This window comes from Dreissena polymorpha, chromosome 1 (assembly GCF_020536995.1).
Source record: "Dreissena polymorpha isolate Duluth1 chromosome 1, UMN_Dpol_1.0, whole genome shotgun sequence".
Taxonomy (NCBI): domain Eukaryota; kingdom Metazoa; phylum Mollusca; class Bivalvia; order Myida; family Dreissenidae; genus Dreissena; species Dreissena polymorpha.
In genome coordinates, this window is record NC_068355.1 from 21,346,370 (window position 1) to 21,418,458 (window position 72,089).

At 35.6% G+C, this 72,089-nt stretch overlaps 2 protein-coding genes and 2 long non-coding RNA genes across 5 annotated transcripts; all 4 read left to right on the forward strand.

Moving 5' to 3' along the window:
• The first annotated feature begins 3,866 nt into the window (after window positions 1–3,866).
• On the forward strand, window positions 3,867–5,165 carry LOC127873910 (streptavidin-V2-like). The gene is made up of 3 exons (XM_052418024.1): window positions 3,867–3,957; window positions 4,225–4,336; window positions 4,678–5,165. Exons 1-3 carry the CDS (start codon window positions 3,937–3,939, stop codon window positions 5,064–5,066), a joined length of 522 nt encoding a protein of 173 aa, XP_052273984.1. The 5' UTR covers window positions 3,867–3,936; the 3' UTR covers window positions 5,067–5,165.
• Window positions 5,166–8,918: 3,753 nt separating this feature from the next.
• Window positions 8,919–10,972, forward strand: LOC127873935 (streptavidin-V2-like). The gene is made up of 3 exons (XM_052418044.1): window positions 8,919–8,953; window positions 9,219–9,328; window positions 10,414–10,972. The coding sequence occupies exons 2-3, from the start codon at window positions 9,244–9,246 to the stop codon at window positions 10,800–10,802; spliced, it is 474 nt and encodes a 157-aa protein (XP_052274004.1). The 5' UTR covers window positions 8,919–8,953; window positions 9,219–9,243; the 3' UTR covers window positions 10,803–10,972.
• Window positions 10,973–15,825: 4,853 nt separating this feature from the next.
• On the forward strand, window positions 15,826–37,820 carry LOC127873980 (uncharacterized). 2 transcript variants are annotated; one of them, XR_008046475.1, is made up of 3 exons: window positions 15,826–15,964; window positions 33,576–33,703; window positions 34,923–37,820. It is a non-coding gene; the product is annotated as an uncharacterized LOC127873980 (long non-coding RNA). The 2 variants fall into 2 exon arrangements; XR_008046471.1 differs by lacking the exon at window positions 15,826–15,964 and adding an exon at window positions 32,622–32,651.
• Window positions 37,821–51,724: 13,904 nt separating this feature from the next.
• On the forward strand, window positions 51,725–52,990 carry LOC127873975 (uncharacterized). The gene is made up of 2 exons (XR_008046466.1): window positions 51,725–51,920; window positions 52,077–52,990. It is a non-coding gene; the product is annotated as an uncharacterized LOC127873975 (long non-coding RNA).
• The last annotated feature ends 19,099 nt before the right edge of the window (window positions 52,991–72,089 follow it).

The following is a 72,089-nucleotide window of genomic DNA, read 5'->3' on the forward strand; positions in this document are numbered from 1 at the left end:
GTACGAACTGGTCCAAAACTATTCTAAACTGTCCGGGACAGTTTAGAAACCGTCCGGGACGGTTTGAAAACTGTCCCGGACAGTTTGCTAAACTGCCCCGGACAGTTTACTAAACTGTCCCGGACAGTTTACAAACTGTCCGGGACGGTTTAGGAATGTTTTGGACCGTTCGTGCGCATAAACCGTCCGGGACGGTTTAAACTGTCCGGGACAGTTTAGTAAACTGTCCGGGACGGTTTAAACTGTCCGATACGGTATTATTTATATCAACCAATCGAACACTCCTTACAATAATGCTTTACTTTAGAAGTCGTAATGTAATATCGTTGTCATCTCGAGCGACGCTATTTTTCTCGGACAAAACATGATTAAAAAAAAATATTCAATCAATCATTGCTGCCAAAAACGCCAGAGTTGAAAATGAATATTTTATGTACTCGAAATAAATGTATTTGCCCACAAAGTATTTCTGACATTGGTAACGAATTTCTTCTTTTACAGTCGCTGCCCTGAAACTGTCGAGTAGGTGTAAACTCGGGATATGATGTGGTCATTCTGTTCACATTTCTAGCCAGAGCATCCAATCTTGTCAGTGAAGAGTTAATCACCTCAAGGGACCAATTTGTCTCTAAAATTCTTGTAATAGAATTAAACACATCCCGACAAGTCTCTAAAAACCGAGCTCTGTCCATATTCGCGTACAAATGATAAATTATCGAACAATCACTCGAGTAAACGTTACTAAAAAGGAAATTCTCACTTTCGAAATGGCACACAAATGCGAAGTGTTACGAGTGTTCTGAACCTATGCCGTACTAAAATTTATGCCTGTAACCCGTCCGGGACAGTTTAGGAAACCGTCCCGGACAGTTTCCCGGAAAAACCGTCCCGGACAGTTTGCTAAACTGTCCCGGACGGTTTGTAATTCACAAAATAAATCGCCCGGTACAGTTTACAGACGCACGAGCGGTTCAAAAGTAAGAAACTGTCCGGGACAGTTAAGTAAACTGTCCGGGACAGTTTACAAACCGTCCCGGACGGTTTATAAACCGTCCCGGACAGTTTAGAATAGTTTTGGACCAGTTCGTACACCATATTCGTACACCATAATTAACGCACGATACGGTCGAATGGGCAAGAGAGTATGCTTAGAGAAAATGCTATCTATGAGCAAGAAATCTCAATTTTAAGTAATTTTACCTATTTTTGCTTCACAAGTAAAATGAACTGAAAATGATTTTCTAATTCTAATTTTGCGTATCTGTCCAAACGTTTTAAATAATTGCCGAAATAAGGAACGAAGTTTGAAATATGGCACAGTATTTAGTCTTTCACATACACTGCACGGCATTCTTGAAAACGCGTTATTGATTATTATTCAGTAAAGTACTTATTTTTTATCCGCCACCAAGACAAAGGGTTATAGAATTTAGTCCGTCCGTCTGTCAGAAACTTGCATGGCTTTATCTCAGAAACTTTTTAAGATATCGACATGAAACTTCATAGGTGCATGTATATATATCAATAAGGAGACGTGCCATGCAACGATTTTTCTTGGTCAGCTTAAATTCACTTCATACTGCGTTCGCCAATCAGAAGCAAATTCAAAACAAGTGTCTGTCCGGTTCAGGTTAAACTAGGGCTTTACGTTGTACTACTGGTCAAAATGCGAACGGCTTTTCTTGCTCGCCTCCATGACCTAGATCCTGAACATGACACAGTTTGACCTAGCCGGGAACCACTTTAAAGGGATCTTTTCACGCTTTGGTAAATTGACAAAATTGAAAAAAGTTGTTTCAGATTCGCAAATTTTCGTTTTAGTTATGATATTTGTGAGGAAACAGTAATACTGAACATTTACCATGGTCTAATATAGCCATTATATGCATCTTTTGACGATTTTAAAACCTAAAAAATTATAAAGCGTTGCAACGCAAAACGACACTCTGGATCAGCAGACGATTTATTTCATATCCGAGATAGCCGATGTATCACGATTGCGCAAAACGATTGAATAATTTGGAGAGTTCTGTTTTTGTCGTTAAATTTTGTGAAACTACAAAGATTGCTTATATAAGGTATAAAATACGTCAAGTATGTGTACTTGGCGGAATAGCTCAGTAGGCTAAAGCGTTTTTACTTCAGGACTCTGGCAGGACTCCAGGGGTCACTGGTTCGAAACCTGGTCCGGGCAATGTTCTTTTCCTTTTTTTAATTTTATTCTTGATTTTTTACTGGAGCTTTTACAATCCAATGTTTACATTTATCGATATAAAGCATTTAATGAATAAGTTAAAAAATGCCAAAATCTGTGAAAAGGCCCCTTTAATTAGTGTAGTTATTGTATTAGCAAGATCTGAAAGAAAGGTCAACAAAATGTGACCGCTAATGTGTCCACTGTGTAACTATTGACTACAAGTAACCACCGCAGACAACAGACCCTCACTGTGCGAGCATTTGATTTTTTTTTAAGTCGTGTCACTCTCTAGAGAATCGGAAAATATCGGGACATGTACTTTGGTGCGCTTCTTAAAAAAATAAGTCTCAAATGACAGCGTTCTTCAACCCTCCATTACATTATGTGAGTTCGAGAGAAATTTGACTGAAAATAAAAATATTGTGTACCTCTTGCATTTTACGAACATGCACAAAAATGAAGAAATTAACTACTGCCAAACGATGTCAAAATCGTTTTTAAACACTTAGACAATATTTTCATTATTCTAGTATGTAGTCCTTGAAACATACCATTTACATTCGCATTGTGTTTGTTCAAACCAGATTAAAGCGCTTTAGGTCTAACATTGGGGCCTAACTAATATTGTAGTTAAACACACTGAAAGCGTAGTAAATGCTTATTATGTTAAAACCAGATTTAAGCGGTTTAGGCCTTACATTGAGGACGAACTAATAATGCAGTTAAAAACACTGAAAGCGCAGTAAATTTATTATCAGCTCGGCTGTTTTCGGAGAAAACCCGAGGTATTGTCATAGCCAGCTCGCCGTCCGCGTCGTGCTAAAACCTTTACATTGGCTCTAAAATCATAGTGCTTCCACCTACAACTTTGAAACTTCATATGTAGCTGCACCATGATGTGTTCTACTCGCCACACCCATTTTTGGGTCACTAGATCAACGGTCAAGGTCACTGTGACCTCTAATATAAAACTTTAACATAAGCTCTTAAAACAAAGTGCTTCCACCTATAACTTTGAAACTTCATATGTAGATGCACCTTGATGAGTTATGTACGCCACACCCATTTCGGGTCACTAGGTCAAAGGTCAATGATACTGTGACCCACTGTAATTCATTTACTTTCATTTATACAAAATTGCACCCACAGCCGAGCATTGGCACCCGCTATGCGGTGCTCTTGTTTTATCCTTTACTTGTAGACCGTCGCAATATTATTCAATATACATCGGAACTTTCTAACAGCAAATATTAAAGAGACAATCATGCCTATATTTAATTACGTAGCAACCGTACTTTTCCAATCTTTTTCATTCCTGTTGTTTTCCGAAGTCTTGTTATTTTCAAGAGTGTTTATAACACAAATCAAATTCCATTTAATACCAAAACGCATGTATTGTCTTTCGATATTTAAACGTTAATGTTATGCCAAAACATGCAACAAAAATTAAACAGTTGCCCATTAACTGTTTAACATGGCAACAATTAAAAAAATGCTTAAATATGTTCATGTCTTCCTTATTGCATTTACTTTCACACATTTTCGGTAAATAACAAGAAGTCATTAATAGAACAAAATGTTTCACAGAAAACACTTATGATGACATGCACATTTAGTGTGCAACTTGTTTGCTTTTTGCTGCAATTCAATCCGCGACATGCGTCTCGGATCACGTGACACAACTGTATATAAGAGGTAACATCCTCAACCTACATTATAACTGCGTTATCAAAAGTTTAATGCTTGATAATTGGTGCAAGGTAATAATTTATAATTTATCGTATTTTGTATTTTGGAAAGGATTAATTTTTCAGTTAAGAAAAATTACGCTGATTGCCGTCTTTTTAAGAAAAATTATTACAGTACCAAATGTAAATGCGTGAGCATTTTAATTAAATGAAATGTCTAACGTGAATTTATTTCGATAGTTATCATTTTCAGAGCATTATAACATTGATAAGTAATGTGCTCTGTTTATAGATTGCTCATTAAGTAACATGTTATGTGTATAAATATTTTTTTTCCAGAAACGCAACATCTCCATAATTGGATTGAGAATGTACCTGGTAGCAATAGTCTGTGGTGTGTTTCCCATAGTGCTAGGGCATGCATTGACTGGTGACGAAGACAACCCTTTTTGTAAGTTGTTTGTGATTTCATAAAGAATCTTATACATTCGGGTAAACATAATCAGTCAGGAAACGATATCTGTGATCAGTAGATATGACGTTTATTTATACAAAAGATTCATCAATAGAAAAGTTGATATTGTTAAAAGACGTAATATTTTTTTTTACAAAATGAACGACCCTTTATGCACAAGTTCAAGCAATCATTTAATTCTTAATTATTGGCAACGTGCAATTGATTTTCGTTTGAAAAAAATTCTAAGATATGCGGATTACTGAAAACTGATATTTTTAAAATAATAATTAATATTATAGTATATAAATTGTTATATTGTATTATTTCCAACCCAGGTCTTTGTGAGATTCCTATACCGAATGATCAAAACGAGTGCGGCATCGCGGGAGTTTGGCGGAACCAGCTCAAGTCCGTCATGAAGTTCACTTGCGTCGGCGGCCACATCGACGGCCAATATTTCACAGCGGTGGGCAAGGCCGACGGATTCTACCAACTTTCCGGCAAATACTTGAAGCCCGACAACGACACGACCCTTCTGAGCTGGATTGTTGCATATCGCAATGAGCTGTACGGAAATTCCAACTCGACGGTGGCTTGGTCCGGGATCCATTACGCTGACGAGGGTACTCTGTACACACACTGGCTGTTGACCCATTTCTATCCACGTCCCCGCCTGTGGAAAACGACGATGATCAACCACGATGACTTTCAGAAGGTCTGCTAAAGATTGAAAACACAAGGACATTTCCAATATTATGTTTATTTTGTGGGCATATCTTCACTATGAATAAACGCATATTTTTAAAATAAAATATAAACTATATTTGTGCTTACATGTTTATCTTATGTTCTTGTCTAGTTATACCATTTCTGATGTTTGACTGTAAATACTTGACGGTGTACTAAACTCGTTCTTTTAACTTAAAACAAAACAAAACAGCCATAAAAACTAAACAATAAGACATAACACAAATCATGATGCGATTATATACAAGAAGCCCAATAATATACCGCGTTTCCATGAAATATTTCCAATCGAATGTATTTCATATTGTCGCACTTTCCTTTCCTCTTTTTAAGAAGTAGGTATCACACAGATATACTACTATAACAAAGACACAAACTATTCTGGTATCCGACCGTACGCATCCAATCAGTGTGCCATTCACATGAGGTAAATGTCGCCGTGAAAACGTCATGAAACGTCATGAGTAAAACACATTTTTAAATATTAATACAATGTTAATGGACAAGACTAAAAGAATATTGTTTACACAAACTACTACGATATACAAATATAAACCTGTTTTTTATCGTTTTAAATTGTAATAATGTAATAAACTCGAGCTCAGTTACTAACTTAAAATTCCACCTGTTAATAATTAAGTATAATATGTATTTATAATAATATTTTATAAATTGGTCACGTTTCGAGCGTCGTTTCATTGCTCCTCCGATTCTAGAAAGATGACTATGAATCAAATTTTCTTAAATGCAAAGATTTCAAAAGTTATGTATTATTTTAAATAGTGATTTCCAAAAGCACTTTTAATAGACATCGTACCATTTCAACAATACAGGAATAAACTACATACACTGCACAAAATATAATAGTAAAATCGCTTCTATTTAATGTAGAACAATACATAGAAGATATGCGCTAACAAATTAGGCATATTTAGTTAATATCGAGCACTCGACGACGATTTAAAGAACAATACTAGCCGGAGAAATTGCTCTTTAACAAACTTAGCTAGCTGTTTTAGTACACACACACACACACACACACACACCCTCACACACACACACACACACACGCACGCACGCACGCGCGCGCGCACACACAGCACACACACACAAACACAGACACAAACATATATATATATAGGTAAACCGATAAATAATTAGGTAAAAAGAATCACGATTGTAACCGTTTTTTAATAATCTTTGCTGGTAGATAAAGATCTAAATACCTATTATGATCATTGGGATGTGCTAACAGAAAACGTGTTTTGCTGAAGTAAATTGTGTATTATTTTGAACCACTGTCCATAGTTCCACTGATTACAACATTATATAAGGATTTCTACAAGTCGTCATTGCGTGAATTAAATTACTTCCTTACAGACGTGTACTAGCATTTATATTACTTAATAGACAATACTAAAGAGGCTCTATCAGTTTTACTGATATCCTTGTTTTGCAAGTCATATAATTGGACCGTGCTCTGTGAAAAAGGGGTTTAATGCAGGCGCCTAAAGTGTCGCTCAGATTAGCCTTTTAGGTCCCCACACGCAAATTAGGGACGACACTTTCCGCTTTTATGATATTTTTCGTTTTAAGAAAGTCTCTTCTCAGCAAAAATCAAGTTTATGCGAAAAGTGTCATCCCTGGTTAGCCTGTGCGGACTGGACATGCTAATCTAGTACGACACTTTACGCACATGCATTAAACCCCTTTATCACAGAGCACGTCCCAGTTGAAAAAATAAAGACTTAGGATTATCGTATAATTTTGAATTGCCAAAAAACGACATAATGTTTTATCAAGGTTAGTGATGTTATTCGATCAATATTAATAAAAACCCGTTTCATTTACTTTTCAATGTCGTTTGGCCTTAATCAATAATAAAATTACATTAAAGCGTATTAATGTTAGGTATACATGTACTATTGAGCAAGATCCTTCACTGCGACGCGTGTGATCAACTAAACAGCAACGCCCAGTACTTTAATTGGGCTGAGGGAGAATTTCGATTGCTTATATTATACCGAACATGTTCGTAGTGCATAAAATTACTTAATTTATGTCAAATTAAAAAGTACTTTTTTTTTTAATTATTTTAACTTATTATGTACGTTAAGTTAGTTGCCAATTATTTTTTTATATAAAATTGAATATAATTCAATAGTAAAGATATTGAAACAGAAGATATGGTTAATAAAAATCCGTAATTTATGAAATTCTTGAAAAAATATTGTAAAATAGGACTGATCGCATTTACAAACCTCCAAGTTTGGCGTCAGTAATCAAATGCTAGTGTACAGAACAGACGAAAGCATTGACGTCACAAGTCCAGAATACAACGATAATTGGTGTCAATAGGCGCATAAAATGAAAAATTTACAATCGAATACTAATGGACGGTGACCCTTAATTGAATCACGTGTGTTTTGGTGTACAGATTGCTATTTAATGTAGAGGAAATTTGGCAATTGTTTAAAACGAAAAGACTTGCACATAAAGAGCATTTCTGTCCTGAAAATGTAATGCAATTCATTGTTCTGATATATATTAACATTCACGGGTTAACGATTGTCCAGACGCTTTTTTAATGCGTGCGTATAATCACGTTTAGCAAAAAAGTGATAACCTACAATATAATATTTACTTAGTGGAATAATACAAGTAAAGTCAAGCATATTGGTTTTAAATCGCAATTATTTTATTTTGCTGCGTATTTATGAAAAACAGAACACGTGTGAACTTCATACGTTCTTTTTCTTAAGGAATCTACAATATTTGTGACACCCAAACGTGCCACGACGTGACGCGAGCTCACTTGGCACTGTACGCTGCGATCGACTTGAAATCCGCGTACGGAGGCTAATGATAGTCGTTATTTAAGTGAAGAAACTCGACTTTCAAATTATATCTAATGGACGTTAATTGAATATGTTTAGTTGCACACTCCATTAAAAATGTTTACCGGTAATCAAAGTGATCTTAAAAAGCGTCCACGAATAAAACGATGTTTTGTACAAAAGTTTAGTTAAGTAAACGTTATATTTTGAACAATGTACACCCAACCAGTTGACCATGAACAAAATGAAACTTCAGCTGCGTGACCAGAACGTTAGATTGCTCTTACTGGAAGCGCGTGGTTTCGCTTAAAAAGTGACCAAAATTGTCAAACTAAGGAACCTACACAAACGTGAAAAAACGTGTAACATCGCAGTGAAGCAGTTTAAAGTAGTTTTTAGGCTTTTGTACATCATACTTGGAAGATTTATCATATATTTAAAACACACTCATTCTCCATACAATTATTTTTAAAGTGTTGTCGTGCAGTTTCATGAATACTCCGCAAAATGTGGTGTTAACAGCCATTTTATACATGACATTATAATAGCGTTCTCTGAAATTAAAATCAACTTGACAGAATTCTGCAGTAAGCATGTATCATTGAAAATACAAGTGAACCAATGAAATAATACGATTAACTGTTCCTCTATGATATCAAATCTTCCTAAATGAAATCAAATCTTCCTGTATGAAATAAAAGCATTATTGTTGGCTTCGCCATGCAAGTGGCCAAATCACATGATTAATGGTAACGATGACATGTCATATAAAACATTTTTTTTGAAAAGCAACAACAGAAAACAAAAGTGTGTAAAAAATATTTTCGGTCGTTCTTTCTTCAAACACTTAGGGTTTGCAGTGAAACACTTAAATACGTTAGATGACATGCACGAAAAGTAATCACATGTTCATTTATTGGACTCATTTTTGCCAAGCAGAAATCACGTGGCGTACGTGTATATAACACAGACATATCTTATCTCGACTCATAATTCCGCGCGCAAATGTTAAATTAATTTGTGCTAGGTAATAAATTCTCTTACATCTTTCCGTCGAGAGGATTAAGTTTTTATTCTGCACCGGTAGATTTTTTGTACACATATATTTTTGTTTACTAAAAACAATATGTATTGCAACGATATGCAAAACGCAAATTTCTATATTAAAAAGTATAATCAATTAAAAAAGCATCTACGCAATGATTAGGATCGAACCGTACTTTAATAGATAACTAATAAGTTGACAAGAAAGTAATGAGTATATTAGAGGATGTTGTTGTGTTTTTTTCCAGAAAATTAACGACAGTTTGGCGTGAAATGATGCATCTTGCTGCAATTGTCTGTGGTTTGTTGCCAATTGTGCTCGGTAGCCAAATGCTAATCGCAGTAGACAATCCATTTGGTAAGTCAATCCATTTGGTAAGTCAATCCATTTGGTAAGTCAATCCATTTGGTAAGTCAATCCATTTGGTAAGTCAATCCATTTGGTAAGTCAATCCATTTGGTAAGTCAATCCATTTGGTAAGTCAATCGGTTATATTATAAACAAATATTTCTTTCTAAATACGTATTTACTATTATGCATGTACTCAACATGCCTTGATAAACTGTTAAACATGACAATTGTTCGCTAGATACAGCGATAGGAACAATGAATATCTGTACATAAAATTTGTTTCATTTAAAAGGAACTTAATTGCTTCTTTTGGTATAGAATTACAAAAAGTTAAATTTGCAGTGAGACAAAACATAAAATGTTATTTTTTCCACGAGCATTGCCACAATAGGTATCAGAAGGTCGGAATAAATTTGTTTTAAATAATTACGTGTAATTTCCCTCTTAAATAAGAATATGCACAAACAAACACAATTTCTTCCATGGCTTTATTCAACCAACCATTTACTAAGTCAATTTAACTAAATTAATATGTAATCTTATGAAATCGATAGAATGCAGCAATCATGCTCGCAAACTTACTGGTTATGTTAGAATGAAACAAAATGATCTAAAACCAAAACCTGAAATACAGGTAGTCAGGTTAGGGAACACACACACTTCTTGTTAAGCTTAAATATAATGCACAAACCTAGTAAACGAGATTGTGTTAGTGTGTGATTTTTATCTGGTAGCGTTCAATTTACTTAAGTGTGGAAACAATACCATATCAAAGGTAAACCATGACATTCAGCAAGTCAGGCTTTGAACACGCTGTGGTTGTGTGTTTCAACAAACCTGACAGACCTCAAATTTTCGAGCCAAACTTTTACTTCCTGTTTGTATTCCACGTTGAATATTCGATAATTTTCTTTACATTCAATCACATTTTCAAAATTGACATAACTTTAACATATAAAGAATGTATGTTACAAATAGAATTGAATATTTCTACCATTCAACATCCTTACTATTTAAAAACTAACGTTTGTTTATGGTACAAAAAATCGTTGCAAATTGTATTCGAAACAGCCATCTTATTTATTGTTCAGGCCTCTGCGACCTTGCTGTACCGGATCATCAAAACGAGTGCGGCATCGCGGGGGTTTGGCGGAACCAGCTTCAGTCCGTAATGAAGTTCACATGCATTGGCGGCCACATCGAAGGAAAATACTTCACGTCGGTCGGCAACGCTGACGGATTTTACACTCTTTCTGGGAAATACTTGAAGCCCGACGACGACACGACAGTCGTTGGCTGGGTTGTTGCCTTTAGCAACGACATGTACGGAAATTCCAACTCCACGACCGCATGGTCCGGGATCCATTACGCTGACGAGAGCACTCTGTACACCCACTGGCTGTTGACCCATTTCTATCCACGTGCCCAGCTGTGGAAGACGACGATGATCAACCACGATGACTTTAAGAAGGTCTGCTAAAAGATTGAAATCATGCGGACATTTCCAAGATTATGTTTCTTCTTTGGTCAAATCTTCCATATGACAAATAACTTTTTTCTGAAACAAATCATTTACTGTTTATGTGTGCTTATTGTTTTTGTATTTGCATGTGCTTTATTCTGGATACATAAACATATTTTCACTTGAAATTACTGGTATTTATTTGATATGACGTCACGTTGGTGTTGTTCTGTCGTATTTGCAGAACTTCCACATAACATTACCACCCATCATAATGTCGACATCCTTATCAATGATTCTCCTAAGTTGCTATACATAACAATGACATGGTTATGATGGCCAATTAAACCATATGCCGGTGACAGACATGTAGACGACTGATTCTACCATAGCAATAATTGTTTTAGGCATCATAAGTTTTAATAAAAGTTGCCCATATTGAGTATCACTATCAACCATTTTGTATAAAAGTGCATACACGATTGCACGAAATATCGCGTCGTTGTGTTGAAGAACAAACACAAATGATAAATCAGTGTGATTATGTTAGACCGAAAAATGGATTGACAGAATAACGTACAGACATAGATCTAGAGACAAACAGAATCTCTACTTTCGTCTCTCTTTTTACCTAAAAGAGAAGTTTTCTTATATTAAGTCATAAAAGCTTAAATACATCTAGATGAAATATTTCAATTGAAAAAAGCGTCCATTTCCTCCATAACCTTACCCAATAAAACAATCGATGCATACAAACTAACATCATCATTGTGGAATTTGCTAATTCATTCGATAAAGTACCCCAACAGCAACTCTTATACTTAAATGCTATGGAATTAATTCAAATGCTCTCTTTTGAATATCTGACTTCTTATCAAGTAAAACCTAAGACTGTTATCCTGGAGGGAACCATGTCAGACAATGAACCTGTAACCTCCAGAGTCCAATAGGGCACTGTATTTTGGCCCGTCTTGTTTTGGTCTACATAAACGACTTTTCAGAATACAATGTATATCAAACATAGCACCATATGAGTCGCGTTCTGACAAAACTGGGCATAATGCATGTGCGTAAAGTGTCGTCCCAGATTAGCCTGTGCAGTCCGCACAGGCTAATCAGGGACGACACTTTCCGCCTAAATTGGATTTTTCTTAAAAGAGACTTCATTTTAACGAAAAATGTCATAAAAGCTGAAAGTGTCGTCCCTGATTAGCCTGTGCGGATTGCGACACTTTACGCACGTACGCACATTATGCCCAATTTTCTCAGAAAACGACTAATATATACAAAATAATAACAACCGACGCCCAGTAGCTCCAGATAGATATTAAAGCTGTGGTCGATCGGAGCAAGATGGGTTAATGAAATTCCACCCTTAAACATGTTACATCCTTATCACTTTCCCCTACGAACTACAAGATCACATTCTTGAAAAAGTAAACTAAACGGTACGCCAAATATCTAGGTCTTACACTCCAACGTAACCTCAAATAGGATAAACATATTAATTATATCACATGTAAAACAAACCAGGCACGAGGATTTCTTCGCCGCAACCTCAAAATTAACTCACAAAGAAGTGAAAGGTCATGCTTGCAAAACAATTTTCAGGCCTAAATTAGAATACTCATCCCCTGTCTGGAACCCACCTACGAAAGCTGAACTTAAAGAGGCCTTTTCGCGTTTTGGTAAATTGACAAAATAAAAATAAATGTTTCAGATTCGCAAATTTTCGTTGTAGGTATGATATTTGTGAGGAAACAGTGATACTGAACATTTACCTTGCTCTAAAATTTCCAATATATGCATCTTTTGACGATTTAAAAGCCTGAAAATTATAAAGCGTTGCAACGCGCTACAATTGAATAATTTGGAAAGTTCTGCTGTTATCGTTATATTTTGTGATACTACGAGGATTGCTTATATAATCTATAAAATACATTACTCATTGTATGAGCACAGATGGCCGAGTGGTCTAAGCAATAGACTCTTACTCTAGGGGTCAGTGGTTCAGGTCCAGTGGATGGTTACTTTTTTCTTCTTTATTTTATTATTGTATGTTTACTTGAGCTTTTTAGATCAAATGTTTACATTTATCAGTATAAAGCATTTAATGACAAACTTCAATACATGCCAAAATCTGTGAAAAAAACAACAACCTTTAATCAACAGGAAAAAGTACAAAGACGTGCAGCCAGATTCTTAACAAACATATATCACAATACAAGCTCAGTAACTAATATGAGAGACAGCCTAAATTGGTCCAAACGTGAAACACGCAGAACAAAAATTTCGTATTATAACGCTGTTTAAAATTATCCACCTTATAGTTGCCATCACAACTACTGATAACCTGTTTCATGTCGACCATCAATCCAGATTTAGCAATACCCATTGCGTTAGACACATACAAACCTCAAAAAACTTTCTCATTCTACACGAGACCTTTTATGCCATTCACTATACCATATACACGTGACAGCCACAGCAGACGTTTTCGAGACCCTTAGCCTTACATCTGTGTTTGACATTGACCACCTTATTCCACTTTTGACAGTAACTATTTAAATAATTTTAAAATTAACACCCAACTAAGTACCTTTGTAGAGTTTTCACCCCTTTACCGATAGGCGCCGGTAAAAATCCTTTTCAGAGGGAGTTTCGTATCAGACAAAGAAGAAGACATAATAACGGTAAACAAATGAGTCGTGTTCTGATAAAACTGGGCATAATGCATGTGCGTAAAGTTTCGTTCCAGATTAGCCTGTGCAGTCCGCACAGGCTAATCAGGGACAACACTTTCCGCCTATACTGGATTTTTTCTAAGAAGAGACTTCATTTAAACGAAAAATGTCAAAAGCGGACAGTGTCGTCCCTGATTAGCCTGTGCGGACTGCACAGGCTAATCTGGGACGACACTTTACGCACATGCATTATGCCCAGTTTTCTCAGAACACGGCTCAAATGTTCCCCATCATGCTAAGTAAAGCCTAAGGGACCGCTATGTATAAGAGCCAGGACGAACTGAGTTTCATTACAATTTTCAAGTATCAACACGGCTAACCAGTGACTTTTTACTTCAGTAAACAGGTTTTCTAGTATAGATAGTGGCTATAAACTGTAGTAAATATACGTTTTAACTGGAATAATTATTGACAAAAATCTCACTTGAAAAACACATACCGATTTCTCACTTCTAAAACTCAAATCTAAAAATGCACTATAAAAACTAATTTGCATGTTTATTTACCTTTAAACACTGACATGACTTTACAATTCTGATATGTTAACATCAGAAAAGAACACATTTAGTTCATGTAAGATATGTGGACTATATTGTGCATAATGGTGTAATGTTAAGTAAACATATTATTGAATTATTGTATTTGTTCGCATTAAATATCAATGTGTTGCTAAAGAGATACCACTTTCGTCACCAATGCTTGTGCAATTCATTAAGACCTAAGAGAAGCGTCATTATTTGTATGAACATTTTGGTTCTATGTTAATAGTATATTGTGCATCATTATTTTAAAGAGTCTCTGTTAGTGTGTTTTTTATGTAAATATATGTTGTGATTGAACACAATATTGCAACTCGTACTCAATAATTTTCATACCAAAATGTTTTAACCCGTTAGAATCAAACTTAACTTTCATAACATTTGGGCAATTATTAACCAATATGTATTATTTAATGATTTCTTTCATCTATGTTTGAGAGGCCGCCCCCCCAAGCGCAGCGATTCACACATTCCATGCTGCTGAGCAAAATTGACTGCATGCTTCTAGAAGTTACCACTGAGCAACGGAGAGATTCTGAAGCTATCAATGGCAATGCTTGCATGGGGAAAAATGCAAGCTATTGTGACCTTTTTTCGACAGCTTTTTGTTGAATTATTATAATTGAAATTGCGTGGACTTAACAAAAGATTTAAGTTTTATGGAGGGTTTACTTTGTGTCCATCTGAGTGCAAAAGCATCGAAGGCATAACAAATATCAGATATAATAACGATGTGACATTTTAGTGAAATGTACTATTTTTGCACAAAGCAAACGTGTTGAATAAATTAATAAATGTTAATACTGATCGTTCTAAGTCATTAACAGATTTTAACACTTTCAGTGCTGGAACCGAATTTTAAAGGCCTTTGCAAACAGTTTGGATCCAGATGAGACGCCACAAAACGTGGCGTCTCATAGGATCCAAACTGTTTGCTATTCTGATAGTATTTTTTTAAACAACGATGAAAATGCTAATTTTAGAAATTTAGCAGACGACATTTTAGCAGACGACAAATTTCCCAGCATGCAAAGGGTTAACTGTATGCCAATCAGTGCATCAAAATAAAAAAATAAATGTACAAGTAGCAAGTGACACATGCAAGAGGGTACAGTCAGTTTTAGGACCATTTTGATGTGTGATGATGCCTTGAAGAAGGACATTGCACTCGTTAACAGTAGCCTTTACCTTGTTTCGTTACTCATTTTTTTATGTATTGAATTCGTTTAATGGTGTTGCATTATGCGATGAGAAATGTGACCAAATTTTCTGTTCTCGTACGATTTTCCGTGGTGCATGCTCGGAATTGTTATGTCTATTCTCATCGTAGCAATTAGGCATCGATGTATATAAGCAAGAGATTTATAACGACCTTAAACCATAATAATAAACAGGGACGTCGCTGTAATAATGTACAGCGCCCTATAATTGTTGGACGCTTTAGAGACAAAAACTCCCTCCTGCTCTTATACCTTTTAAAATCATCAGCCTTCTTGAAAACTTAATGAACGGGGATTGAACCGGGGTCGCCTAGGCGAGAGGCATCGTGTCTTTTTTTTGCGTGAATGTTTGCATGAATTTACTTGTTTTGTTTATTGAAGACCACGTTGAAGATACATTGCAAAGCAAGAAATAAATATATGTACATGTAGATGCCAGACCGTTAGCTTTCGTTGTGGAAAAGGGAGCTAACTCACACTAGTCAGGTATCAAGATGTTCGTGGTAGTCTTTCTTGGCAAATGAATCGTAGCGTAAAAAGCGCCCATGACCCTAGTCTTGTTACTGTGACCTGAATACTTTTCTAGGCGATTATATCCATCTTGGTATTAAGGTTAACCGTTATACCTCAATATGCATGGTGGATGGGGATCATTTCAAGGAGTTTAAATGGACACGGTAAGTTCGTGCTAGAGATAGTTATTTTATTTTTTTACATGATTCGCCCATGAACAAAAATAAAAGCTTCATAGCTTTCGGATCAAAAGCATTATTCGGATAAGTGTTTTTGTGCGATATACATAATCACCGTTTCCGCACTTTATGATCATGTAAAGTGTGGGTGTATAATCAATTCTAATAAACTGTTTTTTAAATAAATAATACATTTTTAAACTATTTGTTGCAAAATTTCATTAAAAATCAATTATTTTATACATAGAACTGATATTATCCTCTGTGTGCCTAATTCCGATCAGGTGCCTCAGTTCGAGCAGTTTTTATGACGTATTTTCGAATACCAGCACTTACATCACGCGCAAGCCTTCCTGAAAAAACTCATAACAGAAGTCGTAATTCCGTCAACCTCTCGTAAAAATGCGGTTTGAACAGGTCTTTATGAATAACAAAGGGATCTTTTCACGCTTTGGTAAATTGACAAAATTGAAAAAAGTTGTTTCAGATTCGCAAATTTTCGTTTTAGTTATGATATTTGTGAGGAAACAGTAATACTGAACATTTACCATGGTCTAATATAGCCATTATATGCATCTTTTGACGATTTTAAAACCTAAAAATTATAAAGCGTTGCAACGCGAAACGATTGAATAATTTGGAGAGTTCTGTTTTTGTCGTTAAATTTTGTGAAACTACGAAGATTGCTTATATAAGGTATAAAATACGTCAAGTATGTGTACTCGGCGGAATAGCTCAGTAGGCTAAAGCGTTTTTACTTCAGGACTCTGGCAGGACTCCAGGGGTCACTGGTTCGAAACCTGCTCCGGGCAATGTTCTTTTCCTTTTTTTAATTTTATTCTTGATTTTTTACTGGAGCTTTTACGATCCAATGTTTACAATTATCAATATAAAGCATTTAATGAATAAGTTAAAAATGCCAAAATCTGTGAAAAGGCCCCTTTAAATTATGTCAATTATCGATTCCTCATTTTTCATGCATTTATCGCTCTTATATTCTTTAAATCACCATTAAATTCATAAAAGAACCATCAAAATACTCTTTTCTTAATTGCCAGGGACGGTGCAGTATTCAGGGTAGGTAAGACAATTCTCCGTAAATAAGCGCTTTGTTTACCTGGGGCTCATAAGGGGACATTCATATACAGTACAGGCAACGTGTACTTTGACAAACGCCACTCGTTGCAGTGTTCATTTTACGGTGTTCGCTTACCAAACGACCCCCGCGTTGGGTGTTCAGATAAAATATTCGCGGGGGCCGTTTTCCATAAGGTGGACACCGCGAATCACCGCGGACCCATAATATCTACCGCAGTGTTCATCGTGTTCGCTAGAAATAAAATAATTGAACATTAACATAGGTCGGTACCAATTTGCAGAAAGAATCTACCGTGCGTTTGAATGTTATAGGTGTCATTTGGTGTCTAAAAAATTAACAACGATTACGAACAATCACAATCGATTACCGCATACATGCAAAAATTCCCGTCTCTGTCAATTACCCGATAATTCTGAGATTTCCGATTTCATGCAAATTCTGATCAATGTTGACGATAAAAGTGTGATAGAAATGCAAACATCACAAACGTTCGCCATATCTCTAAACTATCAAATGAATTTCTGCATATGTTTCTATTTAAAGATTTGATGAAATAAGCGCCCAATCAGAACAGGTGTATTATAACATTCATAAATCACCTGACGCCAAGTGTGCGCGTTCTGTAGAGTTCATGTTCTGTTACAAATTGTAGCCACAAATAAATACATGTATATATGCCCATGATATTTTCATTTTCTTTGTTCTGAACCATAAAAAGCGCGCGAAAATTGGCGTGGGTGTATTTATTTTTGACACAAAATCTTCGTAGCGCAGACAACATTGGGATCTTTTAATTTCAATTTAAAGTTTCGTAGTGAATTTCTTCTCAAGTACCAGGGTAGCTCGCGAATGATTTGGAATTGACATTTCATCTGAATAAAATAAAAATCAAACACGCTGTAACACGCTATATTTAGATTTAATGCAACATGTACAAGTCATTTTCTGGAAATCGGGAAAAATGAAACCCAATTTTGTGAAAACAAAAAGGGCAATTGCATTGATTAATACCATAAAAGTTAATCGTATTGATCATCTCAACACTTAGTTTTAGTTTCCGACTTAACGTACTGCCCGAGTTTAAGTACACATAAAAAATGTGCACATAATATCTACATGTACATGAAGTATATGATTTTATTTTGTACATGTACATTAAAAACGTGTGAATGACCCTCGCAGACAGGTGTTTACGGTGGCTGCGCAGCATCGCGGTGATCACGGGTGTTCCCGTTAACGATAGCGTGCAATCGCCGCAATTTCGGGTGTTCGCCCAACACCGCGGTCAGTAGCGTGTCCGCCCCCCGCGAAATGTCACCCATCGGGAAAATTGAACACCGCGGACACGTGTTTTTGTCAAAGTACACATTGCCTGTACTGTATTAGATCGACTCATTACATATTAAGATAATAGACGTCCAATTAAGACGTTCATTGTTAAATTTAAGCTCTTTACTGCAGCGCAATTGCCACGAAAAACTGGCTTTTAGAAGGGGTGAAACATTCCCATGTCCACATTGTGTTTAGGAAAAATATTTTATTATAATGTAAATATGTTTGGTAATTTTACAAATGTGTGTTTATGAGTGTGTAATGTTCTTTAATCTTTTCTGTTACCTTCTGGTACTAAAATTAATTTTATTACAGTTAAATGTTTTAAATAACATTGTACTGTTTTTTTTTTACATTTGTTAAGGCAAACTTATAATTACCCATGATATATCGTATGTTCATACAGTATTGCATGAGTAAAACATACATTTAAATCCATAGTTAAGTTATGTATGAAACTAAGTATAATACTCTGTATTCAAATAATTTTAAACTGATTTACTGAAGCTCTTCACTTGGAAACAGACAGCAATTGTAATGGAATTTAAATAATAATGATTATGTATATTCTTAAGATGCATATTATATGTAAACACATGTTCAGTGTATAATTATTTACTTGTAGTAAGGAATTAATCACCTGCTTTACAGATTTGGAGATCTTGCCAGCCAGACTACAATGTGGTAGTCTCATGGATGGCTTTTTTATCTGCACAAATAAATGATATATACTTAAGGGTTTAACCAAATCTTTTATGAATATACAAGAAATCTAACAATTTATTATGCCCCCCTTCGAAAAAGAGGGGGTATATTGTTTTGCACATGTAGGTCGGTCTGTCAGTCGGTCCGTCCATCAGATGGTTTCCAGATGATAACTCAAGAACGCTTAGGCCTAGGATCATGAGACTTTATAGGTACATTGATCATGACTGGCAGATGACCCCTACAGATTTTCAGGTCACTAGGTCAAAGGTCAAGGTCACAGTGACTTGAAATAGTAAAATGGTTTCCGGATGATAACTCAAGAATGCTTTGGCCTAGGATCATGAAACTTCATAGGTACATTGATCATGACTGGCAGATGATCCCAATTAATTTTCAGGTCACTAGGTCAAAGGTCAAGATCACAGTTACTTGAAATAGTAAAATGGTTTCCGGATGATAACTCAAGAATGCTTAGGCCTAGGATCATGAAACTTCATAGGTACATTGATCATGACTCGCAAATGCCCCCTATTGATTTTCAGGTCACTAGGTCAAAGGTCAAGGTCACAGTGACTCGAAATAGTAAAACGGTTTCCTGATGATAACTCAAGAATGCTTACGCCTAGGATCATGAAACTTCATAGGTACATTGATCATGACTCGCAAATGCCCCCTATTGATTTTCAGGTCACTAGGTCAAAGGTCAAGGTCACAGTGACTCGAAACAGTAAAATGGTTTCCTGATGATAACTCAAGAATGCTTACGCCTAGGATCATGAAACTTCATAGGAACATTGATAATGACTGGCAGATGACCCCTATTGATTTTCGGGTCACAAGGTCAAAGGTCAAGGTCACAGTGACTCGAAATAGTAAAATGGTGTCCGGATGATAACTCAAGAATGCTTACACCTAGGATCATGAAACTTCATAGGTACATTGATCATGACTGGCAGATGACCCCTATTATTTTTCAGATCACTAGGTCAAAGGTAAAGGTCGCAGTGACTCGAAACAGTAAAATGGTTTCCTGATGATAACTCAATAATAATTAGGCCTAGGATCATGAAACTTCATAGGTACATTAATCATGACTGGCAGATGTCCCCTATTGATTTTCAGGTCACAAGGTCAAAGGTCAATGTCACAGTGACAAAAAAACATATTCACACAATGGCTGCCACTACAACTGACAGCCCATATGGGGGGCATGCATGTTTTACAAACAGCCCTTGTTTGAATTGATTTTCTATCTTTATCATACTAATAATTTCATTTGGGATTTATATTATATAAATATGTTCTGAGACAGCACACAATACAATACAGGGATAATCAAAACAAGTATATTGTTGAGATCCATGACTCGATCATTTAAATAAACACATAATTAGGTTTGGATGCAAGCCAAAGAAAGGAGTTCACAGTACAGATAAGTTGAAATGAACCCAGTTTTTCTTTTATTTGTCAGTTCATTTATTTGCAATCATAATGGGGGAAGATATTGTGAATATATATTTATTTACAATATATGCTGTGCATATAAAGTAAGTTTAATGTTCAAATATAGGCAGTGCACAACAGATCAAATCTGCAAAACTTGCATGAAATATGTACATCCAATTTAATGTTTTTATCATTGTATGGCCCCCGAGTTATGAATCAAGTGAACCGGAAATGGTTTGCAAGTGCCCTTTACATAATTCCATTTTTCTTCTTTAAATGACAGCCAAAAGGCATAATGATGACTGTTTCAAATAAAATGTACAGAATTTCACACAATAACATCAACCTTTTATTATTTTTTGGCACAGAACAACAAAATAAATACCTCAATTAAGACTTAAAAAAAACTTGCTCGAAAGTCTCTAGTTTTGAAGCCTTATGGAACTACAAGCACTTGATAACTTACAGTCAACCAATTTGTGTACACATTCATTTGTCTGACGAAGAAATCATTACTTGACAGTACAGAAAAAATAACGTTTCTGAATACACTCTCTTCGTTCCAGTCTTATAATTTCCAAGTGTGATGGACCTGGTCCTGGTTAGTAATTTACAGGTTCACTTACTGTATTTTCCACTTGAGTAATTAGTAATTTTCATAAAGATTTGACATCATGCATAATTAATAGAAATATGACCATGAATCATTATGAAAATATTTATTATTCTTTGGTCTACCAAATTTAATGCTTTTTCCAGGCTTATGTTTGTTTTGAAGGGCTTGCATTATTCTTACTGTAGATTTTTCACTGGTTCTAATTATGTTGTTGGTCTGTAAAGTTGTCTGGGGGCATGGAGACTGGGGAACAAGAATCAAACAATTTATAGGTGCTCATGAAGCTTCATAGCAGCCATTTGCCTTCAGACTATTTTTACTAATTTTGCCTGGAATAATAGTCCTTTTTAGTTATGAAGGGTTTCCCAGGAAGAATGTCGGTATGCTCCTGTATGCACATTGACATCTTCCATAATAATTAATATTAAGGGTCTTGTAAAAGGCCCCTATGTGAGAGTAAGAACTTGTATTTGTTTTCCTTTGGAATACCAAGTATGTTTTTGGAAGATGATTGACTTGGTAATGTAACTGCTACATGTTGCACTGAAAGCTGTTCACTGGGCATAACAAGAATTAGAAGTCATGACAATATGTCTGCATGTTTACATTACAAAACATGAAATTATGAATGAAAACAATTAATGATGTAAAGATCCACAAACATGCTTCGGCAATGTGTAGTTAACAAACAATAACATGATTAAGTCAACACACACTTCACTAAAAGGAACAATGTTGTTGAAACAAATTTTTTGCCATTATTTTAGTCAAATATACTTAAAGTGTATAATGTATGATCCAGAGATTCATGTGATAAGTGTAATGCAATCCAGCAAAGAATGTTATGTTTGCCTCAAGCATTAAAATCATGTGTTTTCTTAACATGTTTATAAGCCATAGTTGCAGTTAACATTATCATAAAATATTAATTGCTTAAAATAACAATGTATTTCTGCATGCATGGTAAAATTTAACTGCCAGCCAGTCTCCATTAAGTGCATTAGGGTACCGCATTTTAGTATGGTACATAAAAAGCATCTTCTGAGGAGTATGACTTGTTGCCCATTTTAAAGGGGCAAATGAAGGGTATTTTCTTCTTAATATTGACATCATGTAGACACTTTTTAAACAATGGATATTCCCTCTTTTTCAAGCAGATATTTATCTAGTTACAATGTTTTATTTAAGATATTAAATAAAATATATTGCTGAAGTAAGTTTATCAGATCGCGCCTAAAAAGGGACTCACATTAGTCGTACATGTATAATCAATAGTGCGTATAACTGTGCCTCACCATTCACTTAGTTCAAACTTGTTAACTGCTTTTTTTTCAGCGCCCGCCGAACACATTTTTATGGGTGTAAACCTTAATAACATCAATAATCGGAGGAGACACCATTTAAGATTATTTTTTTGGTATACATTTAGATAATCCATAATTTTGAAAATTTAGTATGGTATTTATTTCAGTATGCTTTTTTTTTCACTCAGTAGCTGTCAGTCGTCATGTTAAGACCTTTCTGTTTTTAAAAACGCGCCTGAGTGCCTAGCACTCATTGGGATCAGGCGCTCATTGGGATCAGGCGCTCATTGGGATCAGCCGCTCATTGGGATCTTAAAGCATTCTGTGTTGTCCGTCATCCATTAGTTTGTTTGTGCGTGAGGTGCCTTTGTTAATTTTTCTTCTAAGAACATTTCCTTTATCTGCGATTAATATTCATTCAAATAAGCAGTTTTTTAAGACATATCCGTCCAATATCCTCTTAATTTTTGCTTGCTATTAACTTTTTAATGTTTCTATCTTTGAGATCACAAGAGTGTTGTCTGAGTAATTTTCTTTTTAGCAGCCCTGCATTCATTTGTTGGTGAACTGTTTTTAACTATAGCTATTTGTATATTTTATAATTTATAGTAATATATTACATAAAGTTGATGCCTTTTGCTCACTAAAGAGCTTCAAGTGCTCAAAGTGAGCTACCAGTATGTCCATGCATATGCTGTGTGCTGTCAACTTTAAGCTCATTCTAGAGGCCACATTTTCATCCAATCATGATGAAACTTTTGTCAGAATATTTATCTGGGCAATATCTTTAATGAGCTCAGATCTGTGTCATGTGTAGAAAAACTGGAAAACCAGGTCAAAGCTTAGACAAACCTTGTTACCAGTCTCTAGAAGCTGCATGCACATTTATTAATTGATCATGATGTAACTTGGGCAGAATGTTTGTTATCAATATCTAGAACAAGTGTTATGAGGATCATGTGCTCCCAAAAACTTTGAAGGCCAACAGGTCAAATCTTATAAAAACTGTAGAGGCGGCATTTAAAGCTCAATCTTGATGAAACTTGGGCGGAATGTTTATCTTGACATTTCCTAGGCTTATTTTGAATATGGGTCACATACATCAAAAATTAGTCACCTTTGCAAATAAGCCTTGTAAACACTTGAGGCCACATTTATGGCTCAATCTTGATTAAACTAGTCTTCATCATGTACATTGTGACAATATTTAGGCCGAGTTTAAATGTAGGTCTCAATAAAAAAACTTTGTCACTAGGTCAAATTTAGATAAAGCTTGCAACACCTCAAGAAGCAGTATTTATGTTTCAATATTGATGAAACATCTTTAGAATGTTCATTTTGAATATGTCTATGGTGAGATTAAATTTTGGTCACAGTACATGGGTTCAAAAAGTAGGGTCAACAGGTTGTTTGAAAAACTACTATAGAAAACATTTATTATTACTCAGTTATCATGTCAGTGCGAACCTGGGTCACTTGTATCCAAAAACTAGTTCAGTAGTTTATTACATTTCTAGATGACACAGTTATGACTCTATTTTGATGCATGTTTGATGCACTTCGCTGAGTGTCACTCCACGTGACTTGCATCCCAAAACTACATACAGGTGACCAGTTCATCAAGGAAATTGTAAGAAAAACCTTGTTTACTTTCTACAGGCCAAATAAGAAGACTGTGTTATTTATTTTTGCTTCAACAATTACTCTTGTTCATTAAAGCATAGTAGAATGTTTGTTGCATGATGCTCAAATACATGTATGTGATTTGGTGTTTAAACAATTAAGAACTTACATGAATAGACCTTTTCACAACTTTGTGTGTGGAGATAAGATTTTACTGACGGGTAATCGGTTATCATCAAGTCTTCACAACTACTTAAGGTACTTATTTGCTTTTTTACAACTCAACTATTCACTTAAAGGAACAGTTTTGACATGAAACTTACATTATTATGAATAGTTGATCTAGAAATGGAACCTATATAATTATGACTTGTTGATCCTTATTACTCCTGGTGAGGCCAAAAAAAAGGTCCGTTTGGGGTCTCCATGGAAAAAAAACAACAGGGTCGGTAGGTAGGGATTTTATTTTGTCTTTCAGGTACTAGAATGGAAGGCTACTAAAGCTTATAATAAGAAATACATGTATATATGTTTATATGTGTATATATATATGCTTTGTTTGCTTGATATTACAACTCCTATGAACAAATTTTTTTTCTTTTGTTTTTAATTTTTTTTTTTGCGACCCCATTAAAAAGATAAGGGTAGGCGCCGATTCGGGAGACACGGTTGGGCAACCCGAAACTGACCTTTTTTTTGCCTGAGCTATAGGAAGGTGGATTATAGAGGTTTTGTCAGCAAATTGCTTAAACAATTTTTAAACTGCTGGGGGGGGGGGGGGATTTTCAGGAAACTTTACAGGAATTATGCTTAGATTACCCTCTTTCAGAGTTGTTGGAATCTTTTGGTGGCTGCATATATACATGTCGGTCAACAGAGCTTAAATAGATTATAAAACTAGAAACTTAAAAAATTCTCTTCCCTGAAATTGCATGGCTCAGGGGTTTATTATTTGGTGTTTAACGTTGTCTTTTGGTCCTCTACATAGATTGTTCAAATCATGCCCATGTGGTCAAAGCTTGCCACACCCTAAGGTCACATGATTTATATAGACTTCTATAGTAAATAAGTAATTTTCCAAACAAAAGTTACTACTGTGCCTGCATTTTTATCTCAGGAACATCCTTGTACCTTAATTTTCCAGTTGTTTTCTGTGTTTCCTGGTTTTAAACTGTGGAGTTATAAAGAAACTAAATAATTGGACACATCAACTTTAAAGAAAAAAATCCAACCTATTGCCAACCAGTGATATTTTTACAATTTTTTTCTTCTGAGTTCTGGAACTCGATAACTTGCAAATCTACAAATCCAGGAATTGAAAGAATGAGACCAACTATTAAACAGCGATTTTCCTTGTCCAATTAGGAAAAGTACCCGTACTGGTCCAATTGGGAAAAATTGAGTCGTGACAACCTCAAAATTGGGAAAAATCGAGTCATGAAATCCTTAAATTGGGAAAATCGCGTCGTGAAGTTTGGGTCTTATTGAATACATCATACAGTTCAAACTTTATTGAACATACCCATTAAAATAATCATTTGCAGGCATGCCTTAATGACAATTACTTAAAGTAATAAAGTTGATATAAATAACAAAATATTACATAGAAGACACAAAATCAATTACTAGTTGTTTTAATCTCTTATAAAGCAATGTCTCTCTCTTTCATTTTTTTGAAAATTTCAACAATCTTTGATGTTTGATCATCACTCAGTTGCTGGCATCCCTCTCTGCACAGCATCATTAGAGCTGTCAATGTGTCCTGTGATAGAAGGTTCCGATTGGTCGTGCAAAGATTGTTCATTAGACTGAACAACCTTTCCACAGAGGCAGTGCTGGAGGGCATTTCAAACTACGATAAGGTTTCAAACCGACGTCAAACAGTACGCTGGCTGCCTAACAAAAGAACCGCAAACAGTAACGACTATTGATTGAACGCGCTGAATAATAAAACCCGACATTAATCGAGCGCGTGGTTACACACAACTATACGATTTTTTTGTTTGCTCACCAAAAGTTGGGTTTTGTTACGAAACTTTCGATCGTTTTGAGAAAAAACTTGGAAGCCGATTGTGATTTTTCAGATGCCGATTGGGAATTTGGGAATTTTCGCTCGATTGGGAAAGTACCGTTTACCGGTACTTTATAAAGAAGGAGGAAAATCGCTGAAATTAAACAATATTAATTTTTGAGAAATTTCAATGCTTTTTTTGGACTCACATTATTCAAAACTTTGCATCCCCAGAGGTTATTGTGAGTTCAGGACTATAGCAGGTAAAAAATCACTGGCAAACTGCGGGTCTATATCCCCTGTGCTATAACAAAATCCTTGTAATAAAGGCCTGCATCTTTGCTGCTATTACATGCCAAGCTGTGGCAGTTGAAAGCTGCAGCCTTCTGATGCTGGCAGCCTCAAATGTTTAATTTTGTTCTGTTAGTTACACAATAAAAGAAACATGTTTTCCATAATGTTGTCAGCATTATTGAGATCATATCGAGGGGTGAACGGAAGACTGTTGTAACTCATATTAAATAAAGAAGGAGATACAACAGTTTACCGTTCAGGCCTCGATATGTAAGCATTTAGCTAACTAAATTATAATCAAAATAACTTGCTTCAGTACATTTATTATGTACTTTTGTATTCTGTATTAGTTGCTCTGCTCGTATAGTGCACAAATGTTTGCTTCATGTGTAGCTATTAATAACATTGGTTCACTGCTCAGAATATGTTATTGGAATGGAATGTTGGGTTAGAGAAAAAGTTTCCACATATAAAAAAATGCTTTATGATTTTCTACCAAAATTCACAATATTAGCAACCTCTGCGCTACAAAGTTGTTATTCAGCAATTCAATATTTAAGTCCACGCTTTCCCAGAGGAAGAATGACATGATGTTGTACATGAAGTCTAATTTTGCCATAATTTTCATCTGTACATGAAATACACGAGAAATGTGTCTTTGTTGCTAGAATTTTCTTAATTTTCCGTAAATAATTAAATCTGGAAATGGTTTCGGAGAACATATTTAATCATACGCACTTGAAAATACTTTAATTAAATAATGCATTTTGTAATACAAATGGTCATAACACACTGTGTTCTAAATTAAGGTAAATAGCGTGTTTTGAGATTGCCAAACAAAACTACATGTATGCATACACCTAGGTCTACATAAATGAATGACCTTACAAGTTATATAACGATCCGGAATGAAGTGAACTTGGTAACATTTAAGGAAAGACGCGTTTTTATTATCAGAATTTCACTTTATGCAAACTTTTCTGAAAGGAGGCACATGTAACATTTTAGTTTGAGTTGTTGATTTGTCTTAATTACCAAATATAAACGGTCTCGATGCTCTCAATCGCGTCGCTTGATTTACGCATGTTAATCGGAATTCCCCAATCCAACAATTCAATTTGTATATGCACTTGCGTTAAATGGCGGATGACATTCATCGTAGATATTTTGTCCCTCAAAATGTCTAAATTCGTTTTCGGTCGAGGGGCTTCGCCCCCCTGGCCCCCCTTTAACCAGGGCTTGTCCTGGACCCACAAGAGGGCCTAGGCAGCCACCTTGACCCCCGGCCTAATCGGTTACTATTCGTAAAATAATCCTTTGTTTGCAATCATGATGACAACCCTGCATTCAATTCCATGTTAATATGCACTCAGATTATTTAGATTATATATGGTATATTCTAATGACCATGTATGTGCATTTAAACATTATTAAAACAATTACTAAGTATGCAAATTATGAAATGCATTCCTAAAAACTAATTCTTTGGACAACATTTTTGTAGCATGAAGTAATTTTATCACCTACAGCCAGAATGATGTTACAAGCAGGAGACAGAAAAAAAGCAATGCTAGCTACTGCAATTAAAATGAATTGTTTAAACATCATGTGCTGGTCTAAGCTTAAAAAATATTGATAACTTTAATTTTAATTTGTAAAAGGCACCAACACATCATTTGTTGTAATTATTATTTGTGCAGACACAATTTTGCAAATCAGTATGGAGCAGTATGGGCTTAGGTACGGCAGGAACCGTTACCCGTGACTGCCTGTGTGGATAAGGCTACTATTCCATCTGTCCGTATCCGCATCCGTATCCGCAAAATCATAATACGGACGCTATATTCCACTTATCCCCGCATACGTAGAACGTATCTTTCTTTTTTTGAAAAACTTCTGAACTGAAAACATGTATGCAGTGTGGTCGAAAACTATGGCCACCAGGGGACAAGGCAGTTTCTCATACATTGTGTATATGGCTGTAGTGATGCCTAATGTTAACACTTTAGAAGACATTTTTTTAGTCCAATTATAATCACATTGTGTCTCAATAAAATCCTGGCCTAGTTTGAAACTTGTTCACTGGAGATAAAAACAAGGTCACTAGGTCAAATTAAAGAAAAAGCTTGTTAACATCTAGAAGTCATATTTCAAGTTGAAGTATGTTTGTTCCTTTGTTTCTCAGGTGTCAGTGCCATAGGGACCTCTTGTTATAGTTTTGCATAATGTGGTCATAATTATTAAACACGAAATGCATGTGGCCTGTTAATCTGTTGCTAGAAAATAACAAAATTGTCAAAGTATAGTGCTACGCAACCTATGCTCCTTATCATAATGATGCTTCCTCTTTTGAATATTTAATTAAGCTTTCCAATGACCGGATTATCTGATTGTACAATAGTAAAATGGCGGCCATTTTTGGTCTGATTTGGTAGTTTTATTGACTTGAAATATTTTGTTGTCAATTTTTTAATAAAAAAAAACCAATGTGCACATGGGCAAATTTTGTGTTATACTAAAGTAAAACCTTGGCAACACTCTAGAGGCCACATTTATTGTCCAATCCTAATGAAACTTGGTCGAAAAATATGTCCCAATGATATCTTGGACAAGTTCAAAAATGTTTCTTGTTGGTTGAAAAACATTGCTGCCAGCAGGGGTGGGGGGGGGGCATTATTATTTATATGGTTATAGTAAAAACTTGTTAACACTCTTTAAGTAAAATTTCATGAAAGTTGGTCAGAACATTTGTTTTTAGCTCACCTGAGCACAACGTGCTCATGGTGAGCTTTTGTGATCGCCTTTTGCCCGTCGTCTGTCGTGCGGCGTGCGTTGTGCGACATCAACATTTGACTTGTTAACTCTCTAGAGGCCACATTTATTGTCCAATCTTCATGAAATTTGGTCAGAAGATTGGTTTAAATGATATCTTGGAGGCCGTTTTATCAACAGATCTTAGCGTGATCTTATGTAAGATTCGTAGGATTTTGTCGTACGCTTATCGTAAGTACTGCAAACCGTTTTATCAAAGAAATCGCAGCTAAGATGTCGTAAGATTTGTGGTTAAAGCTACGACTGGGTAAGACCACTCTTAGCGTTGGTGAACCTTCGTAAACATGGCGGCCGCACGCGCTTTAGACGTTGGTCAACCGAGAGAGATGAGAATGTTTCGAGAAAGAAAGGATTTAGCGATCTCCGTGATGGAAAAATATTGATACTATTGGACGTATTTATGTTTGATAACGTTAAATATATTCATTATATCATTCTCTGCATTAAACGTCCAAGGGAAATGAAATTTGTGATGTTTTGATAATTAATTCGTTAAATAGGTAAGTATTTAGTCATCTTTATTCAATTTCTATCAAAACAAATGTTTTATGGTTTCTTTTGAAGTAAAACAGTTCATTTGTCATTAAATATTGAATGTTAACGGGTGAACTAAAATTCGGATATTTCACATGTCGGAGGCTGCTATACAAGTTAGTTGTCGACTCAATATCCTGATATGCCTTTAGCGCATAAAGTTTTGAAGTTTTTTTCTATCTAATGAATAATAAATAATGCATTAATGTCTGCAATATCTGCCCCAACGATTATAATATACAGAAGTGAAACTATAAGTCATAAACTTTGCAATCCCAACATTTAAATATCAATGTTCTGTCAAAATTAGATTTATGAATTGTACAGTAATATATACAGTAGCTGAGCAACATAAATCTCACACTGCACCGTGAGATGCAAGGTAGCAAAGTTATATTCTGATCTAGTTATGCTCTTGCCAAATGTCAATGTGATTTTAATGACCCTGTATCACACTGTACAATGTCACTTGTCAGTCAGAAGTGGCTTAACTAATAGTGTAAAATCATAAAACATTTGAATTTAATAGATCATTCAACAAAGTTAGTGAAACACATTTCACATATTAAAGTATAGTTTATTTGCAGGTTCAACAGTTGCTTCTATACTTGTTGAGAAACTTCCAAAAAGTTTTAATAAATATGGCAAGAATTTTGTAGGTAATTACTACGCTACTAAAGGTGTTGTGCCAAACAGTTTTTCATTTTCCATTGTGTCTGAAAATACAATTTTAAAGCATATACATAAATTAAGTGCTATTAAGGCCTCAGGTTTGGATGGCATTCCTGCTAGATTTGTTAGGGATAGTGCTTCTTTCATATCTTGTCCCCTTGCTCATATTGTTAACTTGTCAATCATACAGGGTTCTGTTCCTGATGACCTCAAGTCAGCGAGAGTTATTCCCCTCTATAAAAAAAGGGTTAAGACTGAGGTTGAAAACTACAGACCGGTTTCGGTCTTAAGTATCATCTCAAAGATCCTTGAAAGAGTAATTTATGACCAAGTTGAAGGTTACTTGAATGACAAAAAAGCTTCTGTATAGCTATCAATCAGGATTTAGGCGTGGCTACTCTACAGACACCTGCCTTACCCATTTATCTGATTATATTCGTTTTAAGATGGATGAAGGTAAGATGGTTGGTATGATATTGTTAGACCTACAAAAGGCCTTGGATACCGTCAATCATAGTATTTTAATCATGAAACTTGAGGCTATTGGTCTCCATAGTAACGCAGTCAGGTGGTTCACCTCCTATCTCTCCGATCGCCATCAGGTTGTTGACGTATGGGGTACTATGTCCTCCGAGGCCTCCATCTCATGTGGTGTTCCTCAGGGCTCCATTTTAGGTCCCCTTTTATTTTTAATTTATGTGAATGCTATGGCCGCTGTGGTAAGAAATAAAATTTTACTTTATGCGGATGATACTTGCATCCTGGTAGCTGGTAAACACATTTCAGAAATTGAATCCATTCTTTCTAGCGATCTCCAACTTATAAGTGAGTGGTTAGTGGACAATAAACTTTCCCTACATCTTGGTAAAACAGAATCAATATTGTTTGGCTCAAAGCCCAAACTAAGGTCAAATCCTCAGTTAAATGTCTCTTGCAATGATGTGTCAATTACTCCATCAAGTTCTGTTAAGTACCTAGGTGCTATATTGGACCAGTTCCTGTCTGGTAAAACCATTGCTAGGTCAATTATTACAAAGGCAAACTCCAGCTTAAAGTTCCTATACAGAAATAGTAAGTTCTTAACATTGCACAACAGAAAACTTCTTGTCATGTCCCTTATTCAGTGCCACTTTGACTATGCCTGCTCTTTTTGGTACCCTGGTCTTATTCAGTCACTTAAAAATAGGCTTCAAACTACACAAAACAAGATGATTAGGTTTGTTCTGAATATGGATAACAGATCACAAGTTGGTCAAGAACAGTTTTCACATTTAGGTTGGCTGCCTGTTTCAAAACTAGTAGAACAGATCATTCTTTGTCATGTACATAAGGTTAAAAATGGCCTTGCACCAGAGTATATGGGTTAGAATTTTAAGCCAGTGTCTGGCGTACATAATCGTTGTACTAGGTCTAATATGGTAGCTCAGCCAGAATCTGATCATTTTGCTGAAAATTTTACATTTGTAGACTCTGCTCGTTTTTCCAAACAAAGAGTAGGAAGTTTTGGTTCTAAAACATTTACATTATAATGGTACCTGTTTATGGAACAATCTTCCTCAAAACATCAGGGATGTAACTAAACCTAACAATTTCAAGGGTGCCATCAAGAAACAGTTTTTAGAGTCTTTGTAGCTTTTTATAGTATAATTTTTAGTATGACTTTTATGTTCTGTTAAAATACTGTGATACATTTTTAAGTCTTATGATCATTAAGATGCAAGGATCTCATAATTATTCTTAAACTTATAGTATGCTACAAAGTGTGTTTATTAATTACATATGCAGTGTGTAACTTTCTTAAGCAACTTCTGTGATAATAATGAACATGTGATTATATTTATTCATTCTTAATCAGTAATATGCTTTATTAAACAGTACATATTTGATACATATACATTATTAAATATCTAATACATGACTGTTTCATGGTTACTGCCACCAATATCAAGGACAACAATGGAAATAAGTGAAAATCATTTTTCTCTTTTTTGTGTTATCCTTGGTATTGTGTGTGCATTCCATGGTTTGTTATGTATATTGCTGTGATAATATATTTTATATTGTCTGCATTATGTAGTAACTATGTAATGTTCATATGTTTACCAAATAAAATCAATCAATAAAATCAATCAATCAAAGATTGTGTCAAAATGGCTTGGGTCAACACACAAGACGCCTCTGTCTTTGTCCGTGGTTTGAAGGTATGACAATAAATAATGTGCTGTTATGGATATACCATTAGAGGGACTATGGCTAGTATTGGCTAGGAAAAAGTGGAATACTACTGTTATGATGATGCAAATATTTTATTTTTTTACATCAATGCATTGCACATTACTAAAATATAATGTGTTTAATGTGCATACATAATTTTACTTTTAATTTCTGTCAACAACATAAAAGATTCCATTATATTTCTGTATGTGTGTACACACTGTATCAACACATAAAATATGCATATCAATGTTAAATTTATAATTTTAATGAAATTAAGATTGCGTTAAGCTTGCGAGCATCCTATAGCTACCTTCATAAACCAGTTAAGGAATTATTGTTCCAACTTAAACTTAGCTTATTAACCAGGTTTTCCGAAGGAAAAAACTGGTTATTACATGTGTAGATTGGCGAATGCGGGCGGGCTGGCGGGCTGGCTGGCGGGCGGGCGGAACAAGCTTGTCCGGGCCATAACTATGTCGTTCATTGTCAGATTTTAAAATCATTTGGCACATTTGTTCACCATCATTGGACGGTGTGTCGCGCGAAATAATTACGTCAATATCTCCAAGGTCAAGGTCACACTTTGAGTTCAAAGGTCAAAAATGGCCATAAATGAGCTTGTCCTGGCCATAACTATGTCATTCATTGTGAGATTTTAAAATCATTTGGCACATTTGTTCACCATCATGGGACGGTGTGTCGCACGAAAGAATCACGTCAATATCTCCAATGTCAAGGTCACCACGACTAAAAATAGATTTAAAAAAAAAAAAAACTTACAAAGGGGGTTAATTTTGTTTGTTCATTTCAAAAGTTCAGTTTGAGTTTTCTCCCTTTATCAGATTTTTTTTCACAATAAAAACCTGGTTTTGTGACAATTTTGTCCCTTGTTATAAATTTGTTATTAGACTTTTCTGGAAGAAAACCACAAGAGACACCTACTGGGGGACTCCGGCTATCAACAATAGGTACAACAATGCCCAGTCAAGTGTATTGTGGTTGAGAGGGCTTTTGGACTGCCAAAGAGTAGATTTAGGTATGTAAACTCACTACATGTATGTTTATTTAGTTCAAAACAGTTAAACACATTCAGTTAACCAACATAAGACACCATTTAATAAGCACAAAAAAAATCTCCCCACAAAATATTGGATAAAAAGTGTGGTGCTGTATGTCTTTAATAATCTTTAGAGCATAATTGTAATCGTCACATCTACATCATAACAATTAAGTAAACGTACACCGTGGGAAGCCTTAAAGCGGGTATAAACGATTTTTTATATGTGTTTAATTGTAATATTTTGATAAAATATGTTACAATAACATAAAATGGGCAATTAAAGCCGAATTTCATAAAATGCAGCAAAGACAAATAAGCGCCCCAAGCCGATTGTGACGTACATATTTTCCTACAATAACCGATGCATTCGATTTTGTATTAGGATCGGAATTAGTGTTTGTGTGTTGTATGAATAGATATCGTTGCGGGAATTCAAATAAACCGTTAAACTAAGTTTAGATTCACATCGTACATGTTAGGTATACATGCTGGGGAATTCGGCTGTACAGCCGTTTTCAATTTCAGAATAAAATATTTGGCTTATTTCTCATTTTTCGACACATGTTCTTCTTAACTTTTATTTTAATTTATATTGAAATATATATATATATAATAATTTTTTACACATTTTATATAAATTCATAAATATTTGACAAAATCATATATACCCGCTTTAAGCATTGCACCTGTTCGTCCTCTGTGTCTGTCTGTTTATCTGTGGATGGATTTTGCATAACAGCAACTGCTGAATGACCTTAATGTGTTAATGAATTGCAGCTGTACACAAATGTGTAATTCAATTTGTCTTGTTATTTGTTTTCAAGTTTTGAGCATATATACACAAGTTGTTTGTACTAAAGAAATTTGTCTTTTAATGACTGATGGACTTGTTTGTGTATCTCAATGTGGCATGGGGGCATCAGTGAAGGAGACACATGTAGTTAAAAAACATTTGATACAGATTTTAAAGTTGCTTTCATATGCATGTGCATGTGTTGATAAAAATGGATGCCGTAGATTATTGCAAATTTTGTTTTATGAATTTATTTCTTTACCCATTTTAGTCTTAAATTTAATTAATATCTGAAGATGTTAATCAATTAAATAAAATGCGTAATAATCATTAGTATTGATAATAAATTGGATATTGTCATTAAATCACTAGTAAATATTGATTGTTATTCTCTATCGACAGGTGTCTACATAAAACTGGCTGTTGTTTATTAATGAGACACGATGAGTGCTGTCAAGCAGTGGCTGCATGAATGTGCCTGCACAACTTATGCATAGATTAGCAGGTGCCACTGCCTAAACAACTTACCGAGGCACAGGAAGTGGAAGATGTTGTGCACAGTTCACAACAAGACCAAAATGCAGCTTTTATGGACAACACATCATTAACTTATTTATGTAGTTGCTGTTTTATGCTCACATGTGCATGAAGTGCTATAGGTGAGTCATTGTGGTTTGTCTATGTTCGGCGACATGTGTTAATATTCAATATTTGACTCTTTGTTGATGAAAGATGGTCATTATGTTTCTGCTAATGATACATAATAACTTAATAAGTTAATGATTTCTTGTCTATGAGCTGCTGCATTTCTGTCAAGTGTGGTCAACATCTTTGTAAAAGTGTGGATATTGACAATTTCTGCCGTTCTTTTGTGGATTTTTTTCATTAAAGACACACTGTTTACAATATTCATTTATGCAATGCGTACGATGATTACATGTTTCCTTTATATTATAACAACGTGAAAATAAATTCTACCCCTTTATTTAATTATCTGTGTAACATAACAATACAGGGTTTTCTCCAACAACTCTACAGCTAGGGAACAATGAAGTGGAACACTATCTGAAAATGAAATACATTTTATGTTAATAAAATTTGTATTTGTTAGACAAGTGATGAAATAAAAGGTTAACATTGTAACATAAAGAGATGTGGTTTCTGTTTGTTCTTTAAAGAGCATGTACTGTGTACAGTACACTCCACGCGTTTTCCCCAAAAAACGCGCTCCCTCCGCGGGTTTTTTCTGCTAGCGAGTGTTCACGCGGCGTTGGAAGAGCGAGGTGAACTCGATAAAACGCTCGGCGTTACGCCGCGTTCGCTAATTCCCGCGGCGTGTATTACTTTAGGCTAGTCGGTAAATGCAGACACCTTCCGTTCTTATCAGTGATCGCCGCGCAACGCCGCGTTAGCAGTGTGCTACTGGGCATGCCAAAAAATAAAAACATTGTTATAATAAATTGTTTAAATACTGTAGTACATGTATAAAAAGATAATTGTATAGAAAATTAATACGTATAAAAATTATGTTTTTTAATTCACAGGTACGTCTACTATATGAATTAGTCTAATATAATACATTTGACAAATTAATATTTAAATCATAACACATACGACACAAGAATAAATGTTCCGTAAAATTTCCAAATGAGAATAATAATTAGTAATCCGAAACACACTACGATTTTTAATTGTTAACACGACGTTTACAAATGCTTCCAATATACAGTCATGTATATTTCCCGACAAAAGCGCGCGAAAATTATGCTGCAATGTACAAGGTCAAGGTACAATGTATACTCCTGCAAAGCGTGCGTGTATTGATTTTTTTGATACAAACTTTGTAGCGCAGAGAACATTGTTGATTTCGGTTAAAAGTTTCTTTGGTATTTATTAACGAAATTATATCGCGAATAAGTTGATATTTCCTCTAAAATAATTTCAAATCGAACACGCCGAATCTTTATCGTTACGGTATTTTAGTAGAGTAATTATTTTAACACTAATTGTACTGTAAACTGATTACAGAAGACATCTGGGCGGAACTGGATTTTAAGTGTTTGACGCTATGAAAACACGCAAAGCTTGTCTACTGACCTATTGTGTAGACTGCTGTATTCGGTGTTTTGACAAAAGGGATTAACATGTGTGAATGTCACTCTGCCGATTTGGTCCATAATTACTGGTAAACATTGTTTAGAATGTCGACGCAACAAGAATACAACTGTGAATATTAAATGCAATTATCAACTCAATAGTTACCACCTTTTAGCAATCAATGGAATAACCTACAAACAAAGAGAAAATCAATGCATTAGCGAGCAGAGAATAGACTTTGTTCCGACAATTAAAACCATTCCTTATGCATTCGTTGAACGTGTTTACTTGAGTAAGTTATGCCTTTAGACAGGAAGCGGCTTTTCTTTGATTACGTCAAACTGTCAATTCACACAGATTTGCGAGATTGTTAGGGTCCTTGGTCATTTGTTTACATGTTCATTATAGAAAATCACCTGCTAACATGAAAACTTTGGATTAAATTATCAAAATAAAACAATGTTGCAAACTGTGTTTATATTAATTGGTAAGTATTAGTTAAAAGACGACGTTTTGTGTGTCGTAAACCAACGAGTTTTCTATCCAACCACAACTACTTCTATAACCACGTCGGGATCGATCTATCTATCGTGTTTTTTTTAATTGTAAATATTATACTACATGTACATGTATGTACTTGTAATAAATGTAATTTTATTTGAAAATCAGGAAGTCAAACAAAATTAAATTGATCGTTATCTCGTAAAACGCGGAGTTTCCCCCGCGTTGCCAACGCCGAGGGCCGCCGCATCGGTTTATCAGTTTTGCCGATCGTTAACCGCCGCGTCCAAAATCATGCAAACGCCGCGTATAGCGGGATTTTCTTAATCTCCCTCCAGGTCGAAACCCGCGGAGTATGGAGGGAAATTGGGGAAAATGCGTGGAGTGTACTGTATACTGCACATCAGACAAGGTTCTGTTGGAACTAATAGTTTCATAAAAAAAATATTAAGAATGAATTGTATCATTAATCTTAAGATGGATTGTTGATTCATTATTACACATTCATGATCTACACTTCATAAGTTAATCATTAATTTTCATTCAACCTACATCTTTTTTTTCTTACTGGCTCAAATGACTGGGCCTCACATGCGCTCTTTTGCGGATTTCCTATAATGATTATAAATGAATGAATATGACTCGTAAAAAAACATAAGTAATCCAATATGTTATTTTAGCTTATGTATACATAATTTATTATGCTCCCCCAAAAAAATTTGGGAAGTGCATATAGTCGCCGCTTTGTCTGTCCGTCCATCCTTACGTCCGTCCGTGTGTCCGTGCGTGTGTCCATCTTTGCACAATTTTTATCCGGGCTATTTCTCAGCAACTAATGACCGGAATTCGATGAAACTTTATGGGAAGCTTCACTACCAAGAGTAGATGTGCATATTATCAGCAGGTTTTGGTCGGATGATTTTTCACAGAGTTATGGCCCTTTAAAATTTTCCATTAACTGTACATATAGTGCAATTCTTGTCCAGGCTATTTCTCAGCAACTAATGACCGGAATTCAATGAAACTTTATGGGAAGCTTCATGACCAAGAGGAGATGTGCATATTATCAGCGGGTTCTGATGATATTTCACAGAGTTATGGCCCTTTGAAATTGTCTATACATTTTTTTATTGCCCCCCCCCCCCAACTACTGTGCCCTGAAAATGTTTCCTTTTATCTGAATATATAGTGCAATATTGTGACAAAAAAACCTTTGGGGAGCATCACCCGTCTGCGACGGTTTCTTGTTTTTAAATAACATGTATTTAATAAATCACCATAATAACTTTATATATGAGTCGCGCTCTGAGAAAATGGGGTTTAATGCATGTGGGTAAAGTGTCGTCTCAGATTGGCCTGTGCAATCTGCACAGGCCAATCAGGGACGACACTTTCCGCTTTTATTATATGTTTCGTTTTAAGAAAGACTTCTTAGCAATAATCCAGTTTAGGCAGAAAGTTGTCCCTGATTAGCCTGTGCGGACTGCACATGCTAATCTGGGATGACACTTTATGCACATGCATTAAACCCCCTTTTCACAGAGCGGGACTCATATGTAAGTAGACGCAATGTTTTTATTTTGGTATATTGCAAAATTACTTGTATCTAACAATAAATATTCATTAATAAATATGGACAAAGCGATCTTTATGAGCTGTCATACATACAAACATATACATTCAATGACAAAGATATTTTGATATTATGCTTTTATTACAATGTGAACTGTATCTGTAACCAAGTAACTTCATAAATAACGATATTTATGTCACATAATTAATTTGTGATTATGATAATGTTGTTAAACCTTATTTATTTTATGTGTTTTGTAACATTGACACAATTAAATGAATAAATGTGCTTACTTTATACTGTGTACTTGATTTATTATCTTACCAACTTTTGTTCAACTGGTGTGATGGATGAGATCTCATTATTCACACATGGTTGTTGTTGTGCGTCTGAAAAGAAAGTACATAGTGTTCAAATTCAAACATTAACAGTTGAACGAAAAAAGTGATGAATGGATACCAAATACCTAAATATAAGAAATAATTATGGTAAGTATATGTCATATGTTAAAAAATATTTACATACATGAACTGGACTGGAATGTGTCAATAGAAAACAGCAAACACACAATACACAACAATGATTATTCCTAATGATTATTCCGTGCAAATTCATTATAAATGTTTTTATGTATAATTCAAAGTACAAAATTAACCTTTTGCTCCCAGTCTAACTTTCATTTTTAAAATCTTACATGTGACTGACATTGTGAATTTTTAGCTCACCTGAGCACAATGTGCTCATGGTGAGCTATTGTGATTGCCTTTTGTCCGTCGTGCGTTGTGCGTTGTGCGTCGCGTCATCAACATTTACCTTGTTAACACTCAAAAGGTCACATTTATTGTCCAATCTAAATGAAACTTGGTTAGAACATGTGTCTCAATAATATCTTGGACGAGTTCGAAAATGGTTCCAATTGGTTGAAAAACATGGCTGCCAGGGGGCTTGGCAGTTTTCCTTAAATGGCTATAGTAAAACCTTGTTAACACTCTAGAAGTCACATTTTTAGTCCAATCTGCATGAAACTTGGTGGGAACATGTGTCCCAATAAAATCTTGGACAAGTTCAAAAATTGTTCTGGTTGGATGAAAAACATGACCACCAGGGGGCGGGGCAGTTTTCCTAATATTGCTATAGTAAAACCTTGTTAACACTCTAGAAGTCACATTAATTGTCGAATCTTCATGAAACTTAGTGAGAACATTTGTAATAATGATATCTTGAACGAGTTCGAAAATGGTTCTGGTTGGTTGAAAAACATAGCTGCCAGGGGGCGGGGCAGTTTCCTAATATGGCTATAGTAAAACCTTGTTAACACTCTAGAAGAGTGGAAGAGTTTGAAAATGGTTCTGGTCTGTTGAAAAACATGGCTGCCAGGGGGCGGGGCAGTTTTCCTTATATGGCTATAGTAAAACCTTGTTAACACTCTAGAAGTCACATTTATGGTCCAATGCTCATGAAACTTGGTCAGAATATTTGTACTAATGATATCTGGGCTGAGTTCAAAAAGGGTTGAGATCCGTTAATTTTTTTTTCACCATTTACAAATCAATAAAAAATGGTAATAAAAAACCATTGAATTTGACAAAAAGATGTTTTACAACCCTTACTTATCAATTATACTTCTCAGGTGAGCGACCAGGGCCACCATGGCCCTCTTGTTTATAATCATTTTGTGGTAAGAGTAAGTTAGTATAAAGTAAGGGTCATGAGATTTCATTAGTTTATATACCTTAACGTCCGTCCATTTTTTGATAACTTTGTCTATCTTGGGGCTACACAATCAAGTGTTGTTCACTCTGAAATTGAGTGATAGTTTTTTAGGTTTGTGTTAACAATTGAAAATTAATTCTAAAGTTATGTACACTGGGTAATAAAGTAAATTATATGCCAAAAATAAATATACAGTAGGCATCCGTATATACTATCGCGGTGGTGTAGTGGATATGGTGTTGCCTAGCGATCGGGAGTTCGTGGGTTCGCTCCCTACTCAAAGAGCATTCTCATTATTTTCTCCATTATATAGACACCAAGTACTGGTTCTACCCAGGAAACGGACTCGACAGTGTCCATATCTGCCTATATTGGCCTTCATGTAATAGTCAGCAATTGACTGTAGGAAGTACTAAGTAGAAGAAGAAGTACGAAGACAAATATATAGCGAAAGAAGCGTAAATGTGTAAGATGAGAATGTTCCTTGAAAAGAGAGATACATTTACTCTAAAAACAAACATAAACAGAAATTGTTTTCTTCAAAGTGGGGCATAGAAATAATTTATGGATTGATACTCCAATACTCTTCTGCCAAAAACATTAGATATAAACACACAATAACGATTTGTCATTTTAAAGGCTGCCAGTTCCAAATGCGGGAAAATATGATTTCGTTATAACAAAACTTACAACTAGAATTTAGAAAATAAATACATAAAATAAATGCATAAAACATTTTGATTGTTTAGTGTAAAATAATGATATGAATTTAATAAAAACTCAGTATCAATTACGAGACAAATTGACAGACATAAACGCTACAATATTTGAAGACATGAGTCATGATATCCCTACATTTAGTACTACTATTAGTGAATCATAACTATCATTAACTACTTGCCTCTGTTTACGTTATGTCGGCCATCTTGCTTATTAGACATAAACGCGGGAAATCGTGTGAGGTTTTTCGACTGGTTCCCGATTTTCCAGATCGTACGCTTAAATAAAATCTTAGCTGCCACTCGATACTTACGACAACGTTCATAAAACGGGTATTAGCGGATCGTAAATGAAATCGTAAGTCAAGGATTTAAGATAAGATGGCTATAGTAAAACCTTGTTAACACTCTAGAGGCCACATTTATTGTCCAATCTTCATGAAATTTGGTAGGAAGATTGGTCTAAATTATATCTTGAATGAGTTCCAAAATGGTTCCGTTTGCTAGAAAAACATGGCTGCCAAGGGGCGGGGCATTTTTCCTTAAATGGCTATATATTAGGGATGGCAACGAATACCGATTTCAGTATTCGAATATTCGGTCACCCTTCCGAACCAATATTCGGATATTCGGTCAACATCTGTTGGAAAAAAGTCAACTTTGTTTACCGTACCATTACTCCATGAATTCTACTTTCGTTTTTACCGGAAGTTCACCGGAAGTGTTTAAATATTGACACAGCGTTGCCATCGTTAATTCGAAGCTGATTTTGTTGATTACTTTTTATTGTTAAAATTGAATGACAAAAACTGTTTTTAAACTATTAATATCGTACATCAACAATAGAACGAGAAACATAATATTACATGACGACAAAATAATTACATGACAAAACAGTTAGATCTACATATAATTTAAGCTGAACTTAAACGAATTACTTAGTATGTACATAGCCACAACACACTTTGAACCTGTTTAACAGACTAAACAGTCAGTCTTTTAAAGTTGCCACGTTTAAAAGACACTTGGATCGGCGACTTCTTATCGGATGATGTCGTGAAATACTTCCAAGCAGCGGAAGGTGTAGGTGGCATTTTGCTTGGACAGATATTTACTTTATGCGTGTAGCAATTATAATATTTTCAATTAAATGAGGGTGAAATACCAAAAACATTTCTTTAAGTAGTATACCTGATTGAATATTGAGTAATTAATTAATGTTTGGACCATACGATACGCAAATACTCGTTAGAGGTTGAGTAAATTATTTTCTAAAAGCTTTTTTGATTGGACAACGTGATTATAACCATTACGATCTTTTTTGTTTTTCACACGAAGTCGGCTCTTTCTTTACTCATTTAATCTTTGATCATTTTAAATGTAATTCGAGTTATTAGATCAATACGGGTCGGTGTTTTAATTGCCATACGGTCTTATTTGTTTTTACACAAAGGTTGCTTTTCCTTTACTCATTTAATCTTTGATAATTTTAAATGTAATTCGAGTCATTGGATCAAGTGCAGGTCGGTGTTTTGATTGCCGACGCGATTTGCACCTATCATAATTTTGACACAAAGTGTCTGGCTTTGTTAGCGGGATTTATGACCGGTATACTGTCATCACCATAGCGACGCATTAACGCGCCTACCAGAATAAACATTATGACACCAGGAACAACTTTTTTGACAATGTTTGAAGCAAATTTTACGAATACAAAGTCTTTGAAATTACTCGATTTTTTATTTTTTCTTCCGAATATTCGATTTGGAAAACAGTCTGGGACCGAATATTCGGATATTCGGATATTCATTGACATCCCTACTATATATGGCTATAATATAATCTTGTTAACACTCTAGAGGCCACATTTATTGTCTGATCTTCATGAAACTTGGTCAGAAGATTCACCCCAATAATATCTTGGACGAGTTCAAAAATGATGCTGGTTGGTTGAAAAACATGGCTGCCAGGGGGCGGGGCATTTTTCCTTATAAAATATGGCTATAGTAAAACCTTGTTAATACTCTCGAGGCCACATTTGTTTTCCGATCTTTATGAAACTTGGTCAGAAGATTTGTCCTAATGATATCTTGGATGAGTTTTGAAAATGGTTTAGGTTGCTTAAAAAACATGGCCACCAGGGGGCGGGGCATTTTTCCTAATATGGCTATATATCATGCTTTAGTAAAACCTTGTTAACACTCTAGAGGCCACATTTATTGTCCGATCATCATGAAACTTGGTCAGATGATTTGTCCCAATGATATCTTGGATGAGTTAAAAAATCATGGTTGGTGAAAAAACATGGCCGCCAAGGGGGCATGGCATTTTTCCTTATATAGCTATAGTTAAACCTTGTTTACACTCTAGAAGCCATATTTATTGTACGATCATCATGAAACTTTGTCAGAAGATTTGTCCCAATTATATTTTGGACAAGTTCAAAAGTGGTTCCAGTTGCTTGGAAAACATGACCACCAGTGGGCGGGGCATTTTTCCTTATATGGACCTATGAATCTCCATGAAACTTTGTCAGTATATTTGTTTGAATGATATCTTGGATGTGTATGAAAATGGTTCTGGTCTGTTGAAAAACGTGGCTGCCAGGGTGTTCACTAGTCATGAGAGTTGGTAAGAACTTATTGTTCTAATGACTTCTTGGGCAGCACAGAACAGGTCAGTTCCTTTGAATCTCAGGTGAGCCACTTTGGGCCTTTCAGGCCCTCTTGTTTTAGGTTATTTTATATTAACGTCTTCATTTCTACACAGATTTACTTCATATTGACACTGAACATTTCTTATGACAATATGGTCAATCTCAAACATGCATGGCCCCATTATCAACCCTGGGGCGCCCCTGGATCAAACATGCAGCGTGGGGATACACGTCAGCCTCTGCTGCACTATTCCTAGTTGTATTTAGAACTGTTAAACATTGTGAACGAACGTTATACAAATGGTATTTTCTATTTTTTGGTTAAAGAAGGAGGTCCGATAAAGTGACTGGCAAAGTCGGGTAAATTTGATAAGTTATTGGAACTCATGGCCAGAAAGATTTTTTAGCGCACCTGATTGCTCAGGTGAGCTGTTGTGACTGGTCTTTGTCCGTCTTCCGTCCGTCCGTCGTCTACATTTGGTTTGTAAACACTCTAGAGGCCACATTTCATGTCCAGGGGTGTCAATTTTCCGGATTATTCTGGAAATCTGGATTTGAGCCGTCCAGGGTTGATTTTGAGGTGAATGTAAATCCGATGAGTTTGTTTAAGGCGGGTGGGGGTAGGGACAAAATTCTTTTAGTGCGGGATCATTTCAGAACGAATATTGTTATAGCATCGTCGGCATTCCGGACATTTGCGCTTGGTACCGATTTTATTTATTGATTTCTGATTGGTAAGCGGCTGGCACTGACATGAGCAGGCACTGGCAAAGTAAAGCACTGCAATATCATATTTTTAAACAATATGTTAATCAAATTATATATTGACTGCGTATCTGCTAGGTTACTGGTTACTGGTTTTCATTTTCTGCAGTCAAACGATATGCATATTTAATTTCATTTGCAAATGATGTATCGCGACATGTTTTCGGACAGTCGTTTTCGGATACGCTGGTTTGTTAATTACATTTCGAAGTTCTTAATATCATTTGTTTAGAATGACAAATACACCTGCGGTTTTACGGATGGTTTGGTTTATAATATTTCACATTGTACTCACCAGAAATTGCACCTAGAAAGACTATAAAAAAAGAACAATAAGCTAGGGCTCGGGGGGTTGGGTCCTCTTTTCCCTTTATCCTACGGCTTAATTTTCCGGATTTCAAATTTGGGCCAATTGACACCCCTGATGTCGGATCTTCATGAAACTTGGTCAGAAGATTTGTCCCAATGATATCTCGATCAAGTTCGAAACTTGGTCATGCTGGGTCAACAACTAGGTCACTAGGTCAAAAAAAAAAGAAAAACCTTGTAAACATTTTAGAAGTCACATTTCATGCCCAATCTTCATGCAACTTTGTCAAAATGTTTGCCTTAATGATATGTTGGTCGAGTTCAAAAGTGGTTCCGGTCTGTTGAAAAACATGGCCGCCAGTGGGCGGGACAGTTTTCCTTATTTGGCTATAGAGAAACCTTGTAAACACTCTAGAAGTCACAATTTTTGCCCAATCATCATGAAAAGTGGTCAAAACATTTGTTTTTATTGACATCACGGACGAGTTCGAAAATGGTCCAGCTCTGTGAAAAAACATGGCCGCCAGTGGGCGGGGTATTTTTCTCTATATGTATATTGTGAAAACATGTGAACACTCTAGAAGTCACATTTTTGGCCCAATTTTCATGAAATTTGGTTAGAACATTTGTTTCCTTGATATGAGAGTTTCTTTGATATGAAAGTTGAGTTCGAAAATGGGTCTGGTCCGTTGAATAACATGGCTGCCAGGGGGGGGGGGTGGGGGGCAGTTTTCCTAATTTGGCTATAGAGAAACCTAATGTAAACACTCTAGAAGTCACAATTTTTGCCCAATCATCATGAAAGTTGTTTAAAACATTGGTTTTATTGATATCTTGGATGAGTTCGAAAATGGTCCAGATTGGTGAAAAAACATGGCCACCAGTGGCCCTCTGGGCATTTTCTATATATGTATCTAGTGAAAACATGTGAACACTCTAGAAGTCACATTTTTGGCCCAATTTTCATGAAATTTGGTCAGAACATTTGTTTCCTTGATATGAGAGTTGAGTTTGAAAATGGTTCCGGTCAGTTGAATAACATGGCTGCTGGGGGGGGGGGGGGGGGGGGGCAGTTTTCCTTAATTGGCTATATAGAAACCTTGTAAACACTCTAGAAGTCACAATTTTTGCCCAATCATCATGAAAGTTGGTCAAAACATTGGTGAAGTGGGTGTGGAGATTGGGGGCACATCATTCAATCAAAGCCGTGAAGGTTTAATTGTATTTATTGACGCTGACCAATATAGCCATGACAGAAAAGACCTAAACAAAACAATGACACTATTTTACTAACAGAACAAAACGAACTACAGTCAAACCTGAATTCAGCGGTCAGTCAAGGGAAATGATCAAAGTGACCGTTGTCCACAGGTGACCGTTGAATTCGGATCACAATTTTAAGAAGGTTGGTCAGTTGGTAGTATTACTACTTCGTTACCCCACCCAGTCGTTTGCATACAGTGTAAAACAAATGCTCATTGCATTAACAAATCATAATAACAGCATTAACTAACGCGTGTACATTGAATAATAGAGAATAATATCTTTTAGATTGATTTAATTTCATATTGTTAAATTAAACAATGACTTTATCAACGCTGGTATAATTGTTTACTCATGCATCTCATTCATTCAGTAAATAAAGCTTGTCACGTTCCGTTGACGCCACGTCCGTAAAAGTCTAAAAAGCGGATTCGGTGTCATAAACCGATAGTACGTTGTAATTGTACCGTTCAAATTCAAAGAAATAGCGGTCATTTAATTTAGCGATAATTACTTTCAACAAGTCATAAACTCTGATATATTTTCTTTTGAAAATACCCCCACAATTATCCCCGGAAAAGAAACCTTCTCGACACCTTATAAGTTGTTTACTCGCAGCGGGCCGCTTTTATAATATCATAGACATTTACCGCTTTCAGACGCTTTAAACGCAAAATAGACGGACAAATAATGTGCTGTGTTTTTAATATTCGCGACTCGAGACGACTGACGCGTGACCGTTGATTTCAGGTCAAACATGAATTTCGGAGTGGAATATAGTGGCCGTTGGCCGTTATGGTCAGGTGGCCGTTAAATTCAAGTGTAATATAGAGTGTTTTTCGTCGGGGGGATTCCAGACTGACCGTTGTCTGCAGGTGACCGGTAAATTCAGGTGGCCGTTAGGTCAGTTTCGACTGTATACTACAAAATATGAATGAAATGAACATCACATTAATTAAATTATCCCCCGCAAAAGGGGGAGGGATATTGTTTGGGCGTTGTACTTCCGTCCATCCGGCACTTTTGTGTCCGGAGCCATATCTTGGAAGTGCTTTGGCGGATTTCATTGAAACTTGGTATGAGTATATATATGCATAAGAGGATGATGCACGCCAAATGGCATTGTACACCATCTGTTAAAAACCGAGTTATGGCCCTTTGTATCTTGAAAAAATGCTTTTTACTATAGGCACTTTTGTGTACGGAGCCATATCTTGGAAGTGCTTTGGCGGATTTCATTGAAACTTGGTATGAGTATATATATGCATAAGAGGATGATGCACGCCAGATGGCATTGTACACCATCTGTTAAAAACAGAGTTATGGCCCTTTGTATCTTGAAAAAATGCTTTTTACTATAGGCACTTTTGTGTCCGGAGCCATATCTTGGAAGTGCTTTGGCGGATTTCATGGAAACTTGGTATGAGTATATATATGCATAAGAGGATGATGCACGCCAAATGGCATTGTACACCATCTGTTAAAAACAGAGTTATGGCCCTTTGTATCTTGAAAGAATGCTTTTTACTATAGGCACTTTTGTGTCGGGAGCCATATCTTGGAAGTGCTTTTGCGGATTTCATTGAAACTTGGTATGAGTATATATATGGATAATAGGATGATGCCGGCCAAATGGCATTGTACACCATCTGATAATAACAGAGTTATAGCCCTTTGTATCTTCAAAAAAATGCTTTTTTTAGTGTCAAATATAACACTTTTGTGTCCAGAAGTATATAGGCGGGGGATATCAATTCAACGAATTTGCTTATTCACACACATTTCATAATGCAATAATACACAATGTTCGATAAATGAAAATAGTTGAACAACTCACCAGGTTGGAATATATTTTTTATGAAGACCACGTGGATGGACTTGCGTCCCATAGACGGTCTTGGCAAATGTGAGCGTAGTCAGTATAATTTGATAATGAAATCAACAGGTACAATTGAATGACCAATGAAAATCTTGCATCGGATCAATTCATTATTTTGATTGGACATAACAATTATTGCATCAGCCTGCATGGGTGAACAAACACTAGAGAGAGGACGAAATTCACACAAAGAAGTAAATGTATGTTATATGAAAAGGGAGATAACAAATTGACCTGTAATACGTACATTGGTTTTATTGATATCTCGGACGAGTTCGAAAATGGTCCAGATTGGTGAAAAAACATGGCCGCCAGTGGGGGTGGGGGCATTTTTCTCTATATGTATATAGTGATACATGTGGACACTCTAGAAGTCACATTTCTTTCGCCCAATTTTCATGAAATTTGGTCAGAACATTTGTATCCTTAATATGACAGTTGTTCGAAAATGGTTCCGGTCGGTGGAATAACATGGCTGCAGGGGGGGGGGGGGGGGGGGGAGGCTGAGTTTTCTTATATTTATATAGTAAAAAAAGCTTGTGAACACTCTAAAAATCACATTTTTTGCCCAAATCATCATGAAACATGGTACAAAGATTGGTTTTATATATATCACACTCATGCCATAATTATTGCCCTTATAGATTGTGAAAATTTTCATTATCTTATACAAAATCCTTGTAAACACTTTAGAGGTCACAACTTTGTTCCAGATTTTATGAATCTTGGTCATAATATTTATTTTTGTAAGCAAAGTTTGTAGTTTGGTAAGGGGGGGTCAACTCAAAATATAGGTCACCAGGTCGAATCTTACAAAAACAAAAACACTCCATATGCCAGAGTTTTGGTTCAATAATGATGAAACTTGACCTGGATGTTTGTCTGGACAATATCTAGGTCAAGTTTGACGTTTGGTAAAGATTGAATGAACCAACTCCTCTCAGGTGAGCAAACTAGGGCCATCTTGTCCCTCTTGTTTGTCTTTGGCATGGATTGATGGTAACCATTATATTAGTGGCTTTAATCTTGAAACGTACAATGTAATAAACACATCTCATGTTTTTAATTAATAATTGGAGTGATGCTTTTTTTTATGCATTTGCATAATGTGGACATAATGCACCTACATGTACATATCTAAAGCCTTACAGTGTGCACATTATTCTGAATACTGAAACTAATAAAACTTAGCAACATGTTGTTATAACTTGCAAAATGTATCCTATCGAAGTGCTTTATTATAAGTTTATGTAACATGCAGTTTTCTTTATCTCTTGAGGATGAGAGTACAAGTATTTGGTGATCAGTTCTACACGAGTGTTCTCAACTGATGCCAGAGTCTCTGTAAATAGATTTTAGATTAAGTATTTTTATATTTTACAATAAAACTGATGGTGTTTATATACAGTATGTTAACTTGTACATGAACGCATATGCGATTTTATGCACAAATTAGAGACTATATTGGTGTGCTTATTTAAAAATCATTAATTTATTAACATAACGAATACTATACATTTATAAACTTTTACCAACTTCAAGTATGGATGTGGATACTTGTGATAATTTAGCAGTACAGGGAAATGTAATTTCTAATTGTATAAGAGTTGTAAAACTGCTGTAAAAATAATAATGGTTAATTTTAAGCTCACCTGATTGCTCAGGTGAGCTTTTGTGACCAGTCTTTGTCTGTCTTCCGTCCGTCCGTTAACATTTGCTCATAAACACTCTAGAGGCCACATTTCTTGTCCCATCTTCATGAAACTTGGTCAGAAGCTTTGTCCCAATGAAATCTCGACCGAGTTTGAAAATTGGGTCGTGCCGGGTCAAAAACTAGGTCACTAGGTAAAAAAAAAGAAAAACCTTGTAAACACTGTAGAAGTCACATTTCGGGCTCAATCTTCATGTGACTTTGTCAAAATGTTTGTCTTGGTGATATCTTGGTTGAGTTCAAAAGTGGTTCCGGTCGGTTGAAAAACATGGCCGCCAATGGGCGGGGCAGTTTTCCTTATTTGGCTATAGAGAAACTTTGTAAACACTCTAGAAGTCACAATTTTTTACCAATCATCATGAAAGTTAGTCAAAACATTGGTTGAATTGATTTCTGAGACGAGTTCGAAAATGGTCCAGATCGGTGAAAAAACATGGCCACCAGTGGGCGTGGCATTTTTCTCTATATGTATATAGTGGCAGTTTTCCCTATTTGGCTATAGAGAAATCTTGTAAACACTCTAGAAGTCACAATTTTTGCCCAATCATCATGAAAGTTGGTCAAAACATTGGTTTTATTGATATCTCGGACGAGTTCAAAAATGGTCTGGATCGGTGAAAAAACATGGCCGCCAGTGTGCGGGGCATTTTTCTCTATATGTATTTAGTGAAAACATTTGAACACTCTAGAAGTCCGTCCACCAGATGGTTTGCGGATGATAACTCAAGAACACTTAGGCCTAGGATCATGAAACTTCATAGGTACATTGATCATGACTCGCAGATGACCCCTATTGATTTTGAGGTCACTAGGTCAAAGGTCAAGGTCATGGTGACCCGAAATAGTAAAATGGTTTCCAGATGATAACTCAAGAACGCTTACGTCCAGGATCGTGAAACTTAATAGGTACATTGATCATGACTCGCAGATGACCCCTATTTATTTTCAGGTCACAAGGTCAAAAGTCAAGGTCATGGTGACCCGAAACAGTAAAATGGTTTCCAGATGATAACTCAAAAACGCTTACAGCTAGGATCACGAAACTTCATAGGTACATTGATCATGACTCACAGATGACCCCTATTGATTTTCAGGTCACTAGGTCAAAGGTCACAGCGACCCGAAACAGTAAAATGGTTTCCGGATGATAACCCAAGAACGCTTATGCCTAGGATCATGAAACTTCATAGGTACATTGATCATGACTCGCCAATGACCCCTATAGAATTTCAGGTCACTAGGTCAAAGATCAAGGTCATGGTGACTCGACATTGAAAAATGGTTTCCGGATGATAACTCAAAAACGCTTGCACCTAGGATCATGAAACTTCATAGGTACATTGATCATGACTCGCAGATGACCGCTATTGACTTTTAGTTCACTAGGTCAAAGGTCAAGGTCACGGTGACTCCGACACAGTAAAATGGTTTCCAGATGATAACTCAAGAACGCTTAGGCCTAGGATCATGAAACTTCATATGTACATTGATCATGACTCGCAAATGACCCCTATTGATTTTCAGGTCACTAGGTCAAATGTCAAGGTCACGGTGACTCGAAACAGTAAAATTGTTTCCGGATGATGTCTCAAGAATACTCATAGGCCTAGGATCATCAAACTTTATAGGTACATTGATCATGACTGGCAGATTACCCCTATTGATTTTCAGGTCACTAGGTCAAAGGTCAAGGTCACAGTGACAATAAACGTATTCACACAATGGCTGCCACTACAACTGACAGCCCATATGGGGGGCATGCATGTTTTACAAACAGCCATTGTTATTTTTGTAAACAATTAATTTTGATGTTTGGAAAGGGGTGTCAACTCAAAAAATAGGTAACAAGGTCAAATCTTAAAAAAACAATAACACTCCATATGCCAGAGTTTTGATTTAATAACGATGAAACTTGACCAGGATGTTTGTCTGGACAATATCTAAGTCAAGTTTGACATGTGGTAAAGATTGAATGAACCGACTCATCTCAGGTGAGCGAACTAGAGCCATCTTGGCCCTTTTTATACGCCCGTATAAAATACGGGACGTATTATGTGAAACCCCTTGGCGGCGGGCGGCGGGCGGAAGGCATCACTTTGTCCGGACTCTAATTCAAATTGTATTCATCCGATCTTCACCAAACTTGGTCAGCAGTTGCATCTAGTTGATATCTAGGCCAAGTTCGAATATGGGTCATGCCGGGTCAAAAACTAGGTCATAGGGTCAATAAGTGCATTTTCAAAGGGGCCACTTTGTCCGGACTCTATTTCAAATTGTATTCATCCGATCTTCACCAAACTTGGTCAGCAGTTGCATCTAGTTGATATCTAGGCCAAGTTCGAATATGGGTCATGCCGGGTCAAAAACTAGGTCATAGGGTCAATAAGTGCATTTTCAACGGCGCCACTTTGTCCGGACTCTAATTCAAATTGTATTCATCCGATCTTCACCAAACTTGGTCAGCAGTTGCATCTAGTTGATATCTAGGCCAAGTTCGAATATGGGTCATGCCGGGTCAAAAACTAGGTCATAGGGTCAATAAGTGCATTTTCAAAGGGGCCACTTTGTCCGGACTCTATTTCAAATTGTATTCATCCGATCTTCACCAAACTTGGTCAGCAGTTGCATCTAGTTGATATCTAGGCCAAGTTCGAATATGGGTCATGCCGGGTCAAAAACTAGGTCATAGGGTCAATTAGTGCATTTTCAACGGCGCCACTTTGTCCGGACTCTAATTCAAATTGTATTCATCCGATCTTCACCAAACTTGGTCAGTAGTTGCATCTAGTTGATATCTAGGTCAAGTCCGAATATGGGTCATGCTGGGTCAAAAACTAGGTCAAAGGGTCAATTAGTGCATTTTACTTTGTCCGGACTCTAATTCAAATTGTATTCATCCGATCTTCACCAAACTTGGTCAGCAGTTGCATCTAGTAGATATCTAGGCCAAGTTCGAATATGGGTTATGCCGGGTCAAAAACTAGGTCACAGGGTCACTTAGTGCATTTCAAGCATTAAGCATGGTGTCCGCTCTCTAATTGAATTAGTTTTTTTCCAATCTTCACCAAACTTGGTCAGAAGTTGTATCTGGACAATGTCTAGGTCAAGTTCGAATATGGGTCATGCCGGGTCAAAAACTAGGTAACGGGGTCACTTAGTGCATTTCAAGCATTTAGCATGGTGTCGGCTCTCTAATTGAAGTAGTTTTCATCCGATCTTCACCACATTTGGTCAGAAGTTGTGTCTAGACAATATCTAGGTCAAGTTCAAATATGGGTCATGTCGGGTCAAAAACTAGATCACGAGGTCACTTAGTGCATTTCAAGCATTAAGCATGGTGTCCGCTCTCTAATTGAAGTAGTTTTCATCTGATCTTCACCAAATTTGGTCAGAAGTTGTGTCTAGATGATATGTAGGTCAAGTTCAAATATGGGTCATGGTAAAGTTATCAAGTTGTCCAAAACCTTCAAACGGGCGTATCTTGTGACAGTTTGGCACTCTTGTTTTATATACTTAAACTACAACAAAGTTGCTCTTTCAACGATACAAAATTCAAGTCTTCTTACACATAAAAAAACAATACTCAATGACATCTTTTGGTTTGATCTTAAAACTACCTAAGACATACTGTTTCATGTTTCTCTGAAATCAATACTATGTGCGCGAGTTAGGCCTTGACAGCCCAAATAAGCAATAAAACTAACATAGAGGGATGTCACTGAGGATGTTCAGAGGATGTCTTGCATGTTGATCTCTCACTGGCATCATGGTTGAATTCACCTGTGTGATGCTCTGGTTAAAGTGGGAATATGGTTAACCTGGTTGTGATTGCCAGTGACTGATTCTCTGGTTAAGGTGGAAATATGTTTCACTTGGTTGTCATTACCAGTGGGATGCTCTGGTTTAAGTGGGAATATGGTTCTCTTGGCTGTTGTTACCAGTGTGATGCTCTGATTAAGCTGGGAATATGGTTCACTTGGTTGTCATTGCCAGTGTTACACTCTGGTTTAAGTGCGAATATGGTTCTCTTGGCTGTCATTACCAGTGTGACGCTCTGATTAAAGTGGGATTATGGTTCACTTGGTTGTATTTGCCAGTGTTAGGCTACTACTGAAAAACCATTAAATTTTGTGTGGTACGAATTTTCGTGGATTTAGTTGGTCCACTGAACCACGAATTCAAGTACCAACGATTATTTATACATTTTTAATCCAAAATCAGTCATTTCCGAATGTCATTTCCAACATTTTCTTGTGTTGTCAGTTATCAGAGATATTTGTTTTTGTAATAGTTACTTCACTTCAGTAGGTCACAAAACACTATATCTAACAGTATTTCTTTTTAGCTCATCTTTTTTTTTGAAAAAAAAAGAGCTATTGTCATCACCTTGGCGTCGGCGTCTGGTTAAGTTCTGCGTTTAGGTCCACTTTTCTCATAAAGTATCAATGCTATTGCATTCAAACTTGGTACACTTTCTTACTTAATGAGGGGACTGGTCAGGCAAAGTTATATAACTCTGGCTTGCATTTTGACAGAATTATGTGCCCTTTTTATACTTAGAAAATTGAAAATTTTGGTTAAGTTTTGTGTTTAGGTCCATTTTATTCCTTAAGTATCAAAGCTATTGCTTTCATACTTGCAACACATACTAACTATCATAAGGGGACTGTGCAGGCAAAGTTATGTAACTCTGACTGGCATTTGACGGAATTATGGGCCCTTTATACTTGAAAATTTGGTTAAGTTGTGTGTTTTGGTCCACTTTACCCCTAAAGTATCATAGATATTGCTTTCATACTTGGAACACTCGCAAGCTACACTGCAACGCCGATATATCGCGGTTGGTGGGGTCCAAAGATCGCGAGCGCGATATATCCAGCGCGCGATATTACTCTAGAAATGTCTAACTTAATTTAATTGCGGTTAATTTGTCAAATTTCCCAATGTTTTCATTTTATATACGGCGCTGCTACATATTTGTATAGTAATAATTGCAAACCAATTCTACAATAAACATTTTCATAACTACGTACGTATCTTATTTATCATAAAAACCAAATGTAAATTACATTTTTTATTTTCATGTACGATATCGCTCGCGAATCAGCTAAAAAGAAGAATTATTGCAGTCAAAAACGTATAAAATATAATTGTCGAGATACCGCGGTACTCTAATTGAAATTTACAACGAAACTTTTAATGGAAATTAAACTATCTCAATGTTGTACCCGCTACGAAATTTTTATTTACAAATAAATACACCCACGCCAACTTTCGAGCGCTTTTTATCAGGACAAAGAAATTCATGACCAGTACCGAAATTTAACGATTTATATACCAGTGAACTACCAATATTACCTTTGCAATGACACTAATTGGTTATTTCTTTAGTGTTAAAAACAACCCCAGCCGTGTGTAAACAACACTGTCACTTATCGACTGTTGTTCACGCTTCACTGCGTTCCATAGTAAGCCTCGAAATATAGGGTGTTACCACTAGCTATAACCGGTTTTTCGCTTAAGTTAGCGAACTCTCAGATTAAAACATGTCATTTAATGATGATGCTTGTCGGATTTTTGGGAGCCATAGCCAAAGCGCGATATATTGGACAGCGCGATATACCAGTCCGCGATATATCGGCGTTGCAGTGTATCATAAGGGGACAGTAAAGGACAAGTTGCATAACTCTGGTTGTCATTTTTACGGAATTATGGCCCTTTTTTTACTAAGAAACTTTGAATATATGGTTACATTTTGTGTTTAGATCTACTTTACTTCTAAAGTATCAAGGCTATTGTTTTTAAACTTTAAATACTTTCATGCTATCATGAGGGTACTGTACCTGGCAAGTTGAATTTTACCTTGACCTTTGAATGACCTTGACTCTCAAGGTCAAATTATTAAATTTTGCTAAAATTGCCATAACTTCTTTATTTATGATTAGATTTGACTGATACTTTGACAAAACAGCTCTACCCTGACATACCACAATAGACTCCACCCACACCATCCCCCACGCCCCTCCATCCCCCTCAGTCCCCCCCCTTTTTTTTAAAGATCATCTAATAAATGACCACCACACCCTCACACTATACCCCCCCCACCCCCCAAAAATAATTTTTATGCCCCCAGTAGGGTGGCATATAGCAGTTGAACTGTCCGTCAGTGTGTCAGTATGTCAGTCCGTCCGTTCGTCCTAAAAAATTTTAATATTGGCCATAACTTTGTCACTATTGAAGATAGCAACTTGATATTTTGCATGCATGTGTATCTCATGGAGCTGCACATTTTGAGTGGTGAAAGGTCAAGGTCATCCTTCAAGGTCAAATGTCAAATTTATGGCGTCTGTCCGTCCGAAAACTTTAACATTGTCCATAACTTTTTCAATATTGATTAGGTAGCAACTTGATATTTGGCATGCATGTGTATCTCATGGAGCTGCACATTTTGAGTGGTGGAAGTTCAAGATCAAGGTCATCCTTCAAGGTAAAAATTATTTTTTTTTAAATTCAAAGCGGCGTTCTCATGAAGCTGCACATTTTTAAGTTCAAGGTCAAGGTTATCCTTCAAGGTCAAAGGTAATTTTTTTTATAAAATTTTCAAAGTGGCATTCTCATGAATCTGCACATTTTGAGTGGTGGAAGTTCAAGGTCAATGTCCTCCTTCAAGGTCAAAGGTAAAAAAAAATAAAAAAATTAAAAATTTCAAATCGGCGCAATAGGGGGCATTGTTTTTCTGACGAACATATCTCTTGTTTTTTCAACTATGGTTAAAAAACACAAATATTTATTTTTATTATTTTATTTTTGAAATACCGTCCAACCATCCCACCCAAGAATCTCCCCTTTCCCCCCCCCCCCATCTTTTTTTTTGCATTTTTGGAAGATAATGTAAGAAATGACCACACCCACACACTATACACCCCTCTCCACTTCACCCCTCCCTCCTTTGTGATTGAAATTGAGATAGGTCTCTACACCTTTAAATAGAAAAATAGATGAGCGGTCTGCACCCGCAAGGCGGTGCTCTTGTTTTATTCATCATCGTTAATATACGTATGATTAATCATGGTATATAAATATAATGAATAGCATTACCAATTGTGGAGAAAAACACATTCTTTGACGTGACGTCGAAACATTAACATCTTTTTTTTTTTTTTTTTTTTTTTTTTTTGTATAAGTATATTTATTCACCAAATGACGATACAATTGCACACATTTTGACATAGCAATAAAAAAAAAAAAATAGCAAAAAAAAAACATGCGATAAACATATCTGTCGAAATTTATAAACGAGACAGCAGCAAGCAATATTCATAATTACATACGGTTCGACAAATAGATCAAAGCATACAAATGCATGTTCTGGCAAAAAAAAAAATTATGTTAAAAAGTTGTTCCAAATTGCTCGAAAAGTTTCTATTTGATCTTTATTGAAAGCAATTATCTCCTCAATGTTAAGCCTATTATGAAGATACGTGTTAAAATGATAAATATTGGGAATGGTGTTCTGATACTTATTTCTAAAAATATAAAATTTTGCCAACAATATGATAAAGTTAACAATATGTGATGTTTTGGAATGACCAACCGAAACGTTACAAAAGCTAATATGTTCATAATCAAAATTTGAAATGCTCGGCAAATTCGCAGTTTGTTCGATATACACTTTTACACTGTTCCAAAACTGTTGAATTATAGGACAATCCCAAAACATATGCATATTTGAATCTACTGACATGCTGCAAAAATCACACAAATTGGAATGTGTCAAACCACACTGCAGTAAATAACTATTGTTAGGAATAATTTGCATAATATATTTATACTGAAAAGTTCTTAGTTTGGTATCGTGGGTCAGTCTAAACGGTTGAGTAAACAGTTTATTCGTTTCAAATTCTTTATCAAAAATTAATTCCCATTTTGTAACTGCCTTGATTGGATTGATTTGCTTCGTCAGTACGAATTTTTGGTATACTAATTTGCAGATTTTAGTTGACTCTGTAATTGATGAAAGTAAATTTTCTGGTGGTTGATAAATTATGTTTTCAGTTTTCAGCTTTTCTATCCAATCTTGTGGCACACTTTTTATGAGACTATAGTATTTCAGAAAATCACTGTTATTTAACTCGTACAAGTTTTTTAATTGCTCAAAACTATAAAATTGCTTTATTCTATAGTCGTATATTTGTTCTACATGATTGAGTCCTTTAATATGCCAGCTTTTGTAGAAAAATAAACCCTGAGAGTTTTTTATAAAAGAGTTGTTCCAAATTATTTCTTTTCCTATAGTTGTGATGTTATTTTGAGCGTTAACCTTATTCCAGACCTTAAGTATCTTTTTTAAGAACACTGATCGAATTTTAAGTGTGTCTATATCGTCAGGTTTAATGTGATTTTTTAAAATGAAAAAATTTCCATAGCTTTCCAGAAAAGTACTGTATAATTTTGTTATTTTGGATTCCGGTTGATGTATAAATCGTTTAACCCAAGAAGCTTTGAGACCATCCACAAAGCTTTCTATGTCAATCATTTTTAAACCGCCATTTTTATATTCTTGTATAATTTGGTCACGTTTTATCCTGTCTGGTTTATCGTTCCATAAAAATTTGAACATAGTTGTTTTTAAAGTTTTAATTTTACTTTCATCTGGTCCTTCTAACACTGTAAATGGGTATACATATGTATTAGTTTTGGCAATGCAAAAGTTTTGATAACTGTGATTTTTCCTATAAGTGAAAGATTCCATTTTTTCCATTTATGTAAACAGTGTTCAAATTCCAGAATTTTTTTACATATATTGTGTTCAACCGTTAGATTAGTAGTGTTGAATATAGTTATCCCAAGTGTGGTCGCGCTTTCACATTCCCAATCAAATTTTTTATGTGGACAGAATTTTACATTTCTCCTCATAAGTGCACCTAGTTTCATTACAGAGCATTTATTGTTATTCAATTTTAAACCTGATATGGTTGCAAAATTGTCAAGGGTCATAATTAAATATTCAAATGATTTTTGACTGCCGTCAAGAAGAAAACATGCATCATCTGCAAATAATGTTTGTTTGAGTTCAATATTGCCTATGTAAATTCCTTTTATATTTGTATCATTTCTTATATAATTCGCTAATAATTCAATACATAAGATAAACAGATAGGGCGAAAGGGGGCAACCCTGCCTCACTCCCTTTTTGATGTCGAAGAATTCCGAGAAATAACCATTATTAATAACACTAGTTTTTGCATTACTATAAAACAGTTTCACCCACTTTAGTAGAGATTGGCTGAACCCCATGCCTTCTAAACATTTATACATAAAAGTATGGTCTAAACTATCAAAGGCTTTTTGAAAATCAGAGAAAAAGATCAATCCTGTTTCTTCGGCATCGTTTATTTTATCAATAACTTCATTCAGAATTCTTATGTTTTCTCCAATATATCTCCCTTTTATGAATCCCGTTTGATCTGTGTTTATTAGTTTTTGAAGAAAAGGTTTTATTCTATTAGCTACAGCTTTACTTGCAATTTTATAGTCAACATTTAACAAAGAGATTGGTCGCCAGTTATCAATAGATAGAATATCTTTATCTTTTTTAGGCAACAATGAAATAAGACCTTGTGTTTGAAGTTCGGTTAGAGTTCCTGTTTCAAAAGAATAATTTATTGAACTGATTAAGTATTGCTTTATGTCGGTCCAAAAAAGTTTATAAAATTCTGTTGTTATTCCATCTGAGCCTGGGCTTTTGTTATTTTTCATGTCTTTCAATGCTTGAGAGCATTCGTATTCTGATAAATGGTCGGGGTATTTTTCTCTATCATCGTTTGATAATTTTACAATATCTTGAAGAAATATGTCACTGTGTTCTTGGTCCAAATTTATGTCTTTTTTATAGAGTGAAGCGAAATATTGTTTAACATTTTCCAAAATTTTTGAGTGATCGTTTTCTATTTCATTATTAATTTTAAGCTGTTTAAGTACTTTTTGTTCAGATCTTTTTGATTCTAAGTTTGAGAAATATTTGGTATTTTTTTCGGCTCCCTCAATCCACTCTGCTTTTGACCTTATTAGAATCCCTTTGATTTTCTCCTCATTTATCGCATTAAAATTATTCTTTTCTGTTTGATAAGTTTGTAGTAATGTTTCGTCATTAGGGTTATTTTTTAATTGTTCTTCAATATTATGTAATTTTGCCTCTATTTCTGTTTCTCTTTTTTTATTTATTTTCTTTTTGTATGATGAGTATTTTATGCTATCATCCCTGATTCTTCCCTTTATTAATTCCCATAAAATATTAGGGGTCGTTTCTTTGTTAAAATCAACTACCTCTTTTATGGAATTTTTAATCAAAGTTTTATAATCTATGTCAAAAAGAAGTGAATTATTCAGTTTAAAATAACCTGGACCCCTTGTTAGGGTATCAAAAAGAATGCTGAGCATGACAATTGAGTGATCCGATTTGAAGCCATGGTTAATAGTACAGTTTTTTGCATTGCTTATCAGTGAAGCTGCTAACAGAAAATAATCGAGTCTACAAAATATTGGCGGGTATGAGTTGGAATGCCATGTATATTCCTTTGCCTCTGGGTTAAAATTTCTGTAAATATCTACTAAATCGTGTAATTCTTTGATGTCATTGATTTTATCAGAACATTTTTTATTGGTATCATTTCTACCATTCAACTTGTCTTTTATAAAATTTTGCACGGCATTGAAGTCACCACCAACTATCGGTGAAAATTCATCTAAGTCAGCAATAGTATTTTCAAGTGTGTTGAAAAACGTTATGTCGTCATTATTTGGCGCGTAAATGTTAATAATAGCTATTTTGTTATTGTGGACTAATAGTTTTAAAACCTGAAGTCTTCCAACTATTATTTCAGTATGTTCAATAATATGTATTGCACTTTTTTGTTAATCATAATTCCTACTCCTAAACTATTGGTACTTTGGCCACTTAAAAACGTATCCCCTGACCAATCTTTGGCCCAGGTCGAATTGTCTAGTTTGTTATCATAATGAATTTCTTGCAGCAGTGCTATGTCAACGGCTTTTGATTTTATATAAGTTATAACTTGTTCACGTTTTTTTTTGCAACTAAGACCCTTGACATTAAAGGTGCATATATTTAGACTTGTCATGTTTTCCTGTTAAATGATTTGACTCTGTTTTCAATATATTTATAATTATTGCAGCGGTACACTATCCCAATTTTGAAATTTAAATATGCTTTCTTCAAATGAAACAATATGAAGGCCAGTCTGCATTTTTGAAACAAATAAAATAGTTAGGTGTTGCATTTTGTATGTAGAAAAAAAAAATAAGTGTCAAGGTTATTTGAGATATTATCGCACAAGCGGTTAAGCGTAAAACTAAAATTTCATATAAGCCTTATTATGTATATAACATTTAACAAAATGCATGTTTTTACATAAGTTGAAAAGAAAGTTGTTGTTTTTTTGTTTTTTATCGAGTGCACCGGGATTGCCTCCCATATGGCCATCGCCCCCAGGAAAACGTGTTAGTTGGTTACGGGGGATAGTGCAAGATACAGGAGACACCCCGTTCCAGAGGTGACCCTGGGTCTTTTAGTGCCCGGTGTATAGCACCTAGTACACTGCACCTCGGTTTAACGTCTCATGCGAAAGACGATGAAAAGAAAGTGAGGACAAGTATCCATTAAAAACTATGTTAAGCACGCTTAAAAAAACCGCGCGCTATTCAACAAACAAAAAAGTTCATCACTGTAAAATGATCTTGTATAATGTTTCTTAAACAAATTAATGGATTTATATTGAATGTCAGTTACATTGAAAAAACAACAACAGGTCAATTACTACAATAACAGAAGATATATAGACAAAAAAAAAAAAAAACAAAAAAAAAAAAAACAAAAAAAAAAAAAAAAAAAAAAAAAAAGAAAAAAAAAAAAAAAAAAAAAAAAAAAAAATTAACATCTTGCAGATTTATCATATATGTCAATATGCGCAAGAGACATAACGGTTTTCACACGTGTATTTTGGGGACCTTATTACTTAATTGTTACTACTAGGGGACTGATTGCGCTGAGGAGTGCAAATATTGTCAAAACAACATCGATGGCAATTGGCGAGCAGGAACCCACAAGTGCGCTCTTATCGACAATTATCGGCAACACTTTCATGCTTCAGTGCACATTAACCTCAAGTCTTGCTGTCAACACAGATTAGCAGATAATGCTGCGTTATTACTCTGGTTGTTGTAATAAAAGTTGTATTATTATGATGGTACGCGTCAGTCTTACCTGAAAATTTTAAATCCACGAAATTACATGTCAACGAATTAGTTGTTTTTCATTCAACCATGAAATTTCATACAGACGATTTTCTATACGTTAACAGTATTCCATCTGTCTGTATCCGCATCCGCAAAAAAATAGAACCAGTTGAAATGCACTGCGCTTATTCCATTCATCCGTACTGCATATCCACATGCGCAATAGGCGTCAACAAAAGAACGCTAAAGTGAGCATTCTAATGAAGATGCGGACCAGATACGGACGGCATTTAGCAAGATCAGGGAAGCTGTAATCTCAAAAATCAACTGAAAAACTAATCAAATTCGTGGCAAATTACCTGGAATTATACAACCAATGCAGTTCTGCATATCGGGACTCTGATTTCACTTCAAATGTTTAGAAAAGCATAGCCATTAATGCACTAAAAGAAGATGTTTCAGGCATTTACCATTTGTATTCTTTTACAGGCAAAATGATGATTTGTACCTTATATCTACTTAAATTCACGCTTGTCCTTCATAATAAGTATCTCAATTATAATTTTTCAGTTTTATCCATATATTTTTGTTCCTTAAAAAGAAAGATACGTTCGACGTATGGGGATAAATGGATTATAGCGTTCGTATTATGATTTTGCGGATACGGATGCGGATAGATGGAATACTAGCCTTACGCTCTGGTTTAAGTGCGAATATGGTTCTCTCGGTTGTCATTGCCAGTTTGACGCTCTGATTAAAGTTGGACTTTGGTTCTCTTGGTTATCATTACCAGTGTGACGCTCTGGTTAAAGTGGGAATATTGTTAAAATTGTTGTCATTTCCAGTGTGATGCTCTGGTTAAAGTGGGAATATTGTTCAAACGGTTGTCATTTCCAGTGTGATGCTCCGGTTAAAGTGGGAATATGTATCTCTTGGTTGTCATTACCCGTGTGACGCTCTTGTTACATGTAAGTGGGAATATGTATCTCTTGGTTGGCATTACCAGTGTGACGCTCTTGTTACATGTAAGTGGGAATATGTATCTCTCATGGTTGTCATTACCAGTGTGACGCTCTTGTTATATGTAAGTGGGAATATGACCTTGCTTGTCATTACACGTGTGATGCTCTGGTTATAGTGGGAATACGGTTCTCTTATTTGTCATTACCAGTGTGACACTCTGGTTGAAGTGGAAATTTGGTTCTTCTTATTGTCAAGTTTGATGCCGGTTAAAGTGGAAATTTGTTTCACTTGGTTGTTGTTACCAGTTTGATGCTCTGGTTAAAGTGAGAATATGGTTATTCAGTTTGTTTTTACAGCTCTTTTGGTCATTGTCATCTTAGTGCTACTTAAAGTCCCCCTGGATACTCTTATGTTTTCTGCAATATATTCCAGGACCGAAAAATATACTTAAATGTACCCAGGAATACTTATGCTAAATTAGTTGTAAATTGTGTTTATAATTATGCCAATGTTCTGTAAAATGGCGTCTATATTATAGAAACTCATACTTAAAAAAGCATGTTGAGGCAGGTTTTTTCATCAAAGAGAATTTTGTTTTGAAATGTGGTTGGTAATTGGTAACGTGTTATAATTATGTCATTGGCTTTTGGTCAGGAATAAAACTCAGCAGCATTCTAATTTCAAGACGGTGCTAATTTATATACATATTTTCCATACATTGTAGTATACTTAAGAGCAATCGAGCAATTTTTAAGCAGTAGCTGAGCAGAGATTGACCAATTGAGCATTATAACCAGTGTACAGGTTTAGTTCAAGTGGGAATAAGAGTTCATCTGGTTGTCATTGGCATTATGATGCTCTGGTTAAAGTGGAAGTATGGTTCACCTGGTTGTGATTGCCAGTATGATGCTATGGTTAAAGTGGAAATTTGTTTCTCCTGGTTGTCATCACCGGTGTGATTCTCTGGTTAAAGTGGGAATATGGTTCACTTGGTTGTCATTACCAGTGTAATGCTCTGGTAAAAGTGGGAATATGGTTCTCTTTCTTGTCATTACCAGCCTGCCATTCAGGTTAAAGTGGGAATATGGTTCATCTGGTTGTCATTGCCAGTGTGATGCTCTGGTTAATGTGGTCTATGATTCTCCTGGTTGTTATTGCTATTCTGATGCTATGGTTATGGTCTAAGTGGGAATATGGTTCTCCTGGTTGGCATTGCTCGTGTGATGCTATGGTTAAAGTGGGGATATGGTTCTTCTGGTTGTGATTACTCGGGTGATGCTATTCTTAAAGTGGGAATATGGTATCCTGGTTATCATTGCCAGTGTGATGCTCTGATTAAAGTGGGAATATGGTTCACTTAGTTGTAATTGCCAGTGTGATGATTTTGTTAAAGTGGGGCTATGGTTCTCCTAGTTGTCATTTCTAGTGTGATACTATGGTTAAAGTCAGAATATGGTTGAGCTGGTTGTCAATGCTAGTGGGATACTATAAAGTCAGAATATGGTTGACCTGGTTTTCATTGCTAGTGTGATACTATAAAGTCAGAATACGGTTGACCTGGTTGTGATTGCTAATGTGATACTATTAAGTCAGAATATGGTTGTCCTGGTTGCCATTGCTAGTGTGATACTATGGTTAAAGTCAGAATATGGTTGACCTAGTTGTCATTGCTAGTGTGATACTAAAGTCAGAATATGGTTGACCTGGTTGTCATTGCCAGATGCTCTGGTCAAGTGTGAACAAATTTCTCCTGGTGGTTACTACTAGTGTAATGTCTGGTTAAAGTGAAAATATGGTTCAAATTTCATTAGTTATAAGCTGATCCCAGTTTAACTTTCTGGGTTTATTGTCAAGAGAACATATTAAATAAGTAATTGTTTTTTAACTCAAATATATCTTGCAAAAGGCTGATTGTTTTGATAGATATTATGAATTCAAATTCTGTACTCTTATATTAAACGCAATTGATAGGCAATGTTTATTAATTGTTAAACATCGGAGGAAGGAGGAAATCATTAGCTCAGCCATTTTTGTTATTTGATTATGCAAAATTTTGATGATGTTCTTATTGAAATGACGCAATGGCAACAGCTTGACAGCATTTGGGCGATGTTGTCTGGCCTTCATATAATCCATTATGTAAGTTTAATATATTTATACAATTTCCTAGCAGTTTTATTAGGTAATAAAATCAGAAAGCCTCTCCTGAACAAAGAACAGATTCTTGACGTTTATGTTGTCTTAAACCAGAATTGTCTTATACTGTATAAAGGCAAGATGTTGCATGGTATCAAACATATGTAATTCACTGTATTACAAATTATAAATACCATGCAACATGTTGCCTGAAGATCAATATATCAGTTACTGGGCAGTATCACTTGTCATTTATGGCAGTCCCTCTCCATTAAACAAGGTCATTGAAACATACTTGTTGTACCAACTACTGAACACTTGCAATATACAGCAATTACCGTAAAATGGGGAGAGTTCTACAAAGTCAGCCTGCGCAGGCAGAAGATCTGTTAAACAGAACTTTCACGCTCTTCTCAAAAGCCTGGTTTTTCGTCGTCATAGCCAAGTTGGCTATTTAACTTTAAAAATGTCATTGCCAGAGGCAATTTTTCAAAGCCAATCTTTGTTTAGCTCATCTATTTTTTGAAAAAAAAAAATGAGCTATTGTCATCACCTTGGCGTCGGCGTTGGCGTCGGCGTCCGGTTAAGTTTTGCGTTTAGGTCCACTTTTCTCAGAAAGTATCAATGCTATTGCATTCAAACTTGGTACACTTACTAACTATCATGAGGGGACTGGGCAGGCAAAGTAAGATAACTCTGGCGTGCATTTTGACAGAATTATGTGCCCTTTTTATACTTAGAAAATTGAAAATTTTGGTTAAGTTTTGCGTTTAGGTCCACTTTTCTCAGAAAGTATCAATGCTATGGCATTCAAACTTGGTACACTTACTTACTATCATGAGGGGACTGGGCAGGCAAAGTTAGATAACTCTGGCGTGCATTTTGACAGAATTATGTGCCCTTTTTATACTTAGAAAATTGAAAATTTGGTTAAGTTTTGTGTTTAGGTCCACTTTATTCCTACAGTATCAAAGCTATTGCTTTCATACTAGCAACACTTATTAACTATCATATGGGGACTGTGCAGGCAAAGTAATGTAACTCTGACTGGCACTTTGACAGGATTATGTGCCCTTTTTATACTTAGAAAATTGAAAATTTGGTTAAGTTTTGTGTTTTGGTCCACTTTACCCCTAAAGTATCATAGATATTGCTTTCATACTTGGAACACTCGCAAACTATCATAAGGGTACAGTGAAAGGACAAGTTGCATAAATCTGGTTGTCATTTTTACGGGATAATGGCCCTTTTTTGACTTAGTAACTTTGAATATATGGTTAAATTTTGTGTTTAGATCCACTTTACTTCTTAAGTATCAAGGCTATTGCTTTCAAACTTCAAATACTTTCATGCTATCATGAGGTTACTGTACCTGGCAAGTTGAATGTTACCTTGACCTTTGACTGACCTTGACTCTCAAGGTCAAATTATTAAATTTTGCTAAAATTGCCATAACTTCTTTATTTATGATTAGATTTGATTGATACTTTGACAAAACTACTCTTACCTGACATACCACAATAGACTCCACCCAAACCATCCCCTGTGCCCTCCCCCCCCCCTCCCCCTCCTAATTTTTTTTTTTTTTTTTTTTTTAAGATCATCTCACAAATGACCACCACACCCTCACACTATACCCCCCCCCACCCCACCCCCCAATTTTTTTTAAACGGTTAAAAAACACTAATATTTATTTTTATTACTTTATGTTTGAAATACTGTTCAACCATCGCACCCAAGAATCCCCCCCAACCCCTCACCCCACCACGCCCCCCTCCCCCACCCGAATCCCCCCCTCAATTTTTTTTTTTTTTTTTTTAAGATCATCTCACAAATTACCACCACACCCTCACACTTTACCCCTCCCCCCCACCCCACCCCCCCTCAATTTTTTTTTTTTAACGGTTAAAAAACAATATTTATTTTTATTAGTTTATGTTTTAAATACCGTCCAACGATCGCACCCAAAAATCCCCCCCCACCCACCCCCCCTTTTTTTTTTTCCCTTTTTTTTCGCATTTTTGGAAGATAATGTAATAAATTCCACACCCACACACTATACACCCCTCTTCACTCCGCCCCTCCCTCCTTTGTGATTGAAAATGAGAGTCCCTTCACCTTTAAAAAGAAAATAGATGAGCGGTCTGCACCCGCAAGGCAGTGCTCTTGTTTAATTTTTATTATGCCCCCCTTTCGAAGAAAAGGGGGTATATTGTTTTGCTCATGTCGGTCTGTCCTTTATAATGTTTGTCCGTATGTCCGTCTACTAGATGGTTTCCAGATAATAACTCAAGAACTATAAGGCCTAGGATCATGAAACTTTATAGGTACATTGATCATGACTCGCAGATGACCCTTATTGATTTTCAGGTCAAAGGTCAAGGTCACGGTGACTCAACTTAGGAAAATGGTTTCCAGATGATAACTTAAGAAGGCTTACGCCAAGGACCATGAAACTTCATAGGTACATTGATCATGACTCTCAGAAGACCCCTATTGACTTAGACAGGTCACTAGGTCAAAGGTCAAGGTCACGATGACTTGACACAGTAAAATGGTTTCTGGATGATAACACAAGAAAGCTTACGCCTAGGATCATGAAACTTCATAGGTACATTAATCATGACTCGCAGATGACCCCTATTTATTTTCAGGTCACTAGGTCAAAGGTCAAGGTCACAGTGCCAAAAAACGTATTCACACAATAGCTGCCACTACAACTGGCAGCCCATATGGGGGGCATGCATGTTTTACAAACAGCCCTGTTTTACAGAAACATTAGCATGAAAGGACGACGACAGTCCATATAAATGTATTGCAGTTAAGATTTAAGTTGTAAATGAATCAGTGTTCAGCATTTTATTCCGTTCGTAATAGATCACCTATTTACATGTGTTTTGAGAGTTCTACATGTTTTTTTATCTTATTTCCATTGCTCTTAAATTTTCATTATTATCATGTCACATCTGGCAAATAGTCTCGAGCATTTCATCATGATCCATTTGAATTTGTAGACTGCTAGCATAACTTAACCCCGATTTATGGCTTAAGTGGAATCTCCCATCCATCTTAATTGGATCAATGTTTTTGGCCTGTCTGCATGTCATTGTATGTGTCTGTCTGTCTGTCTGTAACAAACTTTAACCTTGGTTAACTTTTGCAATAGCTTTGGTAATACACTGCCACGCCGATATATCGCGGTTGGTGGGGTCCAAAGATCACGAGCGCGATATATCTGGCGCGCGATATAACTCTAGAAATGTCTAACTTTATTTTATTGCGGTTAATTTGTCAAATTTCCCAATGTTTTCATTTTATATACGGCGCTGCTACATATTTGTATAGAAATAATTGCAAACCAATTCTACAATAAACATTTTCATAACTACATACGTACCGGTATCTGTAATAATCATGAAAACCAAAATGTAAATTATATTTTTTATTTTCATGTATAATATCGCTCGCGAATCAGCTAAAAAGAAGAATTCTTGCCGTAAAAAAAACGTATAAAATACAATTGTGCATAGATTTGAATTTACCCTTATAAGTAATCCTAATTAAGAAACTGAAACAGCATTACGGTAACAATACAGCCTGTTTGAATTTTATTTTATTAAGAGGAAATGTCAATGCCACATAATTCGCGAGATACCGCGGTACTTTAGTTGAAATTTACAACAAAACGTTCAATGGAAATTAAATTATCTCATTGTTGTACCCGCTGCAAAATTTTTATTTACAAATAAATACACCCACGCCAATTTTCGCGCTTTTTATCATGACAAAGAAATTCATGACTAGTACCAAAATTTAACAATTTATATACCAGTAAACTGCCAATATTACCATTGCAATGACACTTGCATTGGTTATTTCCTAAGTGTTAAAAACAACCCCAGCTGTGTGTTAACAACACTATCACTTATCGACTGTTGTTCACGCTTCACTGTGTGCCATAGTAAGCTGCGAAATATAGGGAGTTAATACTAGCTAGAACCGGTTTTTAGCTTAAGTTAGCGAATTCTCAGATTAAAACATGTCATTTAGTGATGATGCTGGTCGGATTTTTGGGAGCCACAGCCAAAGCGCGATATATTGGACAGCGCGATATACCGGTCCGCGATATATCGGCGTTGCAGTGTATTGAAGATAGCAACTTGATATTTGGCATGCATGTGTATCTCATGGAGCTGCACATTTTGAGTGGTGAAAGGTCAAGGTCATCCTTCAAGGTCAAAGGTAAAAAAAAATCTAAGCGGCACAGAAGGGGGCATTGTGTTTCTGACAAACACATCTCTTGTTTTTATATTTAGAATATTTCATACAGAAATTCTTTTAAGCAAAAAGCTTAGACCCTGATGAGACGCCGCATCATCTGGGTCTATGCTGTTTGCCATGATGGTCTTTTTTCTAGACGCTAGGCATAAATGGGTTAACACATTTAAGGGAGATAAAAAAGAATATAAAAATACACTGCAACTCTGTTATATTGCGGATGGTGGGATCCAGCTGGGATCGCCATTGCAATATATCCAGTAGTTCAATCATACATATATAATTAAATGCAAATGCAGAGTTTGATTTTTTTCAAAACACATGATTAACCTACCTTATTGCATAATGTGTTGTATCCATATGTTATACATTGTAACAAAAAAATATCAGTATTTTTAAATGCGTATTGTTAATTTTGTAATCAGAAAAGCACGTCCAATTTTGTTTGTTCATGTTAACTTAACAATCTATTTTCAAAATAGCATTTTTTGTGTATAATTTCCTGTATTCATTTGTACTTCCGCAAGGGCTTAATATTTGATTGCTTAATAGCGCAGAGAAAATCTTCACTTTTGGTTTAAAAAATCATAGAGCATTTTTAATCTGTGGAAACTTTTCTCTAAATTAAAAAAAAGTTGTTTGCGCTGTATCTACTGGGCTACAGTTGTTTAGATAGATCAGTAAATTATCTGTTATATGCACAGTTATTAGCTCGGCTGTTTTCGGAGAAAACCCGAGGTATTGTCATAGCCAGCTTGTCGTCCGGCGTCCAACGTCCGCCGTGCTAAAACCTTTACATTGGCTCTAAAATCAAATTGCTTCCACCTACAACTTTGAAACTTCATATGTAGCTGCACCTTGATGAGCTCTAGTATGCCACACCAATTGTTGGGTCACTAGGTCTAAGGTCAAGGTCACTGTGACCTAAAAAAAAATAAATAATCTGGCAAGCTTTCATTTATTCAAAACTGCACCCACAGCTGAGCGTTGGCACCTGTTATGCGGAAATGACTTGTATTCGGCTGCCTGAATGCTGATTGGCTGATACCATTACTAAGAATCATGTCAGTTAAAAGCAAAAACAAAAGAGAACGCTGTCAAAAGGGACACACACCATGGTTATTGGTTATTGCACTACACAAGTGTGAACGTGATGTACGATGAAGACGCTTAAATCTGGACCTAACTGGATTAATTAAGTTATGAATGTCAGCCTATAAGGGAAGTAAACCCTTGAAATGCGTTAATTGATTATTTGTTTGTTTATTTACAAACTTTCTTTTCTGATTTTTGTCATTTCCAATCAGGTCATTTGACATAGCCAATTTTTCTATCGCCAGAGCTTAGATTTCCTCGAATAGGCGATCAGGTAATGAGTTAATTTTGCAGATTGTAAGAACTAACACAATTTTTCAATACAAAAGAAACATCTTGTTATAACAATCAGCATTCCATGAATAAACAATATAATGATGTACCGGTTATCTGGTATCAATGTTGATGCGATGACACGCAATAGGTAATACAACTTTGCAATCTTTGATGATGACAACATTTTTACGCTCTCACTTTTGTCCTTCAAATGGTCCTTCTCTCTGTTCAGGCTTCTATCTGCTTGTCAGATATTTGTCTCACACGCAATTCTAAAAATATCTCTTAAAACTTGCAAGGCTGATAAACATCAAAAGGAATACACATCAATTGACATTACAGTTTTTGACACTGTAATGACCGGCAGGCATGTAGGTGCAATAGTAGGCATGGTAAACTTATCACCTTATCAACAATTGAACCCCCCACTGGGTGATCAACCAATCAGATACCGTTGCAGTTTTGTCTAACAACAGTGTGGTAGTAAAAAGTGAATGGTATATTAAAGATAAATATATGATTTCATTTAGCACACCAGTCATGCAAGATAATACATTTTTGCCCAATTACTGTTATGTGATCTTGATTATTACTTTTATACATTCATTATAATTCATATTAGGCACACATCAACCTATTCTATAGAGACAGTTGAGAGATTTCCATATTATTGTAATTACTCTAATTTTTCACACACTCTTGTTTTCGGACAACCTCTTTTTAAGCAAATATTATTTTGTTCATCACTCTTAATTTCCAGACAAACGGGTTTTCCTGCATAATTAATGTCTCTTAATTTTTGGACAGTATACATAACAGCGCTATTCTACAAACTTCGGCCCTGTTTTCGCTCATCTTGTGGCACTTCGATCATGGATTTGTACACCAGATTAAGTTCATAAAACCTGACAGATGCATGCCTGAGGGCAATAATCCATTACATTCACGTAATTATGTAAATAACCGTGTATACCGGAAAAAATCAATTAACTCACCCAACAGCATTTGAAACAGTTTCCTTACATTGAATATTAAGGAAGCAGAATGTTATATGTTTTTACTTTTTGCTCAGATGAGTATATCATTTTAGGCAATTGTTAAGCAAAGCTGTGATGTTGTATTTATTTTTTTAAGCAGAAAAAGAAGAGTAAATTGATTTATTGCTTTTATTTCACTATTATTTTAATTCTAAATTTTTGGACACCTGTTATTTTTTTATATTTTTTGTATCTTAATTTTTGGGCACAATTAAAAAAAAATATCTGTCAGTGTCAGAAAACTTAGAGTTATTATGGTAGTTCAAGATTTAAAAATCCATGATTGTGTGTTGTAAGGACACCTGTGTAGGAAACCACTTAGGGTGAACTTTGTAATAAAATT

Bases quoted from the DNA above. Each gene is read 5' to 3' on its own strand.
- LOC127873910 (XM_052418024.1), top strand. From the start codon at position 3,937: ATGCTTGATAATTGGTGCAAG. The intron at 3,958-4,224 runs GTAATAATTTAT...TTTTTTTTCCAG, and splicing joins TGCTTGATAATTGGTGCAAG to AAACGCAACATCTCCATAAT. The intron at 4,337-4,677 runs GTAAGTTGTTTG...TTTCCAACCCAG, and splicing joins TGACGAAGACAACCCTTTTT to GTCTTTGTGAGATTCCTATA.
- LOC127873935 (XM_052418044.1), top strand. From the start codon at position 9,244: ATGATGCATCTTGCTGCAATTGTCTGTGGTTTGTTGCCAATTGTGCTC. The intron at 9,329-10,413 runs GTAAGTCAATCC...TTTATTGTTCAG, and splicing joins CGCAGTAGACAATCCATTTG to GCCTCTGCGACCTTGCTGTA.